Source organism: Chenopodium album, chromosome 22 (genome assembly GCF_948465745.1).
Source record: "Chenopodium album chromosome 22, dcCheAlbu1.1, whole genome shotgun sequence".
Classification (NCBI taxonomy): Eukaryota; Viridiplantae; Streptophyta; class Magnoliopsida; order Caryophyllales; family Amaranthaceae; genus Chenopodium; species Chenopodium album.
Window position 1 is genome coordinate 11,390,369 of NC_137855.1, and position 55,414 is coordinate 11,445,782.

The 55,414-nt window shown below is 34.8% G+C and overlaps 3 protein-coding genes and 1 long non-coding RNA gene across 6 annotated transcripts; 1 reads left to right on the top strand and 3 right to left on the bottom strand.

Annotated features, from left to right (window-relative positions):
* Window positions 1-29,866: 29,866 nt before the first annotated feature.
* On the bottom strand, window positions 29,867-32,529 carry LOC145603943 (uncharacterized). The gene is made up of 7 exons (XM_081659910.1): window positions 32,158-32,529; window positions 31,855-31,982; window positions 31,622-31,738; window positions 31,277-31,531; window positions 30,391-31,102; window positions 30,254-30,308; window positions 29,867-30,193 (listed from the first exon to the last, which is right to left on the bottom strand). The coding sequence occupies exons 1-7, from the start codon at window positions 32,527-32,529 to the stop codon at window positions 29,898-29,900; spliced, it is 1,935 nt and encodes a 644-aa protein (XP_081516036.1). The 3' UTR covers window positions 29,867-29,897.
* A 7,230-nt stretch (window positions 32,530-39,759) lies between these two features.
* LOC145606015 (uncharacterized) lies at window positions 39,760-40,679 on the bottom strand. Its single transcript, XR_014105193.1, has 2 exons — window positions 40,440-40,679; window positions 39,760-39,982 (listed from the first exon to the last, which is right to left on the bottom strand). It is a non-coding gene; the product is annotated as an uncharacterized LOC145606015 (long non-coding RNA).
* A 2,864-nt stretch (window positions 40,680-43,543) lies between these two features.
* Window positions 43,544-49,202, top strand: LOC145605043 (uncharacterized). 2 transcript variants are annotated; one of them, XM_081661057.1, is made up of 3 exons: window positions 43,544-43,849; window positions 44,029-45,959; window positions 48,218-49,202. In XM_081661057.1, exons 2-3 carry the CDS (start codon window positions 44,397-44,399, stop codon window positions 48,608-48,610), a joined length of 1,956 nt encoding a protein of 651 aa, XP_081517183.1. In that variant the 5' UTR covers window positions 43,544-43,849; window positions 44,029-44,396; the 3' UTR covers window positions 48,611-49,202. The 2 variants fall into 2 exon arrangements, with proteins under 2 accessions (XP_081517183.1, XP_081517182.1); XM_081661056.1 differs by having other exon boundaries at window positions 44,055-45,959.
* Window positions 49,203-49,497: 295 nt separating this feature from the next.
* On the bottom strand, window positions 49,498-54,602 carry LOC145605461 (uncharacterized). 2 transcript variants are annotated; one of them, XM_081661516.1, is made up of 8 exons: window positions 54,450-54,602; window positions 52,980-53,375; window positions 51,713-52,071; window positions 51,358-51,607; window positions 50,925-51,090; window positions 50,735-50,837; window positions 50,397-50,525; window positions 49,498-50,252 (listed from the first exon to the last, which is right to left on the bottom strand). In XM_081661516.1, the coding sequence occupies exons 2-8, from the start codon at window positions 53,209-53,211 to the stop codon at window positions 49,752-49,754; spliced, it is 1,740 nt and encodes a 579-aa protein (XP_081517642.1). In that variant the 5' UTR covers window positions 53,212-53,375; window positions 54,450-54,602; the 3' UTR covers window positions 49,498-49,751. The 2 variants fall into 2 exon arrangements, with proteins under 2 accessions (XP_081517642.1, XP_081517641.1); XM_081661515.1 differs by lacking the exon at window positions 54,450-54,602 and adding an exon at window positions 54,227-54,327.
* Window positions 54,603-55,414: the final 812 nt, after the last annotated feature.

Consider the following 55,414-nt stretch of genomic DNA (forward strand, 5'->3'; position numbering starts at 1 on the left):
CGGTGTACATGTATCAACCTTTAGGATTTAAAGATCCTGATAAACCTGATCATGTTTGTTTATTAGAGAAGTCACTATATGGTCTGAAACAGGCACCACGTGCATGGTACAAACGTTTTGCAGATTTTGTGGCTACTATTGGTTTTGCTAATAGCAAATCTGATACCTCTTTGTTCATCTATCGCCATGGTAATGATACTGCTTATCTTCTTCTATATGTTGATGATATTGTGCTAACTGCTTCATCGGACTCTCTTCGACGACATATCATTTCTCGACTCAGTTCTGAATTTGCTATGAAGGATTTGGGTCCTCTGAGTTATTTTTTGGGTATTGCTGTTGCTAGAGGTAAAAATGGTTTATTTTTATCTCAAAAGAAGTATGCACAGGAAATTTTGGAAAAAGCAGGAATGGCGAATTGCAAGCCTTCGGCCACTCCTGTTGACACCAAAGGCAAATTGAGCACTCAGGAGGGTGCTTTGTATGACGATCCTACTTTTTATCGGCGCCTTTGTGGTGCTTTGCAGTACTTGACATTCACTCGCCCAGATATCTCTTATGCAGTTCAGCAGGTTTGCTTATTTATGCACTCACCCCGTGTTGAGCACATGGATGCGTTGAAACGCATTCTTCGATATATTCGAGGTACGACAGATTTTGGTTTGCAGTTGCATAAATCTCCTGTTTCTTCTCTTGTGTCATACACCGATGCAGATTGGGGCGGGTGTCCGGATACTCGTCGTTCTACATCAGGGTATTGTATATACCTTGGTGATAATCTGATTTCTTGGTCTTCGAAACGTCAACCCACTTTGTCTAAGTCTAGTTGTGAAGCAGAGTACAGAGGGGTTGCCAATGTGGTTTCGGAATCCTGCTGGATTCGCAATTTGTTGCTCGAGCTCTATCTTCCTATTTCGAAGGCAACATTAGTTTATTGTGACAATGTTAGTGCAATTTATCTCTCTAGTAATCCGGTTCAACATCAACGCACTAAACATATTGAGATGGACATTCACTTTGTTCGTGAGAAAGTTCAAAAGGGCGAAGTACGTGTCCTACATGTGCCTTCCCGATACCAGATTGCAGACATCTTCACCAAAGGTCTGCCTAAGGTTTTATTTGATGATTTTCGGGACAGTCTAAGCGTTCATGGTCCTCCCGCTTTGACTGCGGGGGAGTGTTAGATTATGTAAATAATCTAGTTTGTAATTAGTTTGTAAATTACTAGTTTAGCCTTAACCCTAACCTAGCTTACGATTGTATTATATATTGACTCTTAATCAATGAGAAAGGCACGGCAAATATTCTTTCAGTATGCAATGAGTTGCATTGGACTAAATAGATTTGAGCATGAGATGAGACATACCAATAGGTATGATCAAGTGATTCAAGTCATAGCTAAATAAAAATTGAGCTTCTAATTGGCCTGACAAAGGCATGAGAGGCATGTTGGTACGCCATGCATATAAATCATCTTTTGAAATTGAATTAATAAAACAACAATGGATCAGTCATGCTTTTTTTTTCAACCAAGAGAAGCAAATGTTTTATGAGATGGTATCAGTTCATAGTCATGATATTACTCGACCTTTCGCTTACGTGAATATCAACCCTCAATCTTAAAATGACTCTAGCATTAATCAATAGATGTGCCACTTGTTCTTAGACTACCCATTCCATTTAGCCAGGACGTTTTTTAGCATGACCTAGCCAATGCTATTGCCTTTATTTACCGCTAACACTTTGTTTTGTTCATCTTAATTTTACTATTTTAAGCCTTCGAATAAGATAACATAAGGGCTAATAAGTTTGGATGAGGCTATGTTGAGTTCACCTTATTTTTCTTTATTTTATATCAGATCAAAATAAGTTCAGGAAATATGAGTTTTGACATACTTTATCGTTTTATGTATGGTTTTTTTATTGCTACATATATTTAATTTTGTAATGAAAAGATTATTATAATATTACATATTAAAAAACACATTATTACAAATTTGATAAGATCCTATTTGATATAACTTTTCCTTAAAGATTAGTGTACATATAAGGTCAAAGTTTTGTCAAATTAAAACATACAATTAGTTCAAAACAGAAACAAGTTCAAATCAAATCAGATAAAATAAGTTAAGATCAAGTCAAAAAGGTAACAATAATAAAATGAACGAAATAAATAGGCCCTAAGTTAAGATAAGGTTGATGATGGTGCGGAGGGATATATATTAGTGTTGTAGTGGGGCTGACTCAGGTGGAAGGCGAGGTGGGTACGGTGGAGAAGGTGATGGGATGATGATTATTTGGGCTAATTTAAGTGGGCGGTGGCCGAGATGGTGTAGAAAATGGTCGATTGTGGTTTGTGAGAGGGTATATGATTGTTGTTCGAACTCAATTGGATACAGATAAAGACAACGGAGGAAGTATTAGATAAGTTGATAACAATAACAACGAACTTATTAGATCACATAAAACTAACTCTATGCAAAGCTTAGTGTGGTAATTATTGTGACCGAAGAAAGTAGTATATTAATTGAATTTAATTGTCTGTTAAAAAAATAAAATTGAATTTAATTGTCAAAACCCTAATGACTACTCTAAATTTTAATTGAAAATGTTGCAAACAAAAAAGATACAATATTTTTTTTTTAAAGTTTATGATATTTCTTTTAGTTGATCAACACATTGATTCTTCATAATATAACCTATTTTTGAAGCACATTAGATCAATATCGTAGAGTTATAAAAGTGTTTAATTAGTAGTTGTTTAGTTAGCTTTTGGCTTTTAAATTTGGTAAAAAAATATACAGTATTTGATAAATGACTTTTTTTCAATCAACTGAAAAACTTGCTTTTAAGCCAAAATGAAAAAATAGAAAAATTGCTAAACTACCAAGGATGATTTGATAATCCAATATTTTTAAGGTATACGAATTTGCCTTTTTTTAAATATCAACATTTGTTGTGATGTACATCAAGTGGACCCAATAAATTCTAAGGTATAGGCCTTGAGAATTTTGTTAGGCCCAGTTAGAAGGGTGATTTGGTAACTTTCCTTTAGGGTATATTTGTCATTCTCATTCGAAGGAAGTGGGTCCCATTTGGGGAAGGGGTATGTGGGTTATGGATCAATAAATGATAATAATCTCTTATTTTTCATGGAAGAAACTTATCTGAACTTATATATCTTTTTTGTAGAGGATAGTTATTTATTGAACTTATTTTTTCACAAATACCAATAATGTAAATAGGGCTTTATGTAGTATAGCTCATAGTTTTCAAGATCGAGATCCTACTTTGGATCAGTGAGAGGAGTAGGATTGAATCGGTAAAATCGGATCGTAGAATCGTAAGATCCTACAAAATTGATAAAAGTAGTAATAAAAAGATTACTACATAACTAGATTACATTTAGCCATAAAAATGGTAAAATTTATAGTTTTATTAGCTGGAAAGTAATTTTCTTAGCTTGGAGAAAAGTTTAATTGCTTTAGGCTCATTTTAATAAGTAAAAAGTAGGATCGTACGTACGATCTTGACCGATCCTACACTATTTTGTTTGATTCTGACCGATCTTGTACACTTCAATAATAATTTAAGTGAAAAACAGGATCGTCCAACCCCATCCGATCCTGTACGATCCTGAGTCCTGACCGATCCTACCCGAACCAGTGTGATCCTGACCGATCCTACCGCGATCCTGCTTGTTTTGCGATTCTGCATCCGATCTGAATCGTTTGACTAAAATGGGGTCCGATCCTACGATCTGGATCACGATTTTGACAACAATGGTATAGCTTAACCAACATCACTCTCACCTCTCACAATAATTAGTAATTACATTTTTGTCCAATAAAAGGTACATATATCATATCATACAAGATTATTGGCCCAAGACTATACTATTTGTACCTGCAATAAAAAGGTTTTCTTAGGTTAAAAGTTTTGTTTATGTAAAAAGAATATATTATGCATGATTTTTAATGATTTATTTCAGTTCATTTAATTTGCAATATAGCACACACTTATATAACTTTCAATCCATAATTTAAAGATATTAGTGATTAAATTTGTCTCAAAGAATATGTAAAATTAATAACGTTAGTTCATTACATGCACTTTTTTTTATCTTTTTATAATGATATAAAGGAATACTGTATAATATAAACTTCATATAAAAAAAATGGTCCAAAATTGAGGAAACTATGAATAATCAATGAATCAACACTAGTAGTTTGACAAATAACTAAATAAGGGATCTCTAAAGCAAGATTTGATGAGATCATGCAATACAATTGAAGGAGTTTAAAGGAAGTTTTCATCCATGTAAAGCTCTTAAACTAAGTTAAATAATATCAATGAACATTTCAAAGCAACTTATATTTGAAAATTAGCTCAAAATATGTTTACCAAGAGTTCAAATTATATCATGATAAGGGGAAAAAATGTTCTGATTTAGGAGGTATAAAAACTCGATTGTCTCTGTAACACCTTATATTATATTTATTTTTACATGATAGCAGTTCCTGTCTTCTTCATCTTTTCTTGTCTGAAATTTGTGAACAGTGCAATAGTATGTATTACTAAAGTTCGTACTAGAAATTAATGATTTTCTTCTGATAGGGTTTATTTTTTTAATTGTCATGTGAGATTTCGCCATTTCCCGAAAAATACCTAGATTTCATGTTGCTAAGCATTGATTTTTGTTACATTGATGAAAAAGTTTACTTTTTTCCAAACTAAAATTGTAAGAGATTCTTATAGAAAAAGGTATTAAACAAAAAGATTTTATGGGGTTTTGTTTCTTAAATGTAAATTCATGAAATATAGTACAATTCAAAGTACTAATTTTATTTATAAATTATCGATCATGTAAATATATACACTGTATAACCTCGATTAAGATAGTGTCCGTACTTCAACCCATCAAATATTACATGCTCAAATAATGGGGAAAAAAAACTTCGTATTCTCATTTTTTTTTGTTCAAAAACTAAATTAAAAAGCTTCTAATCGTACCAAAAATAATGAAAAGATAAAGAAAATAGTTTAATTAATTAAGCTTAAGCCCACCATAAAATTACCACAGACTGACACGTGTAATTTAGCCCCACCAATTTCGTGGTTGCACGTGGCTATTTGTACTAACTGTCGGAGACACTGAGACTTGGCCGACTTCCGAGGTTTTGGCCCCCACACGATCTAATGCACCCACGTGTCCAATGTCTAGCCGTTGGATGTATGATCATGTTAACATGAGTATTAGCGTATATTCGTATACAACTCGTATTTTTTTGGATTCTATAAATACACTGTCCATATTTTTTAAGGTCAAACGTTTCTCCTATACATATATGATAACGTAAAACGTTGACCAATAAAATCTTTAATTATCAATAAATAAAAATTATAACATTGAACATTAATAATTAATAATCTATTTATTAAAACATTTCCAAAGAGTACCTATAATATTATTTTTTTCTTCTTAAATTACAAAAATTAGTTAAAGTGGATAAGTAAATAATGCCAAAAGTCAAGATGTTTTTAATTTTTTTTTAAAAAAAGAGGGAGTGTGTTACAAATCTAGGGTTGTTTAATTTAATGGTTAAAATCGAATTAAATTACGATTGAACAAAGAAAGATACTTGTATTATTGTATAAAAAATGGACTTCTAACTTCCAAATCAGGTTCGGATTGATTTCAAATTGTAATATACGTAGTAAATGTGTATTACTATTTTTTTCAATAGTAACATGGAAAAAATAGAAAATAAAATATAACTAAGGGCCTGTTCTCATTTACTGAACTCGGCTGAACTGAACTGAACTGAACTGAACTGAAATGAATATTTTATAAGAGAAGGAAATTAGGAGCTGAACTGAACTGAACTGAATTGAGCTGAGCTGAACTGAACTGAACTGAACTCAGCTGAACTGAACTGAACTGAATTTCAACGTAAGAGAACAGGCCCTAATTAGTGAAGCCTTATTTGAAAGCTTAATATGGATTTTTATTATTTTCTTTTTGGTATTTAGAGAGCCGTAATGGCAATAATCCCAAATCCTTTTGTAATTAGGATGAAATCTCTAACAACTTGAGCTATTCCACATTTCTTAAATATTTCATACTTTGATGATTTAATAATTTTTTTTATTGAAGAAGTTTAATCATATAATTAGTATTTGCAAGAATATCTATACTTCATTAGTAATTTAAAAACTCGAATGGATCCTTGCTTTAAGATATAAGATATGGTTCATCTCATACATTTTTTAATTTTTATTTTTTCACAATGATAGAAGATATGGTTTGTACCAAAATGTACTTGATAGAAATTATTTCTCACATCTTTGAGGTTGTTAAATCGATACTCGCTATAGATTCTCTAACAGGACAATTTAAAGGTGAAGATTCTTTTACCTTTTTCCTCCCTTTTACGGATTTTTACCCGCTAAACTTAGGTTGATTTAACCTGTACGAGATTCCAATTCTATATGACAATTTACCCGTTAATAATCAAATAAAAAAGCTTTAAACTAGTCTACTATGAATCTATGACTGCTAAAAATTAGTGCCATCTTGAATAAATAAAAAAAATAAATAAATAAAAAAAATAGCAATTGGTGCGCGTAAAACTTGAAGGGTTCTAGCTTTGAATTTGCCATCTTTGGCACAAACAAATCTTACCATTTACGGAGATTTTTCTTAATAAAGGTCATTATCATAATATAGTAATATAAAGATATGATTAATTAAGAATAAATCTCGATAATTGTGGTGGTCCCTCTTCTCTAATTGCTCCCTAATTCCCTCCAAAAAAAGGTTATTGGACAATGTAATGGTTAATTAAAATTAAATTAATCTTGACCTTAACGCTAATCCTTTTGATGGGTTTGTGAAAATGCAAATAGTATGATGAGTTTTTATATGGCTTGCAATGTTGAGCGCATGCACGCCCGTTGGAAACAGCTTTTGTCCGTGTATATACATACACACTACGGTCAGCATGTGTACAAACATTTTTATTTTACTATTTTCTTTTACCTGCTTCTACTTCAGTCTACAGTAAATTTTGCTACTTGCTTTTACTTATAATAATATATTAATAATATATCATTCTATATTATTAGTTGTTCTCAAAGAAACTCACTATAATTAACTAAGGGCCTGTACCGATTTACTGAAAACAACTGAACTGAACTGAATTGATTGAGGTTGAATTGAATAGAGCTGAAACTAATTGTTTATGAGAGAAGCAAATTAAAAAGCTGAAGTGAAGTGAACTGATTGAAATTGAACTGAATTGAAATTAAGCTGAATAAAGTAGACCCTTAGTTAATCATAGTTGGAGGCTCAGCCGAAGCTGGTAAACCAATTGTTTGGATCATATTGAATTAGTTGCAATCTTACACGCAATTATGATCGAGTTTTCTTCAGGTTAAGTCATTAGTTGTATTGGTGTTTCATGTTGGATATTTTTGTTTATTTAATGTTAGGTTTCTTTATAATTTTGATGAATATTAAAATTAGGTCTCCATTCGACTTTTTTATTTAGAAAGAGTTAGCGCCGACCAATATTATTGTCAACTCAAGCTTAAACAATATGTCAATCTAATAGGAATACTTTTGAACACACCCTTTAATTATTGTGTACATGTATCATTAAACTCATATTTTACTTGACCAATAATTCTTTGGGTTGGCCAAATAGTTCTACTTTCCCAATATCTCAAACTATAAATTATTCCCGACAATTGTATTATATTCTTTGTATGTTGTTCATCATAGTTTCTTGATTAGTAATACCAATATTATTTTATGTGTAAATATTACTCTGTAATATATTTTAAGATTGAAGCGATTTCAATAACGATATACTACTTTGGTGCGATAATTACAATTGAACGATTTCTTAAGTCATTGATTATGATTATGGAAGACCAAAATGTAGTGATCATGTAACTTCTATATGTCCGAGTTGTTGTTAGTTATACGGCTAGTCCGGAAGCATTGTTGGGAATGTTGGGCTAAACCGTGGCATTTTAAATTCAACCGAAGACTACATAACTTAAAACTACATCTGTTGACCGTTGTGTTATGGCTTCAATGCGGTTTGCTCTTGGATATATACGAAGTACTTATCTTGGTACAATCGTTATAGTTTTGGAAACACTGTTTCATGGTTACCAAATGATAGTACATTCTAGTTTCACTTCAATCATGATATAGTATTTACTCTTTTTGTGACTCTGTCTCACTAAAATTGTCTTAGGGCCTGTTCTGATTTACTGAACTGAGTTGAACTGAACTTAACTTATTAGAGCTGAACTGAACTGAACTGAACTGAACTAACTATTTGACTATTGATTAGTGATTTTTAACTACGGATTAATGATCTTTAATTATTTATTATTATGTATATAAGTGTATATACAAAAATACACTTAGATTATTTTTACTTATTCTATGTTATATTTTCTTCATTGACTTAATTATTTAGCTAGCTAAATTACGAAAGGTCCACCCCATACTAACTTCATTGACTTAAATATTTAGCTAGCTATATTACGAATTACAATACAATATTTTGTACTTAGCACTGTCAAACAGTTTGACAGTTCGGGTTCGGTTCGGTTTGAAATCGGTCCGATATTAAATCGGGTCGGTTTGAAATCGGTTTAATTATTTTGGGGGTCGGTTTTAGTTCGGTTTAAATAGTTAACGGTTCGATTCGTTTCGATTCTTTCTTGAACGGTTTTAATTCGATTCGGGTTGTAAATAGTTTGGGTTTTAAACGGTTCGGTGCAGACGGGTCGCGGTTTGTTAACGGTTCGGTGTAAACGGTTTTTATCCTGGTTCAAACAGTTTCGAGTTGGGAATGGTTTCGGGTTAGAAACAGTTCCGTTCTTTTTCGGTTCGGTTTATAACTAGTTCGGTTCTTTTTCGGTTCAGTTTATAACTGGTTCGGTTCTTTTTCGTTAAGTTTATAACTAGTTCGGTTCTTTATCGGTTCACTTTATGACTAGTTCGGTTCTTTAATGCTCGATCGGTAGTAAACATGTGTGCATAATTAAATTTCATTTAAAACATCTTTTTACTTGATTTTAATATTCTCTTTATAGTAAGCAATTTGTAGCCGATTCGTTTATAAGCGATCCGGTTCATAAACGATTCGGTTTGCAAACGATTAGGTTTATAAATGGTTCGGTTTGTATACAGTTTGGTGCAAACGGGTTGCGGGTTGTTAACGGTTCGGTGTAAACGATTTTTATCCCGGTTCAAACGGTTTTGGGTTGAAAGCGGTTTCGGGTTAGAAACAGTTCGGTTCTTTTTCGGTTCGGTTTGATTTAGTTCGGTTTAAAACTAGTTCGGTTTATTAACGGGTTCGGTTCTTATACGGTGTAACGTTATTCGGATCGGTTCGGTTTCGGGTTTATTTACATACAGTTCGCGTCGGTTTTCGGTTTTAAAAAAACGGTTTTCATCGGTTCGGTTCTCATTTGGGTCGGTTCGTTTTGGACAGTTAAACGGTTTCGGTTTGAAATTTGACAGCACTATGTGTACTCTATCGCTATGTATTTATTTACTCAAAACAACAATCTACAATACTAACTTCCCTATGCCCTACAAACTTCCTTTAAAATTACGTTAGAGTTAAGACTATCGTTCTTGCAAAGGATATAGCCCACGCAGAAGAAGCTCCATTTTACTTTTACCACTTTTATAAACAAAATTCATCTATTTAATGACAAACATTAAAAAAAAAAAAAGAAGAAAAAAAAAAGAAAAAAAAAATCTAGTTATTATGACATTTTCATAATTATATCAACAATTGTGAGATTCATATTTAATAAAATGTTGTTGAATAGTTTTGTCATTTAATGTTCAAGTTGATAAACTTGTATTTTCTCGCCTGTTAATTAACCACATATACACTCCAATAAAGAAGAATCAATTCATTTATTTTTTTTAATTGAGGAGAAAACCCTCATCAAATTTCAAACACTAATAACTATTTGGTTCGATGTCTCGATGAAATACTATAAATTGGGGTAATAGCAAGATTAGCACAATCTTATCTTAAGACTTTATTTTTATGCCAACATATAATAATTTAAGAATTTTTCAAACTAGCCAAATTTATCTCTTCACCCCTCAATTAATATAAGATCTCTCAATTATTTTTTTTATTATTTTTTATGCAAATAATTATATTTGATTTACTTACTCTCTAATCTCTATATTAAGATGCATGCGAAAATGATGGAGTATGTCGCAAATAATATGAAACGGAGAAAGTACACGTTTTGACTCGAAGGTTTGACCATTACTTGACGAGACTAGGAAAATGACTCAATTGGGCTTGAGAAAGGCTTGGGAAGGGAATAGGATGGTGATTCAATTGGGCTTAAGAAAGACATAAGCTTTTTTTTTTTTTTTTAAACATAGAAAGACATAAGCTTGAGAAACATAGACTAGAAGATAACGGACTTTTAAAATTGACCGGCTGCACATTTGGGCCGAAACTAACACCAACTATTTGGGCCTCGTGGATTATAATACTAGTAGAATGTTAGAGAGTTAAACAAAAATACAGTCCCTAAACTATTGTATTGTGCAATTTTACTCCTTCAACTTTCGTATGTGTACGTTTGGTCCATCAACCACCCAAAGTGGTGTTTCTAAACAACTAGTTAGGGACTATTCCTAGTCAACAATAGTTTAATGACCTTAATTTATTACGTGGATTGCTAAATCGCACCGCTAACATTACAAGCAAAGGGACAACATTGCCCTTACTAAATCTTTTTCCATTTTCTTTCTCTAACTTTAGCCTATTCATCGCTTCTAAAACAACATACACTGGCGAGCCAGTGTGGGGCAAGGGGGGACATCTGTCCACCCAATTTTATAAAAATAAATTAGCTGAAATAGTAATTTGTGTTCATTATTGCATTCTCCCAATGAGATGGTGCACTGATGAGTGAAGTGAACTTTTATCCAAAAGACTAGAGTTCGATACTTGGTTAATAGAGTTTATATTTTTTAATTCCATTTTTTTTTAAAAAAAAATTACTACTTTGTTTACATATTTAGATAAAGATTATACATATTGTAACTTTATCTTAACAGTAACCCCAAAGTTTTTTTTTGTTTTTTTGTTTTTCCTTATATTTACAAGATTATATCCCTTTTATTTTTTTTTCTTCTTAATAATTAGTATAATTTGTATATTTTTAAAAATTGTATAATTTGTATAATTTATTTTTTAAATTGTAATTGTGATTTCGCATGAATAATAATCCTAAATTACGTACGATTGTAATAGAACATTATGATTTATAACAATTGCATTTAGTTAGCTATTTTTTTTAATGTGTCAAATTCATCAAAAATTCCAAACCATAAGCAATTATTTTCTAGCGGAAAAAATGGTATATGATGTTTGAGAAAGTTCTTCGTATCTTGATTTTTTGAGTAAGTTGGTATATATATGGTTAGGGGTGGCAATTCGGGTCGGTGGGTCGGGTTCGGGTCAGATTTCGGGTCGATTTCGGGTTATGCTTAGAAACAATCAAAAATAGTGTAAAACTTAATATTATTACGAAATATGAAATTTTGGTCAAATCGGGTCGAATTCGGGTTATTCGGGTTCGGATCGGGTCGGGTTCGGGTTTCTCTCAGTAACTTCGGGTCGGGTTCGTTCGGGTTATCGGGTCGGGTCAGGGGTTGCCAGCCCTATATATGGTATGTTCAAGTATTGTTTTTTTAAAACATTTTTTGTCAAATTATGTGATAACCATTCCCCCCCCCCTCCGGTTTAAAATTTCTGGATCCACCACTACAACTACATCAACCACCAACAACCACACACCACCACGTCGACCACCACAACCCACAACCACTGCGTCAACCACCATCATCTACACCAAACTGCCAATAATAATAACAATTAATTATAATAATTATCTGATGATGATAAAATTAATTATAATAATTATCAAATTATAATAAAATTAATTATAAATAATTATCAGATAATAATGAAATTAATTGAAATTATTAACTATTTATCTAATAGTTATAACAAATAATATTTTTTATTTAAAAAAAATTGATGGCCGGTATCCGGTAGACCGCAACCGGTGACCGACGGTCAAAACCGATTGACCAGTGCGGTCAATCGGCTTTGACCATCGGTTACCGGTAGCGGTCAACTGATTTTGAGCGCCGGTTACCAGCCACCCATATTTCAAAAAAAAAAACCTTAAATTCAAACAAAAAAACTAATCGGAAAACTTACTTCCTTCCCTGAATTTCCAACCATGCCTTCACCATCAACGACCCGACACCGACTTTTGTTTGCGCCGCCGCATCTTGACTACCGCTACCTAGTATGCCGATTGCCTTTGCTATGATGGTTGGTGGTGAAGGAATTATGTTTTCGATAAGTGCTATTAGTAGATATATCAAGGATCATTATTATGGAGATAATAAATTCATTCTTTTGGGTCATCGTTGTATATTGCTAGATTATAATCAATATTCTTTGGGCTAGTCAAAATAGTCCAAAGCCCACTAGAATGGATCATATGAGGTCACACAATAAGGATATTGGGTTAAACAAGTAAGAGGCTCATTATTGGGCCTCATGGAGATATGACAAGCACTAGTAGAAAAATTGAAATAAACATCGCTAATTGGCCACCGGTTCAACCCAAACCCGTGGCAAAAATAATTGGTGGGAAGAGGTGAACCGTTATTGCCACCGGTTCAAACTAAACCCGTGGCAATAATAATAAGGCCACCGGTTTTGAACCGGTGGCAATAATCAGTTCAAAAAAAAAACCCCTTATAAACCCCAAACCCTATCTCTCTCCCCTCTCATCAGCCGCTCTCTCCTCTCTCCCCTCTCCTCTTTCTCTCTCTCCTCTCTCCTCTCTCCTCCTGCTCTCATCATCTCTTTCTCATCTCCTTCTCAGAAATCCTCCTTCTCCTTCTTCGATCCTCCTACTCCTTCTTCGATCCTCCTACTCCTTCTCATCTCCTTCGCCCTCTTCTCATCTCCTTCGCCTGCTTCGCCTTCGATCTCTTCGTCTCCTTCTCTTTCATTTCCGCCACCATTAAGACCACCGCCGCCACAATAAACCACGAATACATGCACCACGAAGACATGCACGAGGTTTGTGTTCAATTAATCGATTTTTCTTGGTTAATTAATCGGATTTTGTTGGGTTTAATTGATTGATTTTCCGGGTTTAATTAGTCGTTTTTGGAATTATTTGAGTTTCTTAATCGATTTTAATTTGGTTTTTAATCGATTTTAATTTGGTTTTTAATCGATTTTAATTTGGTTTTTAATAATAATAATAATCGATTTTAATTTGGTTTTTAATCGATTTTAATTTGGTTTTTAATCGATTTTAATTTGGTTTTTAATCGATTTTTTAAATCGATTTATGGATACATGCATAGTGTTGTATCTTAAATTTTCTGGGTTTTAAAAATTTTCTGGGTTTTTTAAGTTTTCTGGGTTTTTTAAATTGAATATTGTTTTCTGGGTTCGTGAATTATTTTTTTTTTTTTTTTGTGTCGCAGCTTATGATTTATTTTTTGTTTTGGTTGATGCAGGTACATTGATGCAGGAATATTGTTTTTGATGTTGTATGGTTTTTTTTATTTTATTTTGATGATGTAATTTTTTTTTTTTTGATTTATATTGTACTTTTTTTTTTTGATTTATATGTTGTAATTGATCAATTGTATTGATTTATATTGTAAATAAAATTTCGATTATATAGATTGATATTGTTTGATTTATATTTTGATGTTTGTAATTTTTTTTTACTGAATTGTTCTGTTATATTTCGTTTTGAAAAAGACCAAAAAAAAAAAAATATATATATATATATATATATATATGTACATTGCCACCGGTTAACCGGTGGCATTTATATGTAAAACAAAAAAATAAAATAAAGCGGGAATAGTTTTTGCCACCGGTTAACCGGTGGCAATACTTGATTTTGCCACCGGTTTTGAACCGGTGGCCTTTTGTCCTAGCAATTGCCACCCCCCCACTGGCCACCAGTTCAAAACCGGTGGCAAGGGGGGTTTTGAACCGGTGGCCAACCCCTTTTTTCGCCTAGTGAAGCCATGTAAGGAGTAGGGCTAGTGTAGGGAATATTTCAAGCATTATGATAACCCCAAACTTGAACCCCACTGTGATCATACACTAAAGTATGGTGGCGTTCCAAAGGGAAAGAAAAAGAGCAAAAAGAGTCGCCAACAAGTTTTAGGAACTTGTAAACCCAAAAGACAATCCAAAAGGACCATCAATTCCATAAGGTCTTGAACCAAACAGGGCTCGAGGATGAGGGTACGAATCCAATCTACAAAAGAAAGGACCCGCCCTATAAAATAGGCCTCTACTTTGTTCTGCTCGTATTCATGTGCGCTTTTCGAATAACATACAAACATTATATTAAACCTACCCTGTTTATCTATGTTGGTTGAATATTAATGCACAAATAAACTATTATTGGCGATCACTTGAGTTAAAATCACATTAGCCTAAACCAAATTAATAATTATCTTATTAAGCGTGATTTCAAGTACAAATTCCCTTTAGCAAACGTAAAAGGTGTGATCAAGCAATAACAATAAAAAATAAATCAAGCAACATAAGCATAATAACCAATAAACAATAACAACGATGATAATAACATGATATAATAAAGCTTAAATATAATAGCAAGATCCTAGGCATGATACTAACAAGATTAATAACAAACCCTAGCATGTCACTAAACAATAAAGATCAAAGCTTTAAACCTAACATGGTACTAACATGATATTAGAATGCAAAGGTATCCTAAACATGATACTAGAAAGCATAAAATAATATCCTAACATGATACTAGGAATTGAACACATCCTAACATGATACTAGGAATTATAAGACAATAATAAACAAATCTAAACATGCTTTCTACATTGAAAGAGAGTAATAAGATTACATACTTTGAAGCCTCGTACCCCTTTCTAATAACAAAATACACAAGTTAGTAAACTTCAATGAAAATCAATAAAGAACAATTAAAGAATTAAATTAGAAATCAAATTAAATAAAGTTTTGACTAGTTTTGGACCAAACCCTCAGAAAATATCAAACCTTGCACGTCTAGGGCGAAGGCAACTTCGAACTTGGCTAAGAGACTCTAAGTCTTGTGAATGCGGAATTTTATTTGATAAAAGGTTGGTTTAGAAAGAGAGAGAAAGAATAAGAATTAAGTAATTCTTGATGAGAGTTGATTGTTGATGAATCAAAACAGAGGTTCGGGGACCCTATTTATAAGAAAATAGTCCGGAAAATCATAGAATTTGATAAGGAATAAAACTACACCCTGTCGCCAGGAATCGACTCTGTCGCGACGCGACAAGGTCTGTCGCGAGGCGACAGGGACTGTCGCGCGGCGACAGAGTCTGTCGCGTGGCGACAACCTGTATTAGCGCGTTTTCTTCACGCGGAATCCGATCTTTAACCAACTTGATCTACGGAATCCGTACAGAAGATAAAATACGTATTTTTAAGATAAAATAATATTTTTACTCCAAATAAAAGTCTATTTTAAAATAATTAATTATTAAATCTAATAATATTAGAATTAAAAAGAATCCTCTAGAAACTTCCAGAAAATTATATTTAATCCTAATAGTTTTAGGAATAATAATTAACATTGGGCCCTCCTCTAGATCATTGGGCCGTATTTAAATAATTAACCGGGCCCAGTTTAGTATATTGGCCATAACTTCCTCAATATTCATCGGAATTAGGCTTATAATATATGAAAGGTCTTTTCGAGCCCCATCCAACTACACTATTATTGGACCTTAATTATGGACCAAACTAAACTGGTTTGGCTATTTTCAAATAAATAGAGTTATTTTCAAAAACAGAGAGAAGAGAATTTTTAATTAAAACTAAACCGCAACACTTGACTTCCAACCACTTTCACCTAATTCGATAATGGTTCGACGTGAAAGGCATTCATCACTGGGTTTGGTTTTGGGGAGACACAAATGGGTGTCTACAGAAGCCCCCACTTTGACTGAGTTTGGAGAAACTTATGTTCGGAAAACGAAAGTCAAAGTATCGATAGGGACGGAGAATGATTCAAAACGTTCTGCGATTCCAAATCATTCTTATAACGCCGATACATGCAAAACAATCATTAGTTAAACAGATAAAAGAGTTAAGAAACGCGTATCTTGCACCGTCGCGCACACGTCTCTGAAAGTAACCATTTTGCTGCTTCATTTGTTGCTTTGTGACAACTTCCACAGTGCCTCGTGAACGCCATCATTGAAAATAACCATATGTCGTCGTCTTCAATACTCTTGGTGACAATCCTCTACAGTATTTCGGGAACATCGTCGAAAATAACTGTATGTCGTCATCTTCAAGTTGTGGCCGTACGTCGCCACGGCAGTGCATCGCCGCTATAGACAATCTCCTTTTTACCTTGAGGGACCGTCGAAGGTGACCATACTTCGCCATCTTCAAAATTTGTGACAACTCTCCACATCCTAGGGAACGCTGTCTATCATTGCTGCTACATCTCGAGCTTTTCCTTAAATCATGGTGACAACTTCCACAATCATAGCAAATGTCGTCGAAGACCGCCTCATCACGAACCGCTCTTCTCAAATATAGGTGACAACTTCCACAATCTTAGTGAATGTCGTCGAAGACCGCCTCATCTTGAACCGCTCTTCTCAAATATAGGTGACAACTTCCACAATCTTAGTGAATGTCGTCGAAGACCGCCTCATCACGAACCGCTCTTCTCAAATCTAGGTGACAACTTCCACAATCTTAGTGAATGTCGTCGAAGACCGCCTCATCACGAACCGCTCTTCTCAAATATAGGTGACAACTTCCACAATCTTAGTGAATGTCGTCGAAGACCGCCTCATCACGAACCGCTCTTCTCAAATCTAGGTGACAACTTCCACAATCTTAGTGAATGTCGTCGAAGACCGCCTCATCACGAACCGCTCTTCTCAAATATAGGTGACAACTTCCACAATCTTAGTGAATGTCGTCGAAGACCGCCTCATCACGAACCGCTCTTCTCAAATCTAGGTGACAACTTCCACAATCTTAGTGAATGTCGTCGAAAATTGCTCATCTCGTGCTATCTTCTCAAATCAAGTGATAACCTTCACAATCTTAGCGAAAGCTATCAAAGATCGCTTCATCTTGAATCGTTCTTCTCAAATAATAACCTCCCTAATCATAGTGAAAGCTATTGAAGGTCGCTTCATCTCAAACCGTCCTTCTTAAATCCAAGTAATAGACTCTTTTTAATCTTAAAGCCCCCTGTTGAAGGCTTCGTCATCTCGAATCTTCAAATCTTCTTCCATCCTAGGAAATCGTTGTGAACCATTACTTTGGTGCTTGCGATGAGCCAATACTTAGGCGCTTTAAGCTAAGTGAGACGATCTTTTGTCAGGTCGATCACTTATTGTGATTGTAATCGAGCCGATTACTAAATCATGTCAAATTTCTTAGAGGGGCTAACTGGCGTACCAAGGAACCCGAAATTTCTGTAAAAGGTCCATATAACCACATCATGAAGCCACGTGACCTGTCGCTGCACCAGCGCAAGCCAAAAGTGCCTGTCGCCGCAATATCGCTTCGAACTTTCAATTTGGTCGTTTCCTTAGAACCAAATATGCTCAAATCTTTTGGAAATTAAGGCTCTTCATCTCCGTATAATTTTGCTCAAACTTCTCTCATCTTGGAAAAGTTTCATACATCTATATTCGCGGTTTTTCGAAAAAATTCGGGAATATTCTTGCTTGCTGGAATGTACCTGCATCTATATTTCAGACTATAGGACTTTGCTCATCTTTTATTATCTTAGGGTTGACCTAAGGCTTAGTGTTGCTTGACTCATTGATTTGACATGACTTAACTCAAAGCGTTTGACACATGTGGCTTGGCATGACTCAAGGTACATGACTCGTGTGTAAAGTGCGACTCGAAAAAGCAAAAATTTTCCGTCATTTTTGTGGAGGGTACCGAATTTCTCCCGAAAAAGAAAGACGCGAAAAAGAATTGAAGTGTTTAATGGTGCATGTTGAATGAGCTTAATCAAGTATATGCATTTGATACTATCCCTCAAGGTGCAAGGATTAATTCCTCCTAAGCTATCTCAATTATTGACTCAATGATGAAAGTATTTAGGTAACTTAGGCACGGAGGCTAAGTACTTCATACTTTGGTACAATGATGATTATAAGTGATGAGTGATGTGTCAAAGCATGCTTCAAAGTTATGTTAAGACTTCATGACAAAAGGTTCCTAAGGGAAGTATCTATTTGGTCATGTATCTGTGATGTGTGTGAAAGTGACACTAAAGTTAGGCTGCAAAGGCTAAGTGTATGGAAAAGTATTATTTGATAAGAGTCAAATAATGATGACTCTTAGGCTAGGTAGGCTAATGATGTAAGGATCAAGCCCCCAAGTCTAGCTCTAAGTAAATAGGGATGAGCATTGGAAATCCCTTGATATGATCATGGTGTAAGTGTGTGAATGTGAAAATGAATGCATTTTTATTATGGCCGCACCTCAATATGAGGTTGCCTACGTATCCGTTAGGAATCAGGCCAAACGTAGCTCTAGCCGAACCTCGCACAAGTGTGTGTATACCTCAAAAAAGCTCTTTTTAGGGGTTGTAACGTGGTTAGGCTAAAGGTTAAAGAAGAAGGGGATAAAGGCTCAAGACCCTGAATAAGCCCCCAAGGTGTGCAACCTTGCTTTTGAATCTTTGTATTTTTATGCTTGAGATTTCTCATTTTTGAGCTCTCTCTTTTTTTTGTTTGCTCTTCTTTTTTTGCTTTTGCATTTTTTCATATTCGCATTTTTTTTATAAGTGTGGGCAATCTCGATCATGCGGTCTATCACTCACTTGGCATTCATGTTTCTCAGGCACGGTACCGAGCACTCGATAAGAGACGCAATCTGAGACATGTTCTTATGAAAGATATTTTTATATCATAGACATTGGAACACTTGCCCTTTTGTACACTTTTATTTATTTATTTTCTTATTTTATTCTTTTGAGATGACTCAAGCTTTCATATTTGGAACTTGCATAAGTTACACACCATCCCATCCCAAGGTTAAGTAGATGTAGGTTGAAAAAAGAAAGGTCTATCGTTAGACGAGGCTCAAAGTGTTTTATCAAAAAAGGATTGTATATTTGAAGGGTGAAGATGATATGACATGGCTACAAGGGGTGCCTCAAATCATGGATATACCTTGTGCTTAATTCGGCATGGTTTTTTTTTTTTTTTTTTTTTTTTTTTTTTTTTTTTTTTTTTTTGAGTTATGCAATGCAATGATCATATGCAAGAAAATAAAATGCTCATTTTATTAAAAGGAAAAAAAGTAAAAACCTACAAAGTAAATCTAAGGAAAATGCAAGGTGCCTATGCTAGACTTATTGGGGAAGGGTTTGAAAAAAAAAAGAGGAAGAAAGCATGAAATCTTAGTGAGAAGCTTGCTTTGTGTTTTGTCTCATCATTACTCTTTTTTTTTTATTATTGTCAATCACATGACTTAAACTCGATTCAACATGCATAGATGGGAAGAGATCATGAAAGAATGAAGGGAATGATATGTGTGGAGAAAGCATGTGGAGAGTAAAAAGATGATGTGGATGGAGGAATATGGAAGAAAGTATGTGGAGAGTAGGAAGAAGATGGAAGAATTAGGAATAGAATGGACCCCCCAACTCAAATGACGGAAAGACGACTCATGCATGAACCTAAGACATGGTCATGATGACATATACAAAGTGTGTGCTAAGAGTAGTGAGTGTAGTTGACATGTTAAGTCTTGTGTCATGACCATGTGGCTAGACTATGTGACTAGACTCAAGTAAAGACTAAGTTAAGACTTCACGTATGTGCATTAAACTGGACAGGCTGTAGTATTTTAGTCATAACTTTTGATCTGTGATTCTGATTGGGACGAAACCAACGCCAAATTAAAGATAAAACTCGGGGATACAGATCCATAGGTTATACGACTCATGGTTCTTCCTAGAACTTTGGCTATGACCAAAACAAGTTGACGCATGTGCAGTATACGGGAATTATAATCCGGGTTGACTTAATGGAACTATGACTCGATTTTAGGCTTGTTCATTAGTTCAAATTAATTAATTAATTAATTAAACAAAGTCCTTTAGTCATTGGTTAGTTTATTTAGACTTAACCACAAGTCAAACAAACGGTTAACACATATATAATATATACAAGTAAGGGTGCACAAGTAGTTCACATAGTCACAATATGATGCAATGAGTTTGCAACCTAACCATGGCTCTAGTTCTCTAAAGTTCGAGGATATGGGTTAAGTAAAAAAGGTCCATGGTTATGAATCCATATGCATTGCACACAAGCCTATCGGGAGGGTTGGAGCGAATGGACAGGATTCCGCGAGTTCGTGATGAAATCGAACTCGACTCCATGGTTTGGTGGATTCACAAACTTTGCACGTACCCAAATCTGAACTTTGCACATGATAGTGGGATATTCCATTAGGCAGGTGAAGCAGGAATCCCCAGAGGGTTATATCCATATGTAGAACACATATGGGTTCAGAAAAATGAGAAAAGGACTCAATCAATAAGCAAAATCAAGCCAACAATGCTAGAAATGGTCATAGCAAGAAGGCAGACCCCTGGCTCGGTATTGGAAGAACTTGGCGCCAGACTACAGGGACTGTCGCCGCAAAAAAGCTCCTGTCGCCAAGCGACAGAAACCTTTTACGGGCGACAAGCCCTGTTTTCTAGACGATAGTTCCTACATGCCTTGGCAAGTTTATGTGTTCTTCGAATTTTCCAGATTTCGCATCATCTTTTCGATTCTAGTCATGAAAGATATTTCTCAAATTTCCTACTTGTAAAATTCCTATGGATTGACTCATGGGGTGCTCCCATGAGAACCTTTTAATGCATATGACAATAATGTTGATCAAATCACGCACATGAAATACTTAGAATTTTTCGAGTCTCATCCGCTCATTCTAAATAATTGCCAAAATAAATTTCAGGAATATAAATAGAAATCCTTCCCAGTGGAGTCGCCAAAAACTGTAGGGAATATTTCAAGCATTATGATAACCCCAAACTTGAACCCCACTGTGATCATACACTAAAGTATGGTGGCGTTCCAAAGGGAAAGAAAAAGAGCAAAAAGAGTCGCCAACAAGTTTTAGGAACTTGTAAACCCAAAAGACAATCCAAAAGGACCATCAACTCCATAAGGTCTTGAACCAAACAGTGCTCGGGGATGAGGGTACGAATCCAATCTACAAAAGAAAGGACCCGCCCTATAAAATAGGCCTCTACTTTGTTCTGCTCGTATTCATGTGCGCTTTTCGAATAACATACAAACATTATATTAAACCTACCATGTTTATCTATGTTGGTTGAATATTAATGCACAAATAAACTATTATTGGCGATCACTTGAGTTAAAATCACATTAGCCTAAACCAAATTAATAATTATCTTATTAAGCGTGATTTCAAGTACAAATTCCCTTTAGTAATCATAAAAGGTGTGATCAAGCAATAACAATAAAAAATAAATCAAGCAACATAAGCATAATAACCAATAAACAATAACAACGATGATAATAACATGATATAATAAAGCTTAAATATAATAGCAAGATCCTAGGCATGATACTAACAAGATTAATAACAAACCCTAGCATGTCACTAAACAATAAAGATCAAAGCTTTAAACCTAACATGGTACTAACATGATATTAGAATGCAAAGGTATCCTAAACATGATACTAGAAAGCATAAAATAATATCCTAACATGATACTAGGAATTGAACACATCCTAACATGATACTAGGAATTATAAGACAATAATAAACAAATCTAAACATGCTTTATACATTGAAAGAGAGTAATAAGATTACATACTTTGAAGCCTCGTACCCCTTTCTAATAACAAAATACACAAGTTAGTAAACTTCAATGAAAATCAATAAAGAACAATTAAAGAATTAAATTAGAAATCAAATTAAATAAAGTTTTGACTAGTTTTGGACCAAACCCTCAGAAAATATCAAACCTTGCACGTCTAGGGCGAAGGCAACTTCGAACTTGGCTAAGAGACTCTAAGTCTTGTGAATGCGGAATTTTATTTGATAAAAGGTTGGTTTAGAAAGAGAGAGAAAGAATAAGAATTAAGTAATTCTTGATGAGAGTTGATTGTTGATGAATCAAAACAGAGGTTCGGGGACCCTATTTATAAGAAAATAGTCCGGAAAATCATAGAATTTGATAAGGAATAAAACTACACCCTGTCGCCAGGAATCGACTCTGTCGCGACCCGACAAGGTCTGTCGCGAGGCGACAGGGACTGTCGCGTGGCGACAACCTGTATTAGCGCGTTTTCTTCACGCGGAATCCGATCTTTAACCAACTTGATCTACGGAATCCGTACAGAAGATAAAATACGTATTTTTAAAATAAAATAATATTTTACTCCAAATAAAAGTCTATTTTAAAATAATTAATTATTAAATCTAATAATATTAGAATTAAAAAGAATCCTCTAGAAACTTCCAGAAAATTATAATTAATCCTAATAGTTTTAGGAATAATAATTAACATTGGGCCCTCCTCTAGATCATCGGGCCGTATTTAAATAATTAACCGGGCCCAGTTTAGTATATTGGCCATAACTTCCTCAATATTCATCGGAATTGATCTTATAATATATAGTTGGAAAGGTCTTTTCGAGCCCCATCCAACTACACTATTATTGGACCTTAATTATGGACCAAACTAAACTGGTTTGGCTATTTTCAAATAAATAGAGTTATTTTCAAAAACAGATAGAAGAAAATTTTTAATTAAAACTAAACCGCAACACTTGACTTCCAACCACTTTCACCTAATTCGATAATGGTTCGACGTGAAAGGCATTCATCACTGGGTTTGGTTTTGGGGAGACACAAATGGGTGTCTACAGCTAGTGTAGTAGAAGTGGGCTAGGAGTTTAGGCTTCACATGGACTCTAATTATATATGTGATATATAAATAAAGGCCACTAGGGTTTGCAATCAAGTCACAATCAACGTACAATAGATTGTGAAACAAAGCAACCAATCCCAAAAGCCCTAAGCTCTCTCTCTATCTCTCACTCATGGCCATCCCCTTTCACCCCTCCGTACGTCCTGCCACCCTAGGTGGCGCGTGGTGTCTCATGGTGGTGGTTCTTGGTTGATTGGTTTGTTTCTCTCCTCTCCGTAGAAGGTTGACTTAAGGGTTCAATCACGACTAACTAGCATTAGTAGAGGTTTAATCTGTGCCCGTGGACCAAGTAGAGGAATCATGTTGAGGTTTTTTTTTTATCTCCTATTGTTCTTGCTCGATCGCACGTGAAATCACACTTCAAAGGTATAATTACTTGTTCTTTATGTGTTATGCAATGATCTTGGTTATTAGATGCTTATGAATATGATTCATGAAATTCCGCTTAGAGCATCTAAAATCCTATAGTGGTATCAGTTAGCCTATTGCATTTACGCACATTGAATTTTAATTATTTGAATATCCACAATTTTAATTCAATTAAGAGGGAAATAATTTAATTGGGTTAATTATTGTGTTAAATATGATTTAACACATGGAATTATTAAAAGTTTTTTAATTTGCTCAAAATTAGTCTATGAAAGATCTAATTCAAGCCCTAAATAATTTGAAAATTTCGAATCCCTAAACCCTAATTTCGAAAATTCGAAACCCTAAACCCCTAACTTGTGATTTTTTTTTGTTTTGGTTTTGATTTAATTCGATTGCCCTATGATTCATGAATTTAATCTATTTGATTTCGTATTGAATTATTAATTTTCATGATCAAATTAAATTGTTTAATTTAAAACTTAAATTGAATTATATAGGGATTAATTTCATGAAGAACTCTAATTTAAGATTGAATATGATTTAATTTTAAAATTAGATGGACTACATTAAGTTAATTTAAATTTAACAAAAATGTTTTGTTTGATTTAAATTTAAGAAAAATGAATAAAAAAAATTTTGGGTACGACAACTGCGGCTGGGTGGCACAGCCACAACGGTTGCCGCGTTTGGTTATTGGGACTAAATGGTTGAATGAACATGATTAATTTTAAGTGTAATTTTAAATTGGGATGAATTCTTAAAATCTTTATGGGGAATCAAGTTGCTCACAACCTTTTCACCGTGGGAAACAACCTTTTCTCCAGGAGGGAGGGAAGGGAGGGCAGCAGTAGTAGCAACAGCAGAGTCGCACAAGAGTTGCGTGCATTGTTGCTGCTGCCTTGCGTCGTTGCACAGCAGCTTACACCAGCCTCGTGTACGGCCACCGTGGCTGGCTTCGACTGACACACCACGATGGCTAGCGCAATTTAAAAAAAATCAGTTTTGAAAATTAAAAGATAAGTTTTGGTTTTGAAAAGATAATTATCCAAGTTAAAGTTGTTAATTTTGGTAAGTTTGGATAATTATTGAGCAAAAAGATTCTATATGGATAATAATTGATTAAATAATGTGATTATCCCATAATTATTTTAGGGTGTAATTGATTTAAAATTTTGTGATTGGCTAGTAATTAGGATAGAATCTCCTAATTTTGTTAGGATAATCTTTAAGAATAAATATGATTTTTATCTTATAAGATTAAAATAAGATTTGATTCTATCTCATGACTAATTTAAAATATTCGATATTTTATTGATGATGATGAATAATATATGATATTATCTAATTGCATTAATTAAGATTTTGAGATATTTAGATGCCATGTTTCCTTAATTGTGAACGTTTGATGTTGTAGTTTAGGAAAGCATGATGAGTGATTTATTATGTGGCATTTTAATATATATGATATTATTTTTGCTATATAGTATGGCCCAGTAGATTACTAAATACGATCTGCGCATCGTGATGTATTTTTGTAATCTTTGTACAATCTACGTACCAATAAAGTATTTTTGTAAATTTATTTTATTTTTATTAAGTAGTAGATAGAATAGAGTAAAATTACAGGTTGCAGTTGATCCAAGAAGCCCGTGAAGTGAAGGCCCAAAGGAGCGAGGTGGATAAGATCCATGAAAGTTCAAGTGGGAGCAATTTACTTTATTAGTTTTCTTAGGATTAGGGGTCATGCTATGTCTTATTTATGGCTTTAGTATATTATGCATGTTAGATTTTATTGATGTTTTGTGATGATGCGCTAGAGTTCACTAATTAATCACAAACATAATGAATGTAGGTCCCAGTAATATTGAGGTTGTTTTTCCAATGAAAAACCCAATAAACCTTTGATATTTATGATAGGTCATGCCAAAGCTGGGTGTCATATCTTGGGAGAGTAGGGGTAAATCAAGTTCTACAATTTTAATTGGTTATAATCAACAAGGTTACCTAAAGAGTTTAAAACCTTGAAGCAAAGGGTAATAATTAAACATGTGATGGTTAATTATTCAACCAAGAGTTACAATATTTGTAATCAGAAAAGAGTTTACTCACCGTGAAAATGTAATGGTTGATGGTAGAACAAAGTCCGGTCAAATATTACACGAATAAAAGATCTTGGAATCATTTAATTCAATTGGGATCAATTAACATTGAATAAAATGTTTTAAAGTTACCAATTTAATTCGCTTATGGTACTTTAAGTTTTATTAAACATAATTGAATTTGCGTTTACTTTTAAATAACATGTCATTCTAATTTTTTAATAATAATCTCCAAAATAAAGTTGAGAAACGTTCTCAAAAGGTTAAAAGATAATCCATAAACCTATATTCTAATTTTGCTAAGACGATGATTCTAAAAGGCAAGTTTTAGACACCCATGTCACATGTCTAAGGTTGGTTTTATTCAAAATGTTTGAGTAAAATGCCAACACATCTTCATTTTGAAAAGTGTTTCAAGGGATATAATGAGATTGGAGGTACAAATCCTCTAAAAGACAAGTATAGAAGTCCAATAAAATCTCTTATCTTTAATATGATTGAATATAAGAAAGTGAAGGAAATTTCTATGATCAAAAGTTGATCAAATGTCATTATTCTCATCCATTTCGTATGGAGTTAAATAGCTGATTAAACTCTTATATGAATAATGATAGGATGTACTTAACAAAATCACGAAAAGTGCTTAAAGTAGTTAAGAAAAGTATTATTTTGAACTTAAGAGAAGTGTTCTAAGTGGCTCAAATGGTAAAGGTTTAAGAATATATGAGGATTGCATTAAGAAGTTATAGGCAAAGAAATGCAAGCAAGTTGCTAATTCCCAAACCTAAAATTACTTATATGCTATAAGTTGTTATGAACAACAATTAGTTCTTTTTTTTTTATTTATATATATTTTTTAAGGAACTAAGGGTCTTACTCTTGGAGCCTTTTTCATGTTTGTTTTGGGAGTACTGTAAATTAAATGGACCAATTCCAATTGATTGGAAACTACCTCATACAGTTGGAAGGTAAAAGAATGGAAATGTTCAAATTTAAGAAGTATATATTATAGAAATTGATTTAGCATATTACTAATTCTTGGACATACGATGTCATGTTTAGTTCTCTCTCATTGAGAATGTGGTTGAACTAACTGAAGAAGTATGACTAAGGGAGAAATAAATCTACAAGAATAGAAGCAAATGTTGCTACTTCACAAGTACAACCAATATTTCACCTTACCTAGTAATTGACTAGAATTTAAATAAATATTATTTATTCTTGCCATTATCAAAACGCCATTCAATGTTAGTAATGACTAAGCATTGAAGATTCAAAAAAAAAAACATGGAGTAAATGTTATTCCATGTTTTATTGAGTCATGATGGGTTTTGAATTGCTAAATAGGTATAAAGTTCTATATGATAGAAATAATTAAACCATTTCTATACATAAATTGTCTCTAATATGTCAATTAATTCGAATGAAAATGAACATTGCATGCGGAAGATCCAAAGGGATGGACTATCAATATCATTAGATTATGAATCCATTGATATATGTAATTATCATTCTAATTTGAAATTTTGACAATGTCACTATTTAGAGAAATGATGATGTGAACTCAAGGTCGAATACATATCGATGTAAGAAAACCTAAGGTTCGGTATCTTGAGACGGACAATGAAACTTCATTTACGATACAATCCTTTGGGCTTAGTTGAAGCATAAATGTGAAAGTTTTGAAAAGTTCAAAAATCCAATATGAAGTTCAGTATCAACTTGACAAGATTATGATTACATTACAATATGATTGTAATGTAATCAAATTTAAGTCAAGACATGTACTTGGCAACACATTCAAAATATTGCAATATGATCGTAATCATGAGAATTTAAGCCAAGACCTTGTTAAACATCCAAGAGTTATGAAATCGTTTTACAACAAACTTCGAAAGAAAACCTTGTGAAGTGTTTATGAAGGGAGCTATCAATCTATATGAGATATATTTTGATAATGGATGAAAATTACCGATCTTCCAACCATTGTTCAAGTGATATACTTTTAAGATAAGCTAAAGGCCTTCAAATGTGTAGACACCCATTTGTGTCTCTCCAAAACCAAACCCAGTGATGAATACCTTTCGCGTCGAACCATAATCGAATGAAGTGAAAGTGTGAAAGGTCAAGTGTTGCGGTTAGTTTTTATTAAATTCTTTCTCTCTATTTTTGAAAACAACACTTTTTTAAAAAATAGCCAATCTAGTTTAGTTTGGTCCGTGTCAAGGGTCCAATAATAGTGTATTTGGTTGGGGCTTGCAAAGAGCTTTCCAACTATATATTATAAGCCCAATTCCGATGAATAATGAGGAAGTTATGGCCAAAATACTAAACTGGGGCTGGGTTTGATCTTTACATGCGGCCCAATGATCTAGAGGAGGGCCCAATGTTAATTATTATTCCTAAAATTACTAGGATAAATTATAGTCTTCTAGAATTCACTATAAGGTTCTTTTAAATCCTAATAGAGTTAGAATTAATAATTATATTATGATGAGTTTTATTTGAAATAAAATATTATTATTTTATTAAAATACGATTTTAGCTTCTGTATGGATTCCATAGATCAAATTTGGTTAAAGATTGGATTGCGCGTGGAAAGCGCGGCGAAACTTGTAGTTTTATTCCTTATCAAATTCTATGCTTTTTCGGACTATTTTTTTATTATAAATAGGGTCCCGAACCTCCGTTTTTAATCAACTTTCATTCACAATCACCTAATTCTCTCTGGTCTCTCTCGAGCAATACATGCTTTCTTTATCTCTCTCTTTCTAAACTATCTTTTTACAAACACAATACCGCACTCACAAGATCTAGAAACACCTAGCCAAGTTCGAAGTTGCCTTCGCCCTAGACGTGAAAGGTTTATACTTTTCTGAGGGTTTGGTCCCAAATCCAGTCTAAACTTTCTAACTCTTTCTTTTCAATTATTTAATTAAATTCTTTGATTTTATTATTTTCATTGAACTTTACTAACTTGTGTATTTTGTTATTAGAAAGAGGTACGAGGCATCAAAGTATGTAATCTTATTGCTCTATTCTTGTAGAAAGCATGCTTATATTGTTTTAATATTCCTAGTATCATGTTAGGATGTTATTTAATGCTTTCTAGTATCATGTTTAGGGTGCCTTTTACTCTTTTCTAATAGCATGTTAGTACCATGTTAGGTTTAAAACTTTGATCTTTATTGCTTAGTGACATGCTAGGATTTGTTATTAATCTTGTTAGAATCATGCCTAGGATCTTGCTATTGTTATTAAGCTTTATTATGCCTTATCATGATTATGATTATGCTATGATTATGATGGTTATTATTATGTTGTTTGATATTATATTTTATTGCTTGATCACGCCTTTATGCATGTTATAAGGGAATTTGTACTTGAAATCACGCTTAATAAGATAATTATTAATTTGGTTTAGGCTAATATGATTTTAATTCAAGTGATCGCCATATTCGCTAATAATAGATTTATTTGTGTATTAATATTCAACCAACATAGATAAACAGGTTTAGGGTTAACCTATTGATTGCATGTTAGTCAAAAAGCGCACATGAATATGAGCAGAATAAAGTAGAGCCCTATTTTATAGGGCGGGTCCTCTCTTTTGTAGATTGGATTCGTACCCTCATCCCTGAATCCTATTTGGTTCAAGACCTTTTGGAGTTGACGATCTCATGGATCGTTAAGGGGTGTAACCTTCACCTCGTGAACGGTTTACAAGTTCCTAAAACTTGTTGGCGACTCTTTTGCTCTCTTTTCTTTCCCTTTGGATGCCACCATACTTAAGCGTATGATCACAGTGGGGTTCAAGTTTGGGGTTATAGTGCTTGAAATATTCCCTACAATATGCGATATGGATAAGAAACTTTCTTATAAAGTCTTTCTACAAAGCAAGGATTGAAAGATGTATTAAATCGTTTAATGCACGTTCGCTTCCTATATAGATCACGAGGTATTACTACACAAGTCATACTTAGCACAAAATGTTTGTTGCTCTAGTAGGTGCCTTTATGGAAATTGTTCCAAAAGGTCAAGTGGGAGTAGTATAAATCTCAAAAAAGTTCGAGAAAAGCAATAAACAAACATGTTTCAAACCATTGTTGGTTCACCCTCAGTGGCGGACCTAGAAATTTGACAATGGGGGGACAATTTCGATAATTCAACTAACATCAACTTGTTTTTAAAAAACGAGTACAAAATGTAAATAATTCGGGTACATGTTTAATACTAAAAAGTTACAATCCCAAAATCTATTGAATAATACAATTTGGTTACATACTACTAAAATATTCTCCGAGTCTTCATTTTTTGAAATCGATCAATGATATCTTCATCGGGGACTTGCAAAAACACTTCTTTCTCAATGTAAGTAACCAAACAATCATTCATAAGTTGATCACCCATACTATTTCTCAATTTACTTTTGATGTATGTCATTGCCGAAAAGACTCTTTCAACACTTGCCGTAGCAACGGGAAGAATCAACATTAACTTGATAAGCAAATGAATAAGAGGATAAGTTTCATGCAACTTGGTTTTGACAAGCATCTTTGAAAGAGAATTAATGTCATGCAAATCTTGAAAATTTTAATCATCTAACATGATTTGCTTGAACACTTCAAGTTGATAATCAAGACTCAACAACTCATTATGTGAAAAGTCTTCGGGGTACAAAGAAGCAAGTTTAAGCACCTTGTAAAAAAAAAATGGACAAGTATTAATATATAATAACAATAAGACAAGTATCTTTTATATATAAGGTTAGCTTTTGTACCTTTTCTTTGTCAAATGATGAAAAATTATCCTTAGGACTTAAGCTAGCCATGCAAGTAAGTAGCTCCATGTTCTTCTCATTAAACCGATTATCAAGTTCTTGAAGATGCAAATCAATCACTTCCAAGAAAATTCCAACATGAAAATGATGTTCATTTGTAGCTTTCTCAACAAAACGCCTTGATCTTCCATGTGGAACATAATTAGCCTCCATATTGGGAACATCAATTTTGTGTTTATTGCAAAATGAAGTTACTTTTTTCAAGAGAATATCCCAACCTTGTTCCCTCATTTTTTGTAACACTTTTGTTGTAGAAGAAACAAGTCTCATGGCATTAACAATATCTTGTTCTTTTCTTTGCAATGCAATACACAAATCATTAGTGTATCCAAAAATAGTCAACATCAAGTGAGCCATGAAAATAAAATCAAATGATTCTAATGAACCCAACACAATTTGAGCTTTGAATTTATCCTCCGATGAACCATGTTTTCCAATATGCACAAGTACCTCAACAATTGAAGGAAACAAGGAGATAATGTTTAGAACACATTTGTAATGTGATCCCCAACGTGTATCTCCGGGTCTTTTCAAACCAACTTCTTGATTCAATCCCGAACCACTATCAATTTCCCTCACTTCTAATTCTTGAGCAACCTTTTGAGCTTGACTTTTTCTAATCATTTCTCTTCTTTTACAAGAAGCCCCAATTACATTCAACAAGTTTGTAGTAATTTCAAACACCCAACCACAATTATCATTTTTTTTAGCAACGGCAACAAGAGTCAATTGAAGTTGATGTGCAAAACAATGAATGTAATAAGCTCTAGGAGTGTCATTCATAATTAAAGTCTTAAGCCCATTTATCACACCTTTCATGTTACTAGCACCATCATACCCTTGCCCTCTAATCATTGATGGACTCAAGTTGTGTTCCATAAGCAAAATTACATTTTTTAAAGATAAAGCGGTAGTATCACCAACATGAACAATGCCTAAAAATCTTTCCATCACCGCTCCATTTTTTCTATCAACAAAACGCAAAACAAGAGCTAATTGTTCTTTTTGGGACACATCACTTGACTCATCCGCCAATATTGCAAAGTATTCATCACCAACCTCTTCTACTATACGCCTAGTTGTTTATTTTGCACAACAAGTTATAATGTCCTTTTGAATCTTAGGAGAAGTCAATACACAATTTTTAGGAGCATTTTCTAGAGTATGATTTTTAACTTCCTCCACTTTTCCCCTTAGCCATTTCAAAAGTTCAAGGAAATTACCCCGATTGTATGACTCCTCACTTTCAAGATGCCCACGAAATGCCAAACCTTGCCCCAAAAGAAATCTCAAACATGCTAATGATGCTTTCAAACGAATATGATATTTTTGAATTTGTGCCTCACTTGCATTGTCAAATATTTTGACAATTGATTTTTTTTTCCCTCTCTTAGATTCACATACTTCTCATAAGCAACATTATGAGCACTATTCACTCCACCAACATGCTTATCAAACCTCTCCGGTTTATTCCATGCCCTAAATCCTCCATTAACAAATGCATCACCGCCACAATTATTTTCAACTTCATGCTTGAACAAGTAACATACAAAACAAAATGCGGCATCTTTTGAAATACTATATTCAAGCCAATCTCTTTTATTAAACCACTTCACACTAAAACGACGTTTTTCGGAGCATTGTCTTTGAGGGAAATTATGAGTTTTTGGTTGACAAGGTTTTTTTAAGAATGTAGGCTCTCCTCACCGGATTTCTTTGATTAGGGGGATAGTCCATTATGTCCATTCTAAGTCCCGGATCATGAGGAAGAAGTTCAACATCATAAGCCAATTCCTCTTCTTCCTCCTCTTCCTCTACCTCAAATGAATCTCCCATTTCTATATCCACATCAAATTCTTCATCCAAATCATTCACATCAATTGGTTCATCCACATCATTCACATCAATCACATTATTTACATCAATTGGTTCATCCACATCAATTGGTTCAATACTAATGGTTTCATTTTGCATACTATGAATAGGAGGTGTCTCACTTTGTGTGGGTGAAGAACAAGAATTATCTTGTGATTTCAATTTTTTAAACAACATTTGACGAAGATCTGCTTGTTTTCCCATTGTCCTAGACTTGCTTGAAGAACTTGACATATCCTAATTCATTTAAAAATTAAGCTTCAATATTCAATAATTATTTTTTTTAACAATAAGCATCTAAAATCTAGAAAACCAAATCACAAACTAATTCAATACACAAAATTACAAACTAATTTACATCTTAATTAAATTCACAAACTACTTCTCTACTTCATACTTGCAAAGTTTCAATTTTACATTCACCATATTCATCCAATAATTCACAAAATCAAAAATTCAATTCACAACTAACTAACTAAGAACAAATAAACTAAATCACAAATTAATTCAAAAACATGATTACATAAACATAATTACTCAATACTCATAAGCTTAATTTTTTTTATAATCAAAGATTAAAATTAAGAAATAAAGATTAAAAAAAAACTGACATGTGGTGGCGGAGCAGCAGGGCTGGCTGTAGTGGCGTCTTCCGGCGGGCCTCGGTGGACGGTGGTGGCGTGGTGCGGTGCAGCCGTGCAGCGGTGGTCTCGGTGGAATGGTGGAAGATCTAGTTTCTCTCTCTTAGGTTTTTTAATTTTCAAAGGTTTTCTCTTTCCTCCTTTTTTTTCCTCCCTTTTTTCTTTTCTTCTTTCTTACCCACTAACCCACGTGATGACTGATATCTGATGATGCCTTTTTGATTTCTTTTTCTTTTTTTTTTTAAAAAAAAATTCTCTGATTTTTTTTTTGAAAGTAGGGGGACATTGGTCCCCACTTGTCCTCACGTGGGTCCGCCCCTGTTCACCCTATGCATAATATGCCTCCTTAAAAGGCAAGTGGGAGTATAAGAAAATCTCAAAAAGTTCAAGAACCTTAAAAAGTTCAAGAAAAATGAATTCGAAAATCTTGAAGAAATTCAAGAAGTCATCGAATAAAAGCAACAAAATAAGTATGATTCACCTCATGTTATAAATGACAACGCGTGGTCTCATTAAGTGTAATGGGAATAATAACCATGTGTTGAAGGTAGTACATTCCAAGTGCACATCCTCTATTGTCGTTTTTCATTGAAATTAAACAAAGTTGTTATATAAGTTTCAATTGTTGCATAAAAACCCACAATGATGACTAACATATATAAAACTTAGCTAAAGAAATATGATTTCATATTGACTAAGAGTTCTAAAATATTTATTTTGGAATATGAAATAAAGATGATTTGACAAGTTATAACTCCAAGTGGTTTAAAAACCAGGAAATCTAAAATAGATTCTAAGTCTGTAAGCAATTGTATGGCACTTGATTAATTTGCCTAATTGGGTGAGACCCATTATAAGCAAAACAGACAAGAAAGAACAGTGTTTTTTAAACAAAGCAAAGACTTGTTAAAGGATTCAACTAATTAATAGTATGACTATGACTACGATGAAACCTTTACATTAAGTCATGTTGCAAAGTTATAATACCTTCGTTTCATAAATTTGCAACAAACTAAGATTCTCGTTTTCCAAAACAGATGCCATTACAAAAGAAGACAAAAACTTATCTTCTATATGACTTTTTTTTTATTATTATTGTTTTATCGGTTTTTTTTCTATTGTATATCCATTCTTTCCTATTATGATTATATTTAATAGCACAAAGTTAATTTATATATCTCTATCCTTAGTTTCTTACATAAACTCAATATAAATGCAAAATACTGTGAGTTGTTTCTTACTAGGGGTATAAACTATCTGATTTGAGACGAGTTTTTGTTTGTTCGAGTAAGCATGATAAGAGTTATTATTCAATATATCTCAAGCTTTTAAATCTTGTTCGAGCTTGGCACATAAGAGTTTTTCTTGTTTGAGCTTGGCCCTTTAGAGTTTCGATCAATTGTTTAAGTTGTGTTCAAGAACGTGCTCGTTTGAATTTTTAGTTTAAGTTTGAGCATGATTGAGCTTAATTAGAACGGGCTTGGTTAAATAAACAAACACTAAACCATCATTAGGCAATGCTTTCTTTCAAGATTTAATGCATTCACCTAAATACTTTTCTTCTTCATTTTATTGTTTGACCTACCTGCTTTCATAATTTTAATCAAAGATTGACGAAAAAAATGAACTTCATGAAATAATTACTAGTTAAGTAGTATAATAAATTAAAATGGATAAATAAAAAGACCAATAAACCTCAGGGTTAGTTGATGAAGTAGAATTGATTAATTGAAGATGAGAGCAAATTAAAGTAAAAAAAAAAAAAAAATTATCAAGAAAAAAAGAGAGAGAAAATAATACGGAGGAAAAAAGAAGAACAACCCTTTGTTTTTTTAATTACATCATTTTCTTTTTTGATCCTTTACTCAATTTCCTCTATTATTTTTATTTGCAATATTAACCATAAAAGCAAGTTACACATTTGATGCAACAAATATTACTTTTCCTTTTTAAGATGTCATTTGTCTTTATCTCTTTGCTTTCTTTAATCTTCATCACATGCATTCCTACTTTTCTCTCTTTACTACATCACAAATAATTTTGCTTAGGACATTTCAAAAAAAAAAAATGCTTAGGGGTTTGTGCAAATGTTGCAAATAAAAAAGAAAATGAGTTGTATTTTTTTAAAAAATTAATATCTACTTCACATGGTTCTCAGCTCTTTCGGTTTTACTTTTTCTTTTCCCCAATTATTTATCTTCTATCACAACCCTTAATTTTTAATTACTTCCTCACTGTTTTTAATTGCAGCTGTTGTTGCCTCACACTAATAAAAATTATGTATTTTATTTTACTCTCTAAAAATGTATGTGCAATCAAATAAAATATTTTTTTTAAAAATAGGCTTAAAATGGCATAATACTATAATTTTAGGAAACTTAAGATTTGTTACTATATGTTTAATGTACTAAACAAACTTTAATACTTTCAACTAGATGTAAATGCATCTAAGTTAAACATATTTTAAGTTCTCCATAAACATGCATGACAACCAATTTAGAAGATTATATATCTTTTTTCACGGGAATTTAGAGAGTACATAATCAAGACATTTTAGGTGATTTAGGTGAAATTCAAATTTCTCAAGATTTAGATTTTATAAGAGGGCCATAGGGATAAGTATTCATGTTTTTTTTTTACTTATTACAACGAGTTAAAACTCATAGTTTTTGTTAATAATTTTAATAAATAAGTATTTTTACAATAAGTTTAAGTGCTATGTTTATTAGTTATTAATTAACAACAACAACAACAATAATAATAATAATATAATAATTATTATTATTATTAGGAAAAATTGTCATAATTAATACAACCTTTGGTCTTTTTTTTAATAATACAACCTTTGATTATACCTGAATATTACAACCTTTGAGGGGACTCTATTTTAAACAAGACATGACTGGTTGGTAACCTGCTTTTACAGGTTATCGTGATATGTGGCGTTGTTTTAGTGGTTTTGTCTATTTAATTAATTATTTTTTAATAATAAGGTTAATTAATTATTAAAAAAAACCCATCGGCTACCACTTCAATTCCCCCACCACCCAGCCACCTCCACTCCCACCTCCCCCATACGCAACGACCTCCATAAGCACCACCCACCGACTAGAATTCCCTTAACCAACACCCCCAATCTCTGTGTCCACTACACCTTCACCCAACAACCCCTCTTGCCGGCAAAAACCAGATGCCAAGACCTTCCTGTTTGCTTTTTTGTTCTTTTTTTTTGATATTGAAGTTTAATTGAAGAATAATTTGTTTGATTTGAAATTTTTTGATTGTTTTTGGTTCAATTTTGATTGAAAAAAGAAATTGATTCAAGTTTTTTTGGTTTATAAGAGTTCAACTTCTAGAAATTGATTGTTTTTTTGGGTTTTATGGGTTTGACATTTTGGGACTGAAATTATGGAGCGCGGCTGCTCTGTTCTTCAAATTGGTGGCTGTCAAAGTTATTAGCGCGTGGTGAGGGCGGTGCAACAGGGATTGTGCGTGTAAGAGGAGATGTGCAGGTTTTAGGAAAGAGATGGATTATTGTTGTGGGCTGAAAAGCGTAGTGGCAGTGGGAATTGGTGGGAATTGGTGAGGAGGCGTAGCTGGCGTTTTATTGGGTTGCTCTGTTGCTGGAGGTCGAGGTAAGGGAGGCAGAGAGCGGGTGGGTTAGCCGACGTTGGAGGAGTTGGCTCTGGTACTGTCACCGAGAAGGGCTGCGTGCAGGGGAGGGGATAGGTGTTGGTTGTATGGTGGGGATAGTGGTGGTTGGGTGGTGGGTGGGATTTTAATTTTTTTTTATTTGATAAAAATAAATCATAATTAATGGCTTTTTTTATTGAGGAAAATCATTATTAATAAAGTTAATTAAATATCAAATAATTTTGTCAAAAAGTAAAAATCTAAAATTATTTATTTTCTTAACAATTTAATATTTAGACCAATTATATAACGACACGTGTAATGGGTAACGTATTTAACTTTTTTTTAGACGAGAAGAAAAAGGATTTCATTAATCAAAGATAGCCAAACGACACTTACAAACAATTCCTAGTAAATCTAAAATTCCAACACAAGTACAAATCACCTTAGAATTAGTTACATCGCAGATTCGATCAACGATCGCCTTAGTAAAAAAAACTTCATTCGAAGCAATACAATATGTGAGTTAGCACTAATGCGGCTTGAGATCCATGTATGAGTAGTTGTTTGGGTGAAAAAACTCATATGGCCTTCTAGATAATTCTGGAGACGATGAAACCCTAAATCTTCAAACTTTAGCACACGAACAAACATAGAAAATAACCCTAATTGAATAAACACCATCATAAAGATGAGATCCATTTATTGAAAGCAATTAAAAAGTTTTTTGGGGCTTACCACCGGTAAAAACATCAGTGGAAGCCCCTACAAAAATTACAATTGAGATTAGAAGAAAAGAGATAAAAGAGAAAGAGAGAGAAAGGAAAAGAGTGAAGGAAAACCTTCAAAAAAGCAGAAAAAATCTAGCAATGGAGGCTAGAAAAACCCTCCGAAAGAGAAACCCTAGAGGGAACCAAAAAACCATTCCAAGGAGAAAACCTAGAGGGAACTCAACGTTGAGAAAAAATATATGTTTGGGTTAGAGGTGATCAATGGACGGGCCGGCAGGGCCGAGGTAAAAAAAATTTGTCCATTTCTCGGGTCGGGCCAAGCTTCGGGCTGAAAAATATTTGCCCAAACCCGCCCAAACTAGTCAGGCCACACGGGCTTTTCGGGCCAATATCGGACCGGGAAAAAAAAAATCAACTAAAATGCAAAAAATCCATTTCCCAAACCCGTCCAAACTATTTTTAAAATCGGGCCGGAAAATTCTGCCCAAAACCTGCCCAAAACCTGCCCAAAATAGGGTCGGGCTCAGTGTGATCAGCTCTAGTTTGGGTAACGTATTTAACTGGTTACAAGTTTTTTGTCTTGTTTAAAATAGAGACCCCCTAAAGTTAGGGGTGTAAATGAGCCGAGCCGAGCCGCGTACTACCTTGTTCATGTTCAAATTTAATTAACTTAGGCGAGTCCGAGCACGATCCTGAGCTTTCAAGCGAGCTCAAAAATATGTTCAAGCTCGGCTCATTTAAACATTTGGTACACTATGTGTTCGCGAACAGCTCATTTATTAAACGAGTTTATAAACGAGTGTTTCATGCATGATTATAGTAATAAACGAGCTTCTCTAATAAACGAGCTTTGTACTTTGACATTTGAAAATCTCAAAAAATAGCATAATAATTAAATCTAAATTATAAACATTAGATTTAAATCTTAATTATTAAAAAACTTAACAATTAAATTAACAATTGTGAATAAATCAATAATTCATGAATATAAATAAACGAGTAGTTTGCAAATATAAATAAACGAGTTGTTCATGAACTTATTTGAACGAGCATATCTTTGTTCGTGTTCAAGCTCATATATTAAATGAGCTTCAAAATTTGTTTAAGCTCGGCTCATTTATCAAATAAACGAACATGAACGAGCTTCAATCGAGCTTGAACCCGAGTAGTTTATTGATCGGCTTGGTTCATTTACACCCCTACCTAAAGGTTGTAATATTTGTGGCCCCTCCTGATTCTAGGGATGGTGTTGTTCGGTTTGTTCTTCATGATTTTCCTAAATCGCAGGGTCTTGCTGTATCTGGTACTGTTCCTAGGGTGCCTAATGAGCCTCATTTTGCTTTTAATGTTGCTTTGCTTGATAGTTTGCTATCTAAGCGGTTTTGTTCTGTAAAATCTATCCCTCCTAAGTGTCGCTAGGGTTTTTCTCGGGTTCTCAAAGGGGCCCTTGATAAGGTGATTGGCAAGCCTGATGACATCTCTTGTTGGGTTCAATTGCTTGTGTTACCTCTATGTGTCCTTAAAACCTTTTCTCCGAGGAGTAGTCGAGAGTGTTCTTTGGGTGTCAGGCGACTGCGGCAGGAAGAGAGTATCATCGCTGCTATTCGTTCTTGGTGTGAGCCTGGTGGTTCTGTGCAACTTGTGCGAGACACGTTGGCTGATGTGTCTCCACCTTTGTTGGACGCTGATGAGGACCATGATTTGTCCGAGCGTAATGTTAAGCAGTGTAAGAGAAAGATTTCTGACGGGCATTACACTGCTGCGGTTAGGGTTCTTTCGTCTTCTGGTCTTGCCCCTTACAATGATGCTACTCTTGCAGATTTGCAAGCTAAGCACCCTTCCTTTTCGGCTCCTATCTTACCGGATATTCCCGTTGATCAGCACCTTATTGCTACTCCTGCTGTTGTTTTGGATCAGATTAGGGATATTCCGCGAGGTACGTCATGCGGTAGAGACGGCCTGCGTGCAAAACACCTTATGGATTGTTTGAGTGGTGCTGCAGTTGCTATTTCAGATGAGTTGATGGACTCTATTATGCAGGTAGTTAATCTTTTTCTCACTGGCACTAGGCGAAAATATGAATTGGCCACCGGTTCAAAACCCCCCAATGCCACCGGTTTTGAACCGGTGGTCATTTGGGGGGTGCCAATACTCCGAAGCAAGGCCACCGGTTCAAAACCGGTGGCAAAAATAAGTATTTCCACCGGTTAACCGGTGGCAATAACCCTTCCAGCTTTATTTTTTTTTTGGTATTATATATAAATGCCACCGGTTAGCCGGTGGCAATGTGCATGTAAATATATATATATATATATATATATATATATATATATATATATATTTTTGGTTTTGTTTTTTCCACTAGAAATATACTCCAACGATTCAATGTAATTATGTAAGAAACACAACATCGAAAAAAAACATTGAAATCAACCGAAATATAATCCAAAATATAATTATCATTAAATTGTTATTGTACAATACCAAAATCAAAAAAAATTACAACATAAAAATAAATTAATAAATAAATAAAATTACAACATCAGAAACAAAAAAAATAAAATTAAGTTCTAAAACAATATTCCAAAATCAACATCTTGATCTTTTTTTGACACAAACATCTTGATTCTTCGTGGAGTCATAATCTAATACCTGTATCAATTAAAACACCAAAATTAATAACACTCAAGAACTAAAAAAAAATGCATTATCTACCCAGAAAACTCAAATTAATAATTAAAAAAAAAATTAACCCAGAAATCCCCGAAAAAAAAACAGAAAACTCAAAATAAAACAAAAAAACCTAAAAAAGCGCATGCAATTTCACCAGAATACTCGTACAATTTCGAAAATCAGAACACCAAGATTAAAATTAATAAATAAAAACTCACAAAAAACACGAAAAAAAATATAAAATATAATATATAAAAAAAATCCAGAACACTCATGCAATTTCGAATTAAACATAAACCCTTGAATAATCAAATTAAACCCAGAAACATAGACCCATCAACACTCATCAATTAAACCCAGAATATTCCAAAATCAATTAAACATAGCAATTACAAAATCAATTAAACCCAGAAACCGTAACCTCGAAAAATCAAACCCAAAAACTGCGAAAAAGAGCAAAAATTGGTGTTGACGATGTAGATCTGTCGGTGTTGTTGATGTTGGTGTTGCTGGTGTGGTGGTGGCGTGGTGGTGATTTCGTGGGTAATGGAATTTTTTCGGGTGAAGTTGGGTGATTTCGGTGGTTGATGGTGGCTGTGTAGTGCGGATTTGATGGAGGACGAAGGAGGAGAACGGAGGAGAGAGGACGAAGGGCGACGAGAGAGAGAACAGAGAGGGAGAGCAGGATAGAGAGAGAGAGAGAACAGAGAGGGAGAGAAGGAGAGAGAGGGGGAGTAAGAACGAAGGAGATAGAGAGAAGGAGGAGAGCAGGAGCGGAGGAGAGGCGATAGAGGAGAGAGAAGATTAGGGTTAGGGTATATAAAGGAAGGGAAAAGAGAATGGTGGGCTTTTTTTTTTTATTATTTGATTATTGCCACCGGTTCAAAACCGGTGGCCTTTATCATTTATGCCACCGGTTCGGCTTGAACCGGTGGTAATGTACATATGCCTAACCCCGCCCATTTTTTAAGCCACCGGTTTTCAAAACCGGTGGCCATTGAGCAGTGCCTTTTTCAATTTTTCTACTAGTGTGGAAATGTCCTGCTGAGTTGGGAGAGTATATTGCTAGTGCTCCTCTCACGCCACTTGTTAAGCCTGAAGGTGGTATTCGGCCTATTGCTGTAGGTACAGTTTGGAGGCGTCTAGTTTCAAAGGTTGGGGCTGCTTTAATTGGTCCGCGTCTGGGAAGCTATCTAGGAGGTCTTCAGTTTGGTGTTGAGGTGCCGGCGGGTGGTGCGGCTATTCTTCATGCTGTTAATCGTTTGGTCGAGGCGCGTGGTGGTGATGTTGGTCTCTCTATGTTGTTGGTGGATTTTATGAATGCTTTTAATTTGGTAGACCGTTTGGCTATGTTGCGTGACGTTCGTCTCCGTTGTCCAGCTCTCTCGCGATGGGTTGAATTCTGTTACTCTACTCTAGCTAGGTTGTTTTACGGGGAGCATACCTTATGGTCATGTGAGGGAGTGCAACAGGGTGATCCTCTAGGCCCTTTGCTTTTTGCTTTGGTTCTTCATCTGTTAGTTTGCCAAATCAGGGATTCTTTTGACTTATGTTTGCAAGCTTGGTATTTAGATGGCGGGACTATTATTGGTGACACCTTAGTGGTAGGAAAGGTTTTGGAGTTGATTTTGGCGGAATGACCTCGTCTCGGACTCCATGTCAATGTTGAGAAAACAGAAATATTCTGGCCCTCGGAGGACCCTCGTAGCCGTCTCGTTGGTGTCTTTCCTCCGGATATTGGTCGTCTTGTGCATGGTGTTAAGTTACTGGGTGGCCCTGTCAGTGCTGATTCCTCTTTCTGTGGTGAGCATGTTTCACAGAGAGTGTCGAAGACCGTTGTGCTAATTGACGTTGTTGCTAAGCTCGATGATCCCCAATGCGAGTTGTTGCTTCTTCGTGCGTGTACTGGGGTTTCAAAACTCTACTTTGCTATGCGCACTAGTCCTCCTCGTCTTTTTGAAACAACACAGGTTTCTTTTGACATGGCCCTTCGAGCTTATTTGGAGCGCATTGTAACAGCTTTGAGGCCTGGTTTTGGTGATTGGCAATGGCGACTTGCCACCTTACCTTTTTCTTATGGTGGTTTGGGTGTCTATTCGGCGGTGATGTTCGGCATTATGCTTTCCTTGCATCGCGTCTGCAGTGTTCTGGTCTTCAGGCTACGCTTCTTCGCAATTCTGGTATTATTGGTCCAGGATCGGCCTTCGATGGTGCTCTTAGTCTTTTTAATAGGGCTGTGGAGACTGACCTTATGAGTAACCCTAGTGAGATCGCTGCCCCCAAACTCATGAAAAAGTTGGCAAATATATATTTCACGAAGGTCACTGCATCTGCGGATTCCACTTTCTCCTTAACTCCGCGTCAGGTAGCCTTATGGAAATCCCAGCAGGGGGATCTCTCTTCGGCCTGGTTGCGGACGGTCCCGATATCGGGTTTGGGTTAGACTATGAATGCTAAGACTTACCGTAGTGTTCTTTGCTACCGGTTGGGTGTTCCTTTGTTCTCCGTTTCAACACCGTGTTATGCTTGCTCAAGGGTTTTTGACGGGGATATTTATGGGGATCATGCAGTGTCTTGTGCTGGGATGATGGGTATTAAACATCGGCACAATGTTGTTCGTGACACCCTTGTTGATATTTGTTTTCGGTCTGGGATTTCTGCTCGAAAGGAGGTTAACATTGGGTTGATTGGAGGTAACGACGGGGCTATACGACCAGCAGATGTGCTGCTTTATTCCTAGGATAGAGGCCTTGATGTATGTGTTGATTTGACGGGGTCTTCACCTTTGACACAATCAAGGTTGTCTAACTTCGTTCCTGGTCGTGTTGTGTCGGCGGCGGCTCAGCGGAAGCGGGACAAGTATGGGATGCGTTGCAAGACTATTGGCTATGGTCTTCTTCCTTTCTCCTTTTCTTCGTTGGGGGAATTAGAGAAGGATGCTATTGTGTTGCTGAAGTGGGTTCAGGTGTTCGCTAGGGCTCAGGATATTGGTGCTCGTGCAGCTGGTCACATCTTCAGCAGGATCGGGTTCGCTATAGCTAGAGGGGTGGGGCCAGATTGTATCTCGGCTCCCCACCAATTTCTTGTAAATTGATTGACTGTAGTAGTAGTTATTTTTTTTATTTTTATTTTTATTTTTTATTTTTTATTTTTAAAAAGTCAATAATGATATCATACATTAAATTAGAGAGAATTTTTTTAATGAGGAAGCGATACATAGGATAAGTAGCGGGGTTGATAATATCAATAAGCTGGGATGTGCTAAATGGAGGCCCGGCACGGCACGACACGTCAAGATTCAGGCACGGCATAGCCACCGCCAGGCACAGCCCACAGCGACCCGGCACGACACGTTGCTCACCTCTAGTCTTATATACTCAGTGTTGCGATCATTATAAAACGGAAAAGAAAGTAAATAAAATCGTAGGGTATAGAAAAGCTCAGAAAAAGGCAGATGGAATAAGGGTGGTCCGATAATAGACAGAGTCCAGTAGAGAGGTTCACCGTGCTGTCAGCATTAATGGGCCACCTCTGTAATCTTTACCAGTTAACGTGAAAGAGAGAGAAAAATACTCCCAGAAAAAAAAAAAAAAGTGAACTTTTTTAACAAAAAGAAAAGAAATTAACACCCCTTTAATTTATTTTTTTTCCTTGTACAAAAGAAAAGGGAGAGCGTGGGAGAATATAGATCCAAAAATCCCTGAATTTTAGAGAGAGAAAGTGAGTCAATCACAGTCATTCTACTCATTTTTTTACCAACTCTCACCAACTGTAGTTGGGTTTTTGAGGATTAATTCTCTATTTTTTTTTTTGGAATATTTCAGCTTTCTTGGTGATTTTTTCCAGGTACTTAATCCTAATTTTGTTCTTGGTTTTTTGGGTTTTTAATTCTTGGATTACTTAGTTAAAGATTTTAATTATTGTTGTATTTTTTTTGTTTTGAATCTAGTTGATGCTGAATTAAAGGTGTTGTTTAATTTATTGCTGTCTGTGTTCTGGGGTGTAACAGTTTGTTTAATTTGCAGTTATTTTTTTTGGTACCCATTTGCAGATTTGAGGTCTGTGATTAATTTTCTGGTGAATCTGGTGAAATTTTGGTAAATTTTTGAGGGAATTGTTGTTATTTTGACATTTAAGGCTGAATTAGTTGTGGGGTTGTTCAGATTTGGCAGTTGATTGAGTATTTGGTTCAGATTTAACTGTTGGTTGAGATTTCTTGTTAAAGTTTTGAAACCCTGGAATTTATATTTCATCATAGTTGAGCAAAAGTATTGAAAAGTTTCGATCTTTAAGTATATTAGATTAGATGGCTGCTTGGAAATGGAAGAATCAGCAAATTAGGTATTGAAATTACTGTTGGAAAGAGGGTGAGAGAGGTTAAGATTGATAATCAATGGAAGATTTATCCAAATATGCTCATAGCCCAGCTCATCTAGCTGTTATGCGCCGAGATTATGCGGGTTTAAAGCGTATAATTTCGTCCCTTCCTAGACTAGCTAAGGCAGGAGAGGTTACTACTGAAGATGAGTCTATTGCTGCTGAGCTTCAGGCTGATGAGCTTTCAGCTACGATTGATCGACGTGATGTTCCTGGCCGGGAGACTCCGTTGCATCTTGCGGTGCGTTTGAGGGATCCTACATCGGCAGAAATTTTGATGGCTGCTGGTGCTGACTGGAGTTTGCAGAATGAGAATGGATGGAATGCTCTCCAAGAAGCTGTTTGTACTAGAGAGGAGCAGATTGCAATGATAATTGCAAGGCACTACCAGCCTCTTGCTTGGGCTAAATGGTGCCGTAGGCTTCCTCGAATTGTTGCCTCAGCATCTAGGATTCGTGATTTCTATATGGAAATATCATTCCATTTTGAGAGTTCTGTTATTCCTTTCATTGGCCGGATTGCCCCGTCAGATACTTATCGTATTTGGAAACGTGGGTCTAACCTTCGTGCTGACATGACTCTTGCGGGCTTTGATGGGTTCCGTATTCAACGTTCTGACCAGACATTTTTATTCCTCGGAGATGGCTACTCTTCAGAGGATGGGAAGGTGTCTTTGCCTTCTGGTTCATTAATTGTCCTTGCTCACAAGGAGAAAGAAATCACCAATGCGTTGGAAGGAGCTGGTGCTCAACCGTCAGAATCTGAAGTTGCCCATGAAGTAACGTTGATGTCTCAAACTAACACATATAGACCAGGCATCGATGTCACACAGGCTGAGCTTGTTCCTCAAGTGAACTGGAGGCGGCAGGAGAAAAGTGAGATGGTTGGACAGTGGAAGGGTAAAGTGTATGACATGCTTCATGTAATGGTGAGTGTGAAGTCTAGAAGAGTTCCTGGTGCTATGACAGATGAGGAGCTTTTTGCTGCTGATCCTGAAGATAAGCTTGCTAATGGGGGTGAGCATGATGATTTTGATGACATATTAACTGTTGAAGAAAGAAAACAGCTAGATTCTGCTCTTATGGGAAATTCCGAGGGTAATGGTGAGGATGATGAGCATGGTGAGGATGAGAGTGGATTAGGGTCTGCTTTTGAAAATGGTGATTCAAATGGTAACGGTAAAGAGAAGAAAGGTTGGTTTGGCTGGAACAAGAAGAACTCCAAAAGTGCCAATGATGATGCTGAGGATGCAAAGACATTGAAGAAATTCTCAAAGCTTGCTCCTGAAGGAGGCAGCCTAAAACATATTGATTCTCAAAAGGATGATGCAAGTGATCCAAAGAAAGGAAAAGATAAGAACAGCAAGAAGAAAAAGAAGAAAGGGCCAACCAGTGAGTCTAAGCATGAGAGTGAATACAAGAAGGGTTTGAGACCTGTTCTCTGGTTGACCCCAGATTTTCCTTTGACAACCGAGGAGCTTTTGCCATTGCTAGATATATTAGCAAATAAGGTCAAGGCTGTTAGGAGACTTCGAGAACTTTTAACCACTAAGCTACCATCCGGGACATTCCCTGTCAAGGTACTTTCACTTACCTCTTCTGCATCGTCTTTCAATGCTTTCCTGTGCTTTTTGTGTTTTTGTATGTTTTACGCTGTATTCCTCATTTATTACCTTTATATGTGAGATTTTGTGAAATTATTATTACTCTGTCATTTATTGAGTGGTATCTAACATGTACCTGTCCTCTAATGTCCATTTTATATTTTCAATTTCGAAACTTGATTTTTTTTCCTCTGACATTTTTCATTGGAAGAAACATATTCCTTTAGTTGCTAATCTATTATTCATGAATATTAGAATCTTATATTAAAATCTTGCATGAGCTGATAATGTCATATAGAACGGCCCACTGATATGGCAATTCTAAGTTCTTCAAGATCTAGTTAGATTAGTCCACAGTTGCACCACTTTATTGTAAAACCTGTTTGCACATCCTAAAATGTGGTTAGCAACAAATTCAGAGGATGGGGGTTTGTGTGTATTAGGTAACATCAGATGTGAATTGAGTAAAGGTCTGTTGCTCATCTATTCAAGCCTCTATCTCTCCGCCTTTCTGCCCCCATTAAGAGATAGTTGAGTGAGAACAAATAATTAAATTAAACTGGAAACCAGTATGGGGCTCTGGTTCAGTGTGCTGCAGATGGGATTGATTGGTTATACTGTATCGTGATCCAATTTTAGCTGATGCTCTGGTCTCATAATAAGTTGGAAGCTGATTTTACCATTAAAAGAGTCCATGCAACCTTCGGGTGCTGTAAACTTATAGCTTTGTGTTGAATATAAATATGGAATTTGAGTAGTGCAAAGCTGTGATGGTCTTAATCGTTTGAGTTGGTTTAATCGTTTGAGTCGGTTTAATAGTCTAGGTTACCCATTTTGTTATTGAGGTTCTATTTTATTGTGTATGCCACCCTTAATTTATGTATGCTGAGCCTGTTTGTTGTGAAAACTAGGCTAGGTATTCACTTATTATTGTCTTTTGACATAGGGACTTGCATTCATTAAGATCACAACTTAGTTGTAGTGCCTGACTTCATTGAAAATATTGATTAATTTTTTGACACCTTTTGTCACTTCTCATGCTTCTCAACTTTTATTGATTGTAATGTTTGGACATAAGAACGCTGCTGGAAGTGTAGACCCTTGTGCCCTGGTGGGATCTCAATTATAAGATAAATGAACATTGAGGAAATGCTTTTTTTTTTTTTTTTTTTCCCCGGTTGTTGTGGGGGGGGGGGGGGGGGGGGGGGGGGGGTTAGAGGAAAAGGTACAAAAGGCGTTAACTGGCGGTCCACCTGGTTGCAGGACAACTTACGAACAAAATCAAAACTGTGATTCATGCGAGATATTAATGACAAGATACAAAACATAATATTTGTCAATGCATCGTATATCAAAAGCCAAAAGAATATACAGTTCATCATCTTACTATTATTTTTTGTACTAGCCAAAGGATAACAGACCTGAATGACCCATCGGCAATCTCTTTTGATTCGATCATTTTAGCCCAACTCTAAAACTTGGGTGTGGGAGGAAGGGTTGGATGGAGGGAATGTTATTTGTCATTGTAGTGCTCTCCAATTTAAAAGTGGGGAGGCAGGATATAGAAGGGAAGGCCAATTCGGAGGCATTTTGGCATTCTGAATCTTTGAATATAAAAGCTAGCTAATCTATTGAGTCACTTATGCATAGGCTTAGATTCATGATCATAGTGGCATTTCGACCATATATTCTAGTTGCTGTATTCTGTTGTCATCAAGTGTATTTGGTGTTGTATTATTGCTGCAGATTTATTTCATGATATTAAAGTTTGTGGAATGAAACATGGTCAATGATGCCTTGAAATTTCAGCAAATCAATGTAAGGGCGATTGTATTCTCCTTCATGCTCTCACACACCCTGACTTCCCCCTTTCTTTGTTATCGAGATTCTCTCTTAGTGGGTGGGGCCTTAGTTGGGATTTTTTTGGGGTATTTTCTTTAAATGCAGCCCCTATTAACTTTAATTATCTGCAACACTTAAATAAAATGTAGTGCATAATTGCTTAATAGAAAATAAGAAAATGTTATACAGTTTTCTGATCCATTATGTGTCTTTGAATGTAGAATATGGTAACTAATGATCCTTGTTTGGTCTATAGTGCTGTGAAATTGTCTTTTGCTCTTTACGCTGATTTGACCTTTTTAGGCTTACACAAAGACATACACTTGATCGATGTTCATTGAAAATTAATCTGTCCAGCTGACCTAATCTCCTACTTTTTTCTATATGTACAGGTTGCCATCCCAATTGTTCCAACAATTAGAGTAGTTGTCACGTTCACAAAATTTGAGGAACTTCAGCCTATAGAAGAGTTCTCAACACCTCTTTCTAGTCCAGCTCATTTTCAAGAAGGCTCAAAATCAAAAGACGCGGAGGGGTCCTCTTCTTGGATCTCATGGATGCGAGGGAGTCGTGGTGGGCAATCAAGTGACGGTGAGAGCCAAAGTCATCGCTATAAAGATGACAATGACCCTTTTAGTATTCCAGCAGACTACAATTGGGTTGATGCCAATGAGAAGAAACGTCGTATGAAAGCTAGGAAAGCTAAGAGCAAGAAAAACCGCAGACCAACAACAGCACCTAAAAATGGGGATATCCCACAACAATTGAGTGAGGAAGTGGAGTAATCTAAGCATGTAATGATGTCTGTATCAAGTGAAGAGACTCCCGTTCAAGGTAGAGGTAAAAATCTCTCCTTAAGCGTACTCAAAACATTAGACCAAGTGATGGAATGTTTCATGCTGTTGTGAGAGAGGGGGGGAGGCTGCAGGGCAATTCTTGTTGACCCAAATCACGCTTCTTCATGCTGTCGTGTTCTGTTAAGTGATGTGAAATTCGTGAAGTAAAAGCTATCATGTTTCTTGATAGCTTTGTTTTTGTTCTAACCTTTGTTTTTCCTACCTTAGACCAGTGTTTTGTATCTATTTATTATTTTTCTCACCCACAAGGTATTTGTTTGTTTCGTAAGTTTTCGTTAATCAATGTTGAAATGATCGTTGTGTACTTTGAGGTGTAGTTTAGGGATCACATCAATGTAGCTTGATGGCGATAGATCCGCTGATATGTTACTTCGTTGAAAAGCTTGCTGACTGATCTTTCTTGGTTCTAAATTGCTTTAGCTAGTGTTATGAGCTTACGTTGCCAATTTTGATGAATTTGTGGGGCTGATTTTGTAATTTAGTGGTGAGAGATCGAATTAAGTTCTAACTTCTTGGATTAGCACTTTGCAACTTTGCTCAATGGAGTGTTACATCATTCGACACTACTTTGTTAAATGGGGCATTACATCATTTGACAAAATCGCCTCGTGTATTGAAAACGAGAGAAAATCCAAAATTGCTATAATTCTAATGACATGAACTTTGTCTACAACGGGTGCATTGTATGCAAGACGGTTCATTTGATATACTTGTATAATAACTCGTAGTATTAATGACTTGTTGCTCGGAAAGCTTCTGTATATGCAATCTTCTCATCTTCTGCTTCCGTTTCAGTGTAATTGTAAAAGATAAAATTGGAAGAAAATCAACATAAAATGTATATAGCTTTATTTAGAGTATACTATTAAAAATCATAGGAGAGACAGAATAATACATCTTATCCAGTGTGGTACATTAATGGCCCTCAAATATACAACAATCTACTCTATATTTACAAGAAAACATGTCACCACATATTTGTACACAAGAATGCAAAATTGTGATAGATTGTAATCTGAATATCTGATCTACAATGGAGTTTTTATATATAAATACTGATCCTTTCTCTTCACCAAAATCGGTCCTTGTTAACACTCAGATATCCGGCCATAACTTTCCCTCCCGTATTCCTCATACCATCAATCAAAAAACACCACGTGGAACCCAATGCACCGATGAAGAAATCAGCCTCAGTGGCCATCAAGAAATTGACCAAAGGGTATTCCGTGCTTGTCTTTCTCCCAAGGCTCGCCTCATAGGTTGCCATTGTTATGTTGCTGACCTGCCTTTTCACATTGGTGAAGTAGAAGTTCCATCCAGATGAAGTGTAAAGCTTTGTAAGGTCGATAACTTGTTGCATCTCGGTGGATAGCCAGATGCTCCTTAAGTCCGGGAACTGTTTTCTTATCCTTTCAGCTAGGCGCATGTACTCCTTGAACTCCACCACCTTCATTTCACAAGCTTTGTCTCCCATTCTTACATGCATGCTTAGGAGTGGTCTTGAAATCCATGGTTTGCGGTTGGACCATACATATTTTTCTATCTCAGGTGCAGGATGGTCTGTTTCTTCCTGTTATGAAGGAAGTATAGTGATTTTGTGATTATATTAAAAATTATAACCTGAACAAGATTATGCTGAAATAACCCGTGTACATGCTTCATTTTTCCTAGATATAAATCAAAATGGTTTAAGATATACGTTGCATATGCCTACCTTCAGCCAGTCTCCATTATTATTTGCGAGGACCATTTCTGCAGCCTCTTTACCAAATGCAGCATGTCGAGCAACATTCATTAGATGGCATGTGTAGTCAGTTGGAAATCTCATTAGATATCGTACAGCCTGATAATTTAAACCATAGCTAGTAACATTGTTGATTTATCATATACACAATCAAGGAACTAAATCATGAGATTAGCTTTCTATTGCTCATTGCATATATTTAACTCATTCCAGAGACAAAGCAGGAGGATGTTGTCTTCAAGTCTGATTCAAAATTATGCTATCTAATGAGACGAAGCAGGAGCATAAGAAATTCACGAACTAGTTACCTGTGCTCGCCACCATCTTCTGTCCATTTTCCGATGAAATGCTACAAAACTCCCGTTTATTTCTGTCGTTGGTTGCAAATAACTCCAAGGAGCACCCCAGTTTCTGCAGTAATTCAGTACACAGATGAATATTTCACATCGTCCTCAGAAAATAATGTACGAGTACTCAGCAGAAGGTGCAAGAAATTACCTAGGAGTCCGTCCTGCCCATATCTCCTTAGAAGTGTAATTCTCTTTTGCTTTTATAATACCTTTGTCCCATGCTTCCTTATGATTCATGAGTTCAAAAGCACGATCCCTGCATTCTTGGGAAGTCTCCGGTAAGAAGTAGCAAGACCAACTTGCATGAGATGAGCCTGTAAAATCCATCAGAGGCACACTGGTTTTACTTGAGTTCTTTCAATAACAATTTTCCTCAATTTTAAAACCAACTACTTAAAACACTTGCAAATGAGTCCTAACAATTAAAAAAAGCCGAAACCTTAGCATGATTGATAACAAGACTTAAGATAACCCCTTAGCATGATTGATAATGATAACAAGACTTAAGATGTCAATTCAACCAACTTAACTCCCTATGATTCCGACAAATGATGAGCACAACCATTTAATGTAACTAGTACCTTTGCAACCCTCATGATCAGCACGGTTATAGTAATTTGTTACAAGCACCCTCTTCTCAGAAATGGCTAGAGCGAGAAGTCCACACATTCCAGCAATTTGTGCACCTATACCAAATCCGGGGAGTCTTTCCCAATCAGCCACAAGAAACTTCACTTCAGGGTCACGACAGTTCAACGGATGCTGATGAAGCCATACATCACGTTGCACTTTCCTTGTTAAGGGATAATTTTCTTCATCAGATCCCGTAATCTACCAATACAAAAAGGATGCAGACATTAGATTATAACCAAAAGTGTAATTAATACATATATAGTTGAAGATTATTGTTAACGTTGTTTACATATAGAAACATACCCAGGGAGGATAAGCACCTTGAGATATATCCTGATGCCGAAAATCATTCAACTGCTCATCCTCCGAATCCTTAGAGTACACGTCTAATGATCCCTTCCAAAGAGTCCAAGGGGGGAATGTTGCATTACCAACACGCGTATCTAGCCTCTTGTTAATCAGGGCTTGTGACTTACAGTTCTCTAAGTGAGGAGCATTCGGAACACTTGATTTTGTGTTTGTCCATGGGTCTACTGATTCATTTAGTAAGTTACTCCAAGATGAATATAGCATAGACACCTTATCGTTGTCACAACATAATCTTTTTCCCCTTGGATTCACTTCCTTCTCCACTGTTCTTGAGTTAAATTCACTATCTCCTACTGTATCACATACATAAATCAGATTAAAACTTGTAACTTTAAGAAATGAACAATTAGCCCAACAAAAAGAAAAAGTCAGCTACTTTAATTTACCAAGAAAGACTACAAATTTGCCTAAGTAAATTCTGGATTACTGATCTTGCAATAAATCATGTTGCATTAATACTATCCAAAAAAGAAAAGTTTTAAGGTCTTTACTGTGTTACTTCCTCAGTAGGCCACAATGCCACATTTCTACTTTAGGCCGTCCCAAAATAACAGATCACTTTCAATGATCGGTAATTTAGAATTTACATAAAACTATGGAATTTTGACTCAATCCTTTAAATGTGAGTACGCGACTTGAAACAAATTACAATTATTTAGGCACACAAGTACATTATTATATGTGTATCATACTAGTATCAAATTCGTGAGTACAACTACGAAACTTTAAATAATCGAACCTTTACAATTCATAGCATACCGTTTCATCTTTTAAAAAAAAAAACTAATTTATGCCTATGAAGTACATTAATCCCTACTCAAATGTCTAAGGTAATGCACCTCAACAATCAAGTTATCTAATCTTTGCACGGAAATTAAGGACAGTGAAAAAATGTACTTCCACCTAAGAATTACTAGAGGACATACATACTTCGAAGTAAAAGATGCCATTTACGGAAAATGTTATACGTAGCCCTTACGAGTACATCCCAATTCCCAATACCATACATAATAACAAAAGAAAACAGAGAAACTCTGCTTTTTTCACCTCTTATGCAAATGCTAAACTCATTTTATCACTAAACATACATTGATCACCAACCACTCAACATATTATCACTAGTCATTCAACAAAACAAACCCGAATTTCATAACCAAATCCAAATGTAACAATCATTAACAAATCGAAAAACTCGACTTACAAGTAATCTGTGGATTAGAACTCCAGGGCAAGATAGCAGCTGAAATCTGATGAAATTGAATGCCATCGAATTCGAAACGGCCGAAAGAAGTGAGGCCAGCAAGGAATAGAGAAGTAAGACAAACTCCACAAAGAAATCCAACTACACAAATTTGACATGGAAATGAACTACTCATTGATAATGCCTTTTGTGACAAAACCCTTTCAAGACCCTTGTGATTTTCTGCTTCCATTGATTGTTTTAATTATTAATTTTCAATGTAATTTGATATATTTTGGCCAAATTTATTATTGGGATTATATCAAATCTTTTTTAAAGAAAGTGTCACATCCATCAAAATAGCAACCAACTTTTGCAACCACTTTATCACATGAAACTGCTTCTCATCCTTTGTTTCTGTGAACAAAACAGTACCAAAAACAAATGTTAGCTAGAAATTCAGCAATAAATTAAATTGTATCTCAAATATTAACCAGAAAAAAATAAATAAATAAAATAAATTGTGATAAATATGATGATGTTATTTTATTATATATTCTATTTTACTTTATGATATTGAAGTATAAATTGAGAAATTAAGACTTGGAGCGTCAAAATTTAAGGTGGGTGTATCAACCTCGTTACATGCAACATAAAAATTAATAAAAAAAAATAGGAAAATTTTGATAAAAAAAAAAAAAAAAAAGGGTTTATAAATATGGTAATGTATTTTTACGTATGTTGCTAAATATGGATTAAACATTAAAATTTTATTATGATTTTGTGAAAGAATTATTTATTTAAAAAAGATAAAGTAGATAAATAAATAAATAAATTATAGATGAAAAAGAGTAAAGTCATATATCATGCATTAAAAATGAATATGTTGTTGGGAGCTGGAATTTATGAATTGCATGAACTTGAAAACTCTGAAATAAAGGAAAGGATAAACATAATAAATAAATTCCAAAATTACAAGAAATAAAAAGAGTGATAATTCTCAAATGAAAATTCGGTGAATCATCAAAATTAAATACTTTCTTAATTGAGTAAATTCAATAGAAAAAACAACATAAAACAGAGGAAAAAAGATTAAACTAACCATGATCATACATAAAAAAATGATAAGAATTTCCAATTCTCATGTAAAATTCAAGAAAAAGGTTAAAGATGAAAAACAGAACCACCCAATTTCCATAAATTCATATAATTTTGAAATCAAATTAAGAAAATTAAATCAACAAGAAAAGAAATTCAGATGAAATTACCAAGAAAATCTTTGTGAAATGAATCAGATAATTTAGTTTACTGTTGAACTGAACATTTGTGAGAGAAAAAAAAAAAAAAAAAACAGAGAAAAGTAAAAGAAGAGTGAAGAAGAAAAGGAAACAGAGGAACACTTGTATAAACCAACAAAATTGAAGAAAAAATAAAAATGAAAAAAATAAATGGAAAATGAATACGAACAAAGAAGAAAAGAATCAGACTTACATAGCATGCAAATAATGTTAAAATGAAGCTAACAAACTGAAGAAAAATACAGATTTGTATAGTTATAATCTTATAAAAAATATGTCTGGTATTTTGATGTTGTGAAATTTGGTTGTAGTATATACGTCGGTCTAAGGATGATATTTGTTGTGGGGTGGGGTAGGAGTTTATGTATGTGTATATTATTCCAAAAAGATTACAATATTATAAAGCCTTTCTTAGGAAGATAATGTACACCTTTTCTTCATCTCTTTTGATTTTTGAACATTCTTCACTATTGTTTCCTTATTTTTATTAATTAATGAGGAATGTTTTAATCTGATCAAATCTCATATGCATCAATTGTGGTTGTCATATTACTTCTACGTTCATCGATAGAGTACATAAATCAATCTTGGACTTTAACTATCAACTTTAGTTTTAGGTTGAGATGGTTTCCTAACATGGTATCAAGAGTCAACATGACAAGAAGACCAGGTGTCGGTTCAAAAATCAATCACCCCTTATTTCAGCGGAATATTTCGTGTATGAGGGCTAATGTTTCATAATCTACATTTTAAGCTCAAAGTGATCTCATGTAAGGGGATTTATTAGATTGTATAAATCGTTCTTGGGCTTTCACCATCATATTAAACTTTACTTTATTTAATATCTATTACGAAAAATAATGTTACGGAGAAAACGTGAACCTAGTGATCGACTATAACTAAGGCAATATATAAGTTAGGTTTTGTTATAGTAATTTCGGGTTAGGTTATGATTTAGATGCAAATCCAGACCGTTCTTTATATCTAAACATATTAATTACATAACTTGGATAGAACTTAGAAGTACATAACTTGTAGGAAACCTATATCAAAACCCATAAGTTAGCATTAATTATTTTTGTTAGTAGCTAAGGAAATAAATAATGATGTTTATTCAAAGGGTTTAAGGATGACTTTTCATTATTTAGAGCAATTTCT

Excerpts from the sequence above, each read along its gene's own strand:
- LOC145603943 (XM_081659910.1), bottom strand. The coding sequence starts at position 32,529 with ATGGGAAAACAAGCAGATCTTCGTCAAATGTTGTTTAAAAAATTGAAA. Across the intron at positions 31,983-32,157 it reads CCCCTAATCAAAGAAATCCG|CATGAAGTTGAAAATAATTG; the intron begins GTGAGGAGAGCC and ends TACTTGTTCAAG. Across the intron at positions 31,739-31,854 it reads CATAATGTTGCTTATGAGAA|ATTTCTTTTGGGGCAAGGTT; the intron begins GTATGTGAATCT and ends AGCATGTTTGAG.
- LOC145605043 (XM_081661057.1), top strand. The coding sequence starts at position 44,397 with ATGGAAGATTTATCCAAATATGCTCATAGCCCAGCTCATCTAGCTGTT. Across the intron at positions 45,960-48,217 it reads CCGGGACATTCCCTGTCAAG|GTTGCCATCCCAATTGTTCC; the intron begins GTACTTTCACTT and ends CTATATGTACAG.
- LOC145605461 (XM_081661516.1), bottom strand. The coding sequence starts at position 53,211 with ATGGAAGCAGAAAATCACAAGGGTCTTGAAAGGGTTTTGTCACAAAAG. Across the intron at positions 52,072-52,979 it reads TTCTAATCCACAGATTACTT|TAGGAGATAGTGAATTTAAC; the intron begins GTAAGTCGAGTT and ends TATGTGATACAG. Across the intron at positions 50,526-50,734 it reads GAAGATGGTGGCGAGCACAG|GCTGTACGATATCTAATGAG; the intron begins GTAACTAGTTCG and ends TTAAATTATCAG.